This window comes from Tamandua tetradactyla, chromosome 3 (assembly GCF_023851605.1).
Source record: "Tamandua tetradactyla isolate mTamTet1 chromosome 3, mTamTet1.pri, whole genome shotgun sequence".
NCBI lineage: Eukaryota > Metazoa > Chordata > Mammalia > Pilosa > Myrmecophagidae > Tamandua > Tamandua tetradactyla.
The window spans coordinates 156,966,236-157,038,324 of record NC_135329.1 but is presented as its reverse complement, the minus strand read 5'-3'; the positions used below and the strand labels follow the sequence as shown (position 1 = coordinate 157,038,324).

Sequence of the window (72,089 nt, the reverse complement as noted above, 5' to 3'; positions counted from 1 at the left end):
CAAGGATCATCAAGGTGATGCTTTCTTCCCAGAGAATGGCTGCCAGAAATCCTTGGCTCCTCTACCACATGGCAAGGCAGATGGTAGCATCTTCTAGTCTCTCACTTTTCTTCTGGGTTTCATTGATTTCAGGATCTTACTTCTGGGGCTCACTTTCTCTGTATTTATTCAGTTTATAAAGCACTCCAGTAATAAGATTAAGACCCATCCTGAATGGGATGTGTCATAACTTAACTGAAGTAGTCTTATCAAAAGGTCCTACTTGCAATGGGTTTACACCCACAGGAATAGATTAACTTTAAGAACATGCTTTTCTGAGTTACCACCACATCATACAATGGAATATTGTTCAGCCATAAAAAATTATGAAGTTCTGATAGATGTGAGAACATGGATGAACCGTGAAGACATCACATTGAGTGAAATAAGCCAGAACTACAAAGATAATTGTATGATCTTATGGAGATGAAATAATTAGAATAAGCAAACAGAGTCAGAATCTAGAATATAGGCTACTTGGGGATGGGATAGGAAAAGAGAATTGGAAGTTAAGGCTTAGAATATACAGCGTTCCTATTTAGAGTGATCAAAATGTTTTAATAATGGATGGTGGCGTTGGTAGCACAATGCTGTGAATGTAATTAACAGCACTGAAATATTTATAACTAAACATAGTTAAAAAGGGAAATGATAGATTTTATGTATGGTAACAGAATAATTTTTTTTTAAATACATGGAACTGAACTATACAGCGAACTCTAAGTTAAACCATGGACTATTGTTAATAGTACAATTATAAAAAATGTGCTTTTATCCATGGTAATAAATGTTCCACACCAAAGCAAGGTGTTTATAAAAGGGAAGTTATGCAGGAAACCATAAAAATATTTAGAGGTAAAGGGTGAATATTCCTAAATTTTTATTTTTCCTAAAATTGAGATCAGCATTTTTATGAAAAGAAAGTTCACATAAAAGAAAATTCAAGTTATTTTTAAACAACAGTAAAACACTTGTTCTCTACCATAATAATAAAAATGTCAATAGAAATTAGTCTAAGGTTGCATTTTTTATTTATTCAGACTGGAAAATATTCAACTGTTGTACAGCACCCTATGTTTAGTGTAAATCTGTACAATTCCCTTGGGGGTAATTTGACAAAAAAAAATAAGTGCATAAACCCTTTATCCAATAATTTCACTCCTGAGAACTTATCCCACAGATGACTTTTCATAAGTGCAAAGTGACCTACGTACAAAGTGACTCACTGCAAAATTGCTTCTGATAGCAATTATTGGGGAAGGGGTGGGCCATCAGCTGGGAACTGCTTAATAAAATATTAGTACATCTCTGAAGGGGCTACTATGCATTTTAAAATTTAAAAAGAAAAAGATTCTTTCAAATAAGCAAAAATTGCCAAGGTATATAAGTGAAAAAAGCATGAGATGCTCAATAATTTGTAAAATGTGATACAGATATGTAGAAATTGGAGAAATTAAGACTATGTCTTTTTATTTGCATAAGACGTTTGGAAGGACAGGTATGAAACCAGTAAAAATCATTTACCATGGGAGGGAAGATGGGAACTGGGGTCACAGGAGGGTAGGTGCTGGGCTTCCTACTATATATTTATGAAACTTTTTAAAAATTATTTTTTACCGTTTTACATATATTACCTATTCAAAATAAAAAAACAAATTAATTATATATTTTTAAAGGAAACATCTATGTATCCCTTTTGGAGAGTGTGTAAAGGAACATTTATTGATTTCCTTTTTGGGGTCTGTCATTGGGTTAGACTACATATTAAAGCATACGTAAATATATATAATATGTATATTGCATGCAATCATATAGCACCCGTAATTATATTACACATATTATATGTAATCATTTGTATTACAAATAGCACATGTAGTCATATTATTATCTGTGCTTCAAGATAAAAGAACTGCATGAAACTCAGAGAGACTGAGATGTCTAAATTTGTCCAACTAATAATAATGGCTACACTTATACTATTTTTACCATGTGCCAGGTACTATCCTAAGCACTTAATATGCATTAATATAATCATCCAACAATCTTATGAAGTAGCTACTAACATTTCTCCATTTAGCATAGAGGAGGCAGTCACAATAAAGTCAATATGCTTCAGTTTCCAAACTGGAAAAGTGGCAAAACTCAAACCCTTGGAATCAGACTCTATAGTCCATATTCTTAATCATTTTGCTATTATCTAGACCTTTCTACCACTAAACGCCACTCTTTTCTTTTGATCATACTTCATTTCTGTGTTGAAATGTGAACACTGGGAAATTACCTTCATCAATGTACAATAAATAATAAAACACCAAAACACTAAAATGAAGATGAGCTTCATGGGCACGAGAATATTAAGTTGTCTCCCCAATCAGCTGGAAAAAAAAAAAAGCTTGTTTTTGAAATAATAGTGATTCTCTTTGAAAACAGTCTGCTGTGAATTGTTGAGAATCTGGGCTAGGACTTCAAGAGCCTAGGTTCTTAAAGCAATGTCATCACTAGGCAGCAAGTTTTGTTCTTGCTTCCTTGAATTTAGATTATCTCTGAAGTCTGGTCTGTTACCACTTAATATTCCCCAGTTCTAAAATATTGCAAAAGCAACAACCACTCTCTCCAAAAGTTGACACCGCTTTCAACTTATTTTTCTAGCATGTACCCAAAGAGTTTTTTGTGAACTCCTAATTCTGAAGCACCTTTAGAAAAGCAAGCCCTCAGAGTCATGAGGTCACAGAGCCGCCTGATTCCGTAAACTGCTAAGCAGTGAAATTTTACTCCATTCTCATGAGAGTGATTTCTAAGAGACTAGAACAGTGTGAAAGGTCAGTGCTGAGCCAGCCAGCAGCAAAGAATGGAGCTGTAACTCTGTGTCCAGGCAGGAGGGAAAGCTGTGAATTAGTTCTCCTGAGCTTTGCATTCTGCACTTCCCAGGATGACCTTACTAAAAAGGAACTTGTGGGCCATTGAAGAGCCCAGGCTTAAAGTTTAAAATTCCATATAAACTTCTGTAGGGTTTTTACAAGAGACAAAAACACTTTAATTTTAAATTCAGAACAGTAAAGGTATGACTGCTATTATTTAGTTTTAAATGTATATTTAAATGTGTATTTACAACATTGAAATCCAGGCTTTCATTTCCTTACAAAGTAATTTAATTAAATCCCCAGATCTAAAGATTTAAATGTTTATTCCAGCCAGCTGCCAAGTCATGAGTGACACATATGGAGAAGAGAGTTTAAAATGGGATTGCATAGCCACAGACAAAGTTTAATGTCTGCTGCTGAGCAGGATGCAGGGTGTTAAGTATTGCCATCTCAGCAGACTATAGCTTAACTGCCAAAGCCTGACAGAAAGACTGATTTTCTTTAAAGGCAGCTAAATGTTTTAGGTGATTGTATTGGATTGAGTTTGTAAAATATCTACAACATCTTTTCATTTGAATTATAAGTTTTATATAAAACTTCATCTTAAATACCTTCCAGAGGAGAACCTAATGTTTGTATATAAAACACTTCAGGATTCATTCTACACCACTATTGCAAGGAATTTTTGGAAGCCTGTGAATTTGCACACGCCACTTAAAAATACATAATTATAATTTACTCTGAAAATATCTCTAAATCAACTAGGTGATCTTATTTTATACACTTTAAAGCATCAAATTACAGGGGTTAAAAGTGCAAAAAATTGTCTTCGCAGCATTTCTGATACACTTTTATGGAGTAAATGTGGATATTGAGCTAAACTTGGCCTTTATGCTCATCAATAGTTAAAATCTACATTAAACACAAACAGGAACAATCATTTCAGTCCTTGGAGAGAACAGGATATTAGTTGTTAGAACTCTCATAAACAGGAAGGGAAAAGGGAGGAGTAACTATGAGAAAATATGTTCAATATCATCAGTTCAAATCCCGATTTTAATATTTGTTGTGATCTTAGGACAAATAGCCCTTATCTGAAATATTTGCTAAGTCACATATATATATCCAAACTGTGATAGTTAAATTAAATGTGAAACCAATATTCACAGTGTCTGGCATTCAGATGACAATCATCAGACAGTAGCTGAATCTTGATCCCTGACACATTATACTCATCACATGCTCTTCTTATCGCAATAGTGTATAGCAAGTTTCTTTTCTACAGGTCATCATCACTAACTTCCAAAGTTTAAAATAAAAGAACTATTGACATAACCCAGAAAACTAATGAAATTCATTATAAAATAAGATGTTCACTTGGACATTAGGGGACAGAGTCCCGCTACTTGCATTGCCACACACTAACATGGGCCTCTTGCCCCATCCTTTTCTCAAACTTTCTGATAGACAGATTTGCCCACGCTTCTCAGTTGCAGACTGATTTTATTTCTCAGTCCTTAAGCATTTGGGAGTTTACTGTCTTTTCTTCCCTTTCTGTCTTCTGGATTAATGTGATGTAGTAATCCTGGAACCAAACTTTCCCTTTAGGTGGCCAGTCCCAAGACGCAAACTGACAAGAAGATGATATCACCTACATACTTAAATCCATGTTCTTCCCCAACCCTAGAAGTAAGCTTTATTAGCAATAAAGCTGACATATTGATGGCCATCTGTCTGACTCTCATCTGGTTCTGAATTCAATAAGAAAGATAGATGCTGTTTATTGATTCCTTAAAAGCTCAACCATGAAGGGTAAATCTTGAGCTGCAAGTACAGATTTAGGTCTACTGAAAAATGTTCTATGTATAGGTGGACAAATGATGTTAACCTCCAGTCTATGAAAGAGTGAGGAAGGGCCTTCCAGTGAAGGAGAAATCCCATACAACACTATCCTATTCTCTCTCATTTCACTTAAGATAGAAATTAACAGTTTATATTCAACTGCATCTTCCATTATTCTATAACTTCTTAGAAGGCCAGGGCAGAGTAGCAACATATTGAAGTTCCACAAAACCCTTGAATCAGAATTTTGGCCAATGTTTAAAAGCCACATAAAGAAGAGTTTCAGCTCAAGATGGAAAAGCTTATTAGACTCAGAGCTATCCAAAAATGGGATAGATTATTACACAATTAATAGAAAGTTATCTGTCACAGAAAAGCAGAGACTGGACAACTATTTCACAAGAATGCGATAAAGGAATTTACTGCCAGATGGATGGCTGACTTTTAAGTTTTCATCTAACTACGATAGCTTATGAGGGTAAATTTTTAATGATCAGTCCTTTCTCTTACTCAACTAATGCCTACCATAGCCTAACATTTTTCAGGTTAATTCATTCATTCAATTATAATATTTCAGGAAAGGTAGAGATTTCCTTGTTAATTCTAATATTATAACGCACATGTCAGCAAGTACGATGTAAAAAGCAAACCTGAATTTCCTTAAGGAAGCTGAGGAAGGGAGTGATTTTGTGCTTTTGTGATTTTGCAGATTAAAAAATGAAAAAGACCTCATTAAAGTGACAAGGCTCTATAAAGCAGCACTCAAAATAATCGGTTAAATGCATTTTTTCAAAATGGTTTAGAGTTCTTCATTTATCAATATATACACCCCAAAGGGGAGGCACAAAAGCATATATCTTCAGGTCTCTGCCTCCTAGAAGACAATTGTTTAAAATTAGAACGAATACAGTATGACCATTCACCTGACAGTGGCAATTATCCCAAAGAATAATGGAGATTCTGGTGTGCTGCCTTTAGAAAGCCACATATATTGCAGCCTGCTAAAAATTTCACTGAGTGAAATAATTGTTTATGTGGATTATGACTTATTCCTTTCCAGGAATTTGAATCAAAATGAATAGCAACAAACCCCATTTCTTTAGTACCCAGATTTGAATTTACAACTTTTATATTATTTTATGCTGTATGAGCCTACAAAATTAAAATATCTCATTGTTTTTCTTCTTATTTGTATATAGAGTCAATTGACCATCATGCGTATTCAAAATCACTTTTATGGCTTAATTGGCACTACTCTATAGTTCTATGATTAATAAAAATCTAAGTCTTAGAAAATTTCCAAAAGTATTTCATTAGGCTCATAATTATTTAAAATTTGGAGATGAGCAAGTAGCATTGGGTCAAATGGTTAAATAGTTTCCTTGTTCTCATTACAGACCAAATTACATACCAGAACTATTAAACATATACATTTTTAAACTAAATCATAAAATTGAAAACTAATTAATAAGGTAAAAATGTTTATATATCAAAAATTAATATCAACAAAGTCAGAGGTAAATAGCAAAATGTTAAAGAAATATGAGCATGTTAATCTTCGATATATAAAGTACTTAACAAATCAAAAAGACAGACAAAACAGCAAAATAAATAGAAATATATATAGCCAATAAACAGTCTTAAATTTTCAGCATCATCAATAATCAAAGATATAGAAATTAAAACATCTAGAATATAGCAATTGTTTTAAATAGAATTACCAAAAATAAGCTTTGGAATAAGCCATACAAACTATCAGAATACTTGTTCAGCCAATGGAAGAAAATTTGTTAATGCATTTCAAATAATAACGGTCATGATTAACCTTTTATTCTGTAACTACAAAACTAGGAAAATGTCATGCAAATAATTGGGCAGGAAGATATACAATGACATTTACCAAAATAAAATGTAATGCCTATTTTTCAAATAAGTTATATGTTCAGCCACTGCGAATGGACTTTTCTCTGAGCCTACCTGCCATTATAGATCTTATAGTTTAGCTGCCATCATTACAGACTTCCTAAAATTGCAATGGCAAGTTAGAACCTGGATGGCAAGTGAACAAGGGAAGGCTATCCTGAGGAAGTGGTATAGAAGCTGAGTTCAGAAAGATTAGGAGTTAACAAAGTAAGTAGAGCAACGATAGAGTAAAGCAGTCAATAAAAATTGGATCTGCAAAATAAAGGAGGGAAAAGATAAAAAAACAGCACAACAAATTGGAAGAAGTGTGATGTACATTTAAGTTGAGATGAGATCAGATGGGGTTGGGTAAGCCTAGTTGGTACTTTAAGTAAAATGGAGAACTACAGAAGTCCTTTGATTAAAAGCATGACAAACAATTTATTCTTGCAATAAATGTTTTATTGGGCATCTATTCGTGGCAGGCGCTATGAATTAAACATCCATTGTTTCTGCCCTTAGGAAATTTAAGTTCAATGGTCAAATAATTGTTTCAGAAAAATCATTCTGGCTTCAGTATGGAGAAAAGTATAGAGAATAGATGATAATTAATGTAGAGAGAAAATTTAAACACTTTCACAATAACCAATAATGGTGAAGTTTGCCTGACCCAAAATGACAGTTAAATGATTGACAATAACTAAATGTCCAACAAAGAGATTAGATAAATACCCTAATAAATTTACTTAGCTATTATATTTTATATGAATATATTAATATATTATATATACATAAAATGTAATGTATACATTTTACATTGTGTGAATGAAAAAAACACACAGAATTGTATTATTTGATAGTGTTTTTTTTTTTTTTAATTTGCTAGGCTGACACCATGAAATGGGTTTGCCTTCAACAATGGGAATTGCACTGGTTTGAAGGGATCTATGTCCCCTAGAAAAGCCATGTTTTAATCAAAATCCCATTCTCTATTCAATACTGTATGTTTGAAACTAATCAGATCATCTCCCTGGATGATGTGATTTAGTCAAGAGTGGTTGTTAAGTTGGATTAAGTGATGACATGTCTCCACCCATTTGGGTGGGTCTTGATCAGTTTCTGGAGTCCTATAAAAGAGGAAACATTTTGGAGAATGAAAGAGATTCAGAGAGAGCAGAGAATGCTGTAGCACCATGAAGCAGAGAGTCCACGAGCCAATGCCCTTTGGAGATGAAGAAGGAAAATGCCTCCTGGGGAGCTTCATGAAACTGGAAGCCAGGAGAGAAAGTTAGCAGATGATGCTGTGTTTGCCATGTGCCCTTCCAGCTGAGAGAGAAGCCCTGACTGTGTCCACCATGTGCTTCTCACTTGAGAGAGAAACTCTGAACCTCATTGGCCTTCTTGAACCAAGGTATCTTCCTTGGATGCCTTAGATTGGACACCTCTATAGATTTGTCTTAATTGGGATATTGTCTTGGCCTTAGAATTGTAAACTAGCAACTCCTTAAATTCCCCATTTTAAAAGCCATTCCATTTCTGCTACATTGCATTCCGGCAGCTAGCAAACTAGAACAGGAGTTCACTAGCTTACAGTGTGAGGTGTGAGAATATCCAAATCAAGACATCATCTAAGCTATTCTTTCTTCTGAGAGACTGGTTACCAGCAATGCTTGGTTCCTCTGCCATATGGCAAGACATATGGGTGTCTGCTAGTCTCTTCTGGGTTTCACTGATTTCAGCTTGTTGCTTCCATGGCTTTCTCTCTCTCTCTCTCTCTCTCTCTCTCTCTCTGTATTCATCCCATTATAAAGGACTCCAGTAGATGAAGACTTACCCTCGGCCATACCTTAACTGAAGTAATCTCATGAAAACCTATTTACAGTAAGTTTACACTCACAAGAATGGATTAGCTTTAAGAATGTGATTTTCTAGGGTACAGACAGTTTCACATCACTACAGAGCTCATGTTTAGAAATATATTTTAATGATTGTCTATTGCTGTGTAGCAAATTATTCCAAAACTTAGTTGCTTAAAGCAATCTCCATTGTATTACATTTCACTATTTAGTGGGTCAAAAAATTGGGCAGCACTAATCTGGTCAATCATTTTACACAGTGTGCACTGACTTAGATTATTTGGTGACAGTTAGCTAGCATATGGGCTGGTATGGAGTATTCTAGATGACTTAACTCAAATTTTGACACCTTGAAAGAGGTGGCCAGGAAAGCTGGGTTTAGTTGTAACTATTGAACAGAGCAAACAGGCAAGTCCTCTCTAGCCGGACAGTCACAAAGTAGTCAGATTTCTCATGTGACAGCTAAGCCAGCTAAGCATTACCAGAGAAGGTGTTCTAAAGGACAGGATGTGAAAACTTCCCTGTTCATCAGGCTAGGGCCTGAAAACTGGCATAGCAGCAGTATCTGTATTCTATGCATTCAAAGCAGTCACCAACCCCACCCAGATTCAAGAAGAGGAGATGTAGACCCACCACTTGAGGAAGAAATATCAAAAAAAAAAAAAAAAAAAAACGCTACCATGCCATGGTCTGTGCTCTGACCACAAAAAAGTATTTGCATTCCTTCTCCCTGCCATATATGTTCATCCCTTCCCATGACCACCAAGTTCTCCTCTCATGATGGCATCAAATCACCCTGGATCTTGCCACCTATATCAAATTCAGGTGGAGATGAACCTCTACACTTTGTATCCAAAGATACAATATCTCTCAATCTGAAGTAATATAAACTAAAGTTATATTAACTTTAAACTACATTAAATATAGTAATAAAGTAATATAAATATAGTAAATAAAGTGATATAAACAAGTATTTTGTCTTCCACATACATGACATACAATGATCAGACATAGACAGGATAACCAAAACAGAAAATTCCAATTTAAAAATGTGGAAATGGAGCCACATGACAGTCACTTGTAAATAGCATTTTTGAAATCTAGTCAGCCACATGTTTTCTGTGCCTTAAGGCCCAGTCCTAGTCTCTGGGATGATTCTTGGTTCTGCCCCCTGGCCCTTCCATCCTTTTTCATTAGGAACACCCTACATTTACAACCATGGAAGCTTCTCAGCCTGTTTTCTCTTTGTAGAAGTTTGGGGATCAAGAGGCCCTTTTTCATTTAATAGTGTCTGTCCTTTTCAGTACTAGTGGATAGAATTCCTTTAAAACTGTAAGAGTTTCTTGTGTATCAAATTTCAATTCATGCTATCGAAAAAAAACAACATCTACTTTTCTTTCTGAGACAGGCCCTTCTTTACCTTGGGCTGAGAGCCAGAGTGCTATGGGACAATGGCCTTAAGATTCTTGAAGACCGTTTAAGTGGTTAAAATCATCTAAGAGCCATGCTCTAAGATTATTAGAGGTACCTTCATCTAGAAGAGAGTGCTTAGGAGAAGGTTTTAAGGTTTTTTGAAGCCCTATCATACAGGTCCATAAGGTTTTCTGAAATTTTTACAGAAGTTCTTATAGCCACAGCCTTGAGACCTATAACCTTAAGCCATATTTACTGGTAGCTGCCCTACATTCCTTCTTTGCCCTGAAAGTCTCTTGCTGGGAGACACTGAGAACGAAACATTGTTTTATGTTCAAACAGTGCAAGTCCTGGCTTCTGTATAATTCCTCTAAATTCTGTTTGAACTGAAGAGTTCCTTCTTTGGTTCATTTCTTTCTTCTTGTATTTTATAATAGGAACCAAGAACTCAGAGTCCTGCCTTAGCCAGATCCTTAAGTGCCCTTTTCATATTCCATTTTACTGCTGGAGACAATTTCACTAAATCTTCTTCCATACATAAATCTGGCACCCCATTCTCTAGGCTCCAATAGTATTTCCTCCTGTCTTTAATGCCTTTGCTAAAAGTTTCCTTGAGGCCCTTCTACCTTCTATCCTTCACCAAATCCCAGAACCAGTGACACAAGTTTTAGGTTCCTGATACAGTGGCACCCAACTTCTATGTATTAAATTCCATTCAAGCTTTCTACTGCTGCATGTAGAGTACTCCAATATTTAGTGGATTGAAACAACCATTTTATTATATCGCATGATTTTATGGTTCAGGAATTTGGACAGCGAGATTACTTTACTCTATTTAGCATCAAGTGAAGTTGCTCATCATTATTCAACTGACAGATGGGCCTACCTGGAGGATTCACAAAGGCCTCCTTTACATACCTGGTACCTTGGCAAGCATACTATAAGGCTGAGTTGATTGTGGACTCTCAACTAGAGTGCCTATATATGGTCTTCCTAGCACCATGGTCTCAGAGCAGTCTGACTTCTTTCATGATATCACAGAACTTGAAGATGGCAGCTGCCTGTCTCTCAAGGTTCGGGGTCTGAACTGCATGCATCACATCTATAGCATCTTATTGGCCAAAGTAGTCACAACCTTGCCCAGATGCAAGGAGTGGGGACACAGGACCTCATGCAGAAAGTGTCGAAGAATTTGCACTCATCCTTAATGTGCCATATCAATGCACATGAGTAATATCATCACAGTTGTTAAAACCATGGTTTCCTCTTTTAATTTTTCTGCACTTTATCTTCTTCTACTATGAGCATTTTTTTAATTAAGCAAAGCTATTTTTATTTTCAAAAAAAGTATGGAAAACGTTGGAGGCTGCAAAACAGCATCCTCTGACTTCCAAAAAAACGATTGGAAAAGTTGCTAAGTTCTTGCTACTTAACCCAACAGTCAGGATACATATGCAGGCCCCATTTAATCTGCCAGTCAACATATGTGTCAAATCTCTGAAAACCTTTGCTGGCTCAATAGCCTTACTTTGTGTGTGTGTGTGTGTGTGTGTGTGTGTGTGTGTGTGTGTGTGTGTGTGTGTGTTTAGTATTAAATGGAGAATCATAGAAGAAATAGCAGTGTCTTATGTCTGTGGTACCAGAACAGGACATGAGGAAATGATGAGTAAAACAAATAAATTTCCTCAAATCTGAGAAAAGCAGATAGAGACAAAAGATCATTTTAAATAAGCAAATACAGTCAATTATGATGTAACAGAGAAGGATAATGCTCAGTGCAGTACACAGCAGATGCACCCAAAATGAATCTGTAAAGTGGCTAACTAACATCTCTGTGGAGAATAAGAAATTTAGCCAGGCAAGAACCAGCAAGAGAGAAGGGGAGCAGTTTCAGGCAATGGTTAAAGCAAAGGTCCAATTGCATAAAAATAGCCAGGAAAACTTAAAGGAAAAAAATATTTTGTGAGGGAAGAGTAGAGATTCCAGGGGATTAAATAAACAGTGGTCCTCTACAATATGATATATAATTTGGACTTCACAATAAGAACTTTAGTAATCCATTGAAGAGATTTAAGCCAGGCAAATGTCTCCATCAGAATTGCGGTAATAAAATCTTTCTGGCTGCAAAATGGTGAATGATTTGGAAAGGGAAAGTGGATTTAAGGATTATGCTTTTGTAGTCATTACAGGAATCCATTAGAGAGGCAGGCATGGATAGTGAGGACAGAATATGGCTAGATAATAGAGCTGTTTAGGAGGTAGTATTGAGGATTAATGGAGATAGTAGAATAATTATAATGAACATGCCAATAATAATTTCAAAAAAATTACACGTTATACTCTGTTCTAAGCATTTTACCTGTATTACTTCATTTAAGGTTTATAACAGCCCAATGAAATAGGTAATATTATTTTCCTTATTTTATAGATGGGGAAGCTCAGTCATAGAAAAGTTATAGAAGACAGATATCTAGCAGTCTAGATATCTAGCAATGTCTAGAATTAGACATCAGGCAGTCTGAACGTAGGGCTAGTACTCCTATCTAAACTGCACTATTAAGAGGGTTAAATTAGGACTGTAACTGGATGAAGCAAAAAGAGAGACATCAAACTTGATTTAAAAAGACTTAAGGATAAAACAATCAGATAAAGGTTCAACCCTTGATTTAATGAAACCAACACTAAAGGACAGTTTGGCAAGGAGGGGATTGAGAATACGGACTTGGCGTTCTTAGAAAACATTGGCATGAAACAATGGGGATCAGTAACTGAAAAGTGCAGCATACAAATAGTAGGTATCATAATATCTTTTTAATAATGATATATATATATTTATATAGATGCACAAATTCTTCATCTGTAAGAATTTAATTTTCAGGTGTTAACAATTGTCATTTCTGCATTGTGGCATAGACTTTAATTTTATTCTACTGTTTTTGTTTTCCTATATTTTCTGTTTCTAAAATTCATGTAAATTGCTTATGTAATCTTAAAAGCAATGGACAAGAAAGGGAAATAGTAAATATGTATATACACAATCAAATTATTTAAAAATGAAAAATGTAAATAAAATGCAGTTATATACTATTTACAGGAAGTATATTTAAGACTAAATGACATATTGTAGCAGATGCTACTGATACCCCGACTTCCTATTATTTTGGTCCACCTCCAAGTTCTGCTGCAGCTGTGATGGACAGCTGCTCACATTCTGACACCTTCCTACATTAGTTACGTGTATCTTTCTCCTTCTCTCCCTGAAGGCTTTCTCCAGCACCACAAGAGCTTGCTAGTGTATATCCAGGGAAGACCCAAAGAACAGAAGATATCATATCCCTACCAGCAAAGTTCAAACAATGGGACACTGGATTTGGTAGAAAAATGCACCCAATTTCACATTCTCCTGGTGGGATAATTCTGAGTTTCCCCATAGGGTTCCCAGTAAGACTGAGCACCATTTGTATACAGAGGTAACCTATTCCTTAGTGCATATTTTATTGTTGTGTCCCTTCTTGGTAACTTTCCCACTCCCTCACTTATGCTTCCAGGGATTGTTCCATAAATAAGTTGCCTATACCTAAATATTTGCCTCAGAATCTGCTCCTGGGGAATCTAAACGAAAATCACTGTTACCAGAAGTGGGGTGATAATCCTTGGTGTATTGCAACATCATAATTACTGATACTTTCACCTGTGATGGATTGGGGTGAGGTACAGGTAGATAAGGAAGCATAGGCTTAATAAATATGGGATCAGTGGTGTTGTGAATTGAAACATGCACATGTTCAAATTTTAATCTCTGTTCCTGTGGGTATGAACACACTTGTAAATAGGACTTTGAAGATATTATTATTAGTTAAGCTGTAGACTAATTTGTGAACAGAATCTTTGAAGATCCTATTTAGATGAGGCCAAATTGACTCAGTGTGGGCTTTAATCCATGTGAACGGAGTCCTCATAACCAAAGGAAATTTAGATGCAGTGAGTCAAAGAAGCTAGCCATCATAGAAACCAGAAGTCAGCAGAAACCAGATGAACACAGAGAGAGAAAGATTGTCATGCATTCTAGTTTGCTAGCTGCCAGAATGCAATATACCAGAAATGGAATGGCTTTTAAAAAGGGGGAATTTAATGAGTTGCTGGTTTACAGTTCTAAGGCTGAGAAAATGTCCCAATTAAAACAAGTTTATAGAAATGTCCAATCAAAGGCATCCAGGGAAAGATACCTTGGTTGAAGAAGGCCAATGAAGTTCAGGGTTTCTCTCTAGTGAGAAGGCACATGGCGAAGATGGTGTCATCTGCTAGCTTCTTCTCCTGGCTTCCTGTTTCATGAAGCTCCCCAGGACGCATCTTCTTTTTTCATAACCAAAGCACTAGCTGGTGGACTCTCTGCTTCATGGTGCTGCAGCATTCTCTGCTCTCTCTGAATTTCCTTCATTCTCCAAAATGTTTACTCTTTCATAGGACTCCAGAAGCTTATCAAGACCCACCCAAATGGGTGGACACACATCTTCACCTAATCCAGTTTAACAACCACTCTTGATTAAATCACATCTCCAGGGAGATGATACGATTACCGTTTCAAGCACACAGTATTGAATAGGAATTATTCTGCCTTTATGAAATGGGATTTAGATTAAAACATGGCTTTTCTAGGGGCCATACATCCTTTCAAACCAGCACATCATGTGATGAGGATTGCCAGAGTGCTACAGACTTTGGGAGAAAGAAACCCTGCGAAAAACTTGATGTTGAACTCCTAGCCTCCAAAACTATGAGACAACACATTTCTGTTGTCTAAGCCAATACATTGTGTAGTATTTGTCATAACAATCCTGTCAAACTAAGATAAATGGTAATTATAAATACTGTGAGATTGGCTGTTTTTTTTGGTAATTGCCTCAGAAGCCTTGAAGAAAGAGAATGAGAGGCTCAAGATAACCAGCTACCAACTCAGGCTTCCTGTAGCAAACCTGAAAACCCAAATGGAAATATTTGAAGAACTCTCAGATCATGTGGTAATAGGATGGGCTTGCTGAAAACAGACATACATTTTGATTCCAAAAGTGGTAAAGCTGCAAAACAAGAGTGAATACACCACCCAGTCCCTCTCCTCTGCTAAAAGCCTTGATATGGATAGAACAGAATCTGAAACCTGGGATGGTGAAATTTGGGTGGATGTGCCTGAGAATATTGAATCTTAAAACTCCTTTTTAGAATAAAGCACCTGCTGAATCAAAGATTCATGCAGAGGTATCATAAAATGATACCCTCTTTATGACTCTACCCCCCTTCACTTATTGTCTCTAGATCAATAATTAGGGACAGGGTTGGCATAGATTTCTGCCCACATAGCTGAGCATAGAAGATCCCCTGTCTGTGGAAAAAGATTATTTACAAAAATAAGCTGTTAGAACAAACAGATTTCAGCAAGGCAAGGTTTTCCCATAAAGGAGTGGATCTTGAGGGTTAGACCAGAGGCATAGAATAAATATTAAATAGTAAAGAGCTTGTGATTTGGGAGACATCTATGATGTCTATGAATAAGATAAAATGTCCTGATAAGGGCATACAGTGCCATTCCTAATATGCCTTCTGAATGCTTCTTTGAAGCTCAGACATAAAGATGTCCCACAAAAAATTAGGTGTTCATGCTCCAAATGTTTTGACAGTTGAGAAAACTTGTTATGTACCTCCAAAAAGCCATGTTCTTTTTCCTAATCCAATCTTTTGGGGGCAGACCTGTTGTTTGGGTGGGATCTTTTGATCAAGTTGTTTCCATGGAGATGTGACCCACCTAATTGTGGATAGGACCTTTTGATTAGGTGGTTTCCGTGGAGTTGTGTCTCTGCCCATTCAAGGTAGGCCTTAATCCATTTACTAGAGTCCCTTAAAAGGGAACAATTTTGGAAAAAGCTCAGAACCAACACAGTTAGAGATGTTTGAAGAAAGAAAATAGCCCTGGGAAGCTGTCTGAAACCAAAAGCCAAAGGACCAGAAGATGCTAGTCACATGCCTTCCCAGCTGACAGAGTTGTTCTGAATGCCACTGGCCTTTCTTAAGTCGAGGTATCCTTCTCTGGATGACTTAGTTTGGACATTTTTATGGACTTAGAACTGTAAACTTGTAACATAATAAATTCCCTTTATAAAAGCCAACATATTTCTGGTGTATTACATTCTGGCAGCTTTAGCAAATAAAACTGGTTTTGGTGCCAGGGAAGTGGGGTACTGATGTGGATTGCCGATATCAAATATGGTGGAACAGCTTTTTAAATGGATGAGGGAAAGTTTCTGGAGGAATTATAATATGTTTTATAAAAAAGGCCTGAATTGCTTTGAACAGACTGTTGGTAGGAATGTGGACTCTAAAGATACCTCTGATGAGGATTTATACAGAAATGATGAACATGTTATTAAAACAGGAAGGAAGACAACCCTTGTTTTAAAGTAGCAGAGAATTTGGCAAAATTAAGTGTTGATATTGGATGGAAGGCAGAATTTGAGATTGATGAAGTTGGATATTTAACAGAAGAGATTTCCAAATTAAATGTGGAAAATGCAGCCTCGTTACTCCTTGCAGCTTATAATAAAATGTGACAGAGATAAGCTGAAAACTGAACTCTTGGGTACAAAGAAACCAGAAACTGATGGTCTGGAAAAAATCTTGGCTTCCCTGAGAAAGGGAGACCTCAGATAATAGTGCCCAATATGAGGATTTAACCAAACATGGAGCCAGTCATTCATTTCAGAAAAAGACATAATTGGAAATGGAGCTATCCAGAAAGCACTTATGGAAGGTCCTATTATCTGATGGGTGTGCTCCATGTATACTGTATGGAAAACAAACAAATTTCTTATGAGAACTGAATAAATGGAACCACTGCCAGTCTGGACTAAAAGGAACAGAAGAAGGACAAATTGAAGGAAAAAATACTTCAAAGGCAGAACCATGGAAACTAAGGTCTAAAATCAAGAAATTTGGGGCCAGGAGAGTGTATCTATCCATGCACTTGGAGAGGGTGAGTTTGCCTTGGAGGCAGAGGACACACAGAAGAGTGTTGCTGCCCTGGGCCTCAGAGAGGGTGGAGCAAATTCTTTGGGAACTGGGGAGAACTTTACTGCTGCCCCCTGTTCTGAGGGAGTTGAGTGTGTGCCTCAGAAATGGCAGAGAGCCTGGGTGCAGCCCCAGTGTTTGGAGAGGGTGGAGCCAAGAGAAAGGTGGTCTCTCCAAAGTTGCCCAATGTTGCAACTCTCACCACAGCATTTGGAAAGCACAGGGCCACTGTGTAAGACCTTACAAAAGGTGGGACTACCCTCATCTAAGCCATGAGGATGACAAATCACTCTCAGACTTAGAAATCTAATGGAGTTTGCCCCACAGCTTTCTGGAACTTTTTGTGTCTGTAACTCCAATGTTCATTCCAATTTCTCCCTATGGCACTAAGAATATTATCCTATAACTGTTGCTCCTTTGTCTATTGGCAGCAGATAACTTGCTCTTAGCTCACAGGTCCAGAGCCAGAGGAGAATTCTGCCTTAAAACAGACCATGACTGTAACTGACTTTGATGAGATGTTGTACTATTTATGACTTTGTATTGTATTTATATTGTTACTGAAATGGTTGAAGGCTTTTGTGATATTGTGATGGAATTAATGTATTTTGTTTATGAAAACAAATGTCCTTTTTTGGGTTCAGATGGTGGAATGTGCTGGTTAGAAACTGTTATGTAACCCCTAAATTCCATGTTCTTTTTCCTAATCCAAATCTTGTGGGGGAAGGCCTATTGTTTGGGTGGGATCTTTTGGATTAAGTTGTTTCCATGGAGATGCAACCCACCCAAATGTGAGTGGAACTTTTTAATTAGGTGATTCCATGGAGCTGTGTCTCTGCCCATTCACAGTGGGCCTTAATCTGCTTACTGGAGTCCTCTAAGAGGGAATCAGTTTGGAAAAAGCTCAGAGCCAACACAGAAATGTTTGAAGATGCAGAAAGAAAAATGCCCTCAGGGAAGTTGTTTGAAACCAGAAGCCAAAGTACCAGACCCCAGATACATGCCTTCCGAGCTGACAAAGGTGTTCTGGATGCCATCAGCCTTTCTTGAGTGAAGGCATCGTTCCCTGTATGCCTTAGTTTGGATATGTTTATGGTCCTAGAACTATAACCTTGTAACTTAAAAAAATCCCTTTTTTTTTTTAAGTCACTCCATTTCTGCATTGCATTCTGGCAGCTTTAGCAAACTAAATCAGCATGTTAAAATGGTTTTACTAGGTGAGACCAGAGAACCCACTTGCAGAAAGGAGGCAAGAAACAAAAAAGCAAGAAAGTTAGCAAGCAAAAGAAGAATGCAAGACAGAACATTGTCCAGAACATAGTGACACTCAATAAATACTTGGTTACAAACTTAAGAAATAAGTATATTAACACCCAAAACATCAGAAGGAAAAAAATGTTCATTATATATTAGACTGAAGAAGGAATCAGAACAAATTCAAAATAACTGATATCATCACATTGGCCTTGTTCATTGACTACAATGCAATAAAATTAGAAAATGGCTACCAAAGGGTCACTTCTTTGACCTCCCAAATTTTATATTTGGAAATCAGATATACACTTCTAAATAGCTTTAGTGATAATGAGGACATAAATATAAAACTACAAAGAATTTAGAGCTCAGTAACACTGTGTTTGAAAATCTATCTAAAATATTCAGGATAAAATATTTCAATAGTCTTGTATACATTTATTAAAGAAGAAATAAATGAAGTTATCTTTGTAAATAAAACAAGCTAGGAAAGGACAACCACAAAGGAAGTAAAGAAATAAAACAAGCAAAAATAATAAACATAAATAAGTCAATAGAGTAGAAGAAAAAATAAATGAATAAAAACAAAAACTATCTTTTTAGGAAGATGTAGAATACCACATAATAGCTAAAATTTTACAATCAAAGGAAAAAATGAGAGAATGCACAATTATAAATATTAGTGAAGACATGTAAAAATGGTTATGGTTAATATAACATATGGGGAAGATAAAGTGTCATGTTCTTAATTCTAGAAACATTTGAAATAATTCCTAATCAGGGATCCCACAATCTCCCTCTCCTATCCTATAGGTCCTCTCACTCAGGCAAATTGCATAGATCCCTTACTCCACAGAGGTTCCACTGTCAAAAGTTAAGGAACACTGAATAAAGCAGATGAAAAACAAATGCTCTTCCTTCCATTCCCTTCCCACATCCAAGGGAATAAAGCAATTCTGAGAGCACCCAGATTTACTGATAACCATCTCCATAGAACCTTGCTTGATCTTGTCTTATAAGGAAACCATCTTCTTTCAAAATTTTTTCCACAGGGTGAACATCAACACTACCCCTTAGCATAGTTCCCATGACAACTATGGTTGGAGCCAATGATAAGAGCTTAGACTCATTATGGGAAGGGTTATGCTGTCACTTGCATTGTCTTATTTCCACACTGTTTGCTCAAGATTAATAATAATAGCTACTTAAGAATATTCTTTGGTCTAAGCAAAATGAATATATTTTTGTAAATGTGGCCTGAAATAAATACATCAGGAATCTGATCAAGAAATTCTGCTAGCTTTGTTTATTAACAACCCTAAATTTCTCCTGGAGTGTTTTATTCTTTCAGTCTGAGTTTTGTTCAAAGTTTCTTTTGGTGGGTATATAACATAATGCAGTTTATAACTGTGCCATTTTGAAAGGATTATGTGCCCTAGAAAAGCCATGTTTTAATCCGGATCCATCTCATGGAGGCAGCCATTTCTTTTAATCCCTATGCAGTACTACAGGTTGGAAACTTGACTAGGTTATCTCCATGGAGATATGACATGCCCAATTGTGGGTCTTAACCTTTGATTAGAGGAAGATGTGACTCCACCCATTCCTGGTGGGGCTTGATTAGTTTATTGGAATCCTTTAAAAGAGGAAACAGTTTGGAGAGAGTCCCCTTTTTAGAGTTATGAGAACCACAAGAGGCCATGAAGACAGAGATCTTCAGAGATGAAGAAAGAAAATGCCCCTGGAGAAGCTTCATGACACAAGAAGCCTGGAGAAAAAGCTAGCAAATGTCACCATGTTCTCCACGTGCCTGTCCAGTTGAGAGAAAAATCCTGAATGTCATCAGCCTTCTTAAACCATGGTATCTTTCCCTGGATGCCTTAGATTGGAAATTTCCATAGCTTTGCCTTAATTTGGATGTTTTTGGCCTTAGGACTGTAAACTAACAATTTAATAAATTTTCCTTTTTAGAAGCCATTCCATTTCTGGTATATCACATTCCAGCAGCTTCCAAAGTAGAACAATAATTATAAGCCTCCTTTTAAAGCATGCAGGGACACATGCACTGACCCAGGTACTCACAGCATCAAGAAGTCCATTTAATTTGAGAACACTGTTAGACTCCATTACCTTACATTTCTTCTCTCTTTCTGTTCGATTTAGAAATAAATGTAAATGGTTAATAACATCTATATTATTCCTTCATGATGTAATTTTTGTGACTATTTTTGAGATGTCTGCTTATAATCATTTATTTTTGAAACATCTTTTTTTATTGCTTTCTAGAATGTAGTCATTAAATTTTTTAATTCATAGAACTTTCTTAAAATCTCCTTTCAAAAATCAGGACAAATGTTTGGTCTAAAATATTTAGATAAACTACAGATAAATTGTAAAAACCATGATACCATCCCCTAAAAGTAATATTTATTTATCATATAGGCATACCCATAGGTTAGAAATGTAAAGTTTGTTGTCATACTTTAAAGTATTGCCAAAGTTTTCTACATCAATATATAGTATTTGTGTTTTTAGAATAATATCATTTAGGAAAAAATAAATTATAATCTTCTCATTTCAATTCTTTCTTCTTTTAATATTTCTAAGAACGTTATAATAAAACCATAGGTATCCACAATGAACCATGGAAGCATCATTTTCTTTTAGCTTTCAAATGTAGTCTTATGTAGTATTTCTAGTTAATGGGATATTTGGAAGCTAGACTCCTGTGTCTCGGTCCATCTGCCCTCTGTCCATAATAAGTTCGGCTCACCATCCTTATTTTACATACTTGTTTTTGACCCATTAGACTGTACTACTTTGCTAGCTGCCAGAATGCAATATTCCAGAAACAGAATGGTTTTTAGAAGAGGGAATTTGTTAAGTTGCAAGTACATAGTTCTAAGGCTGTGAAAATGTCCCAACTAAAGCAAGGTTATAGAAATGTCCAATCTAAGGCATCCAGGGAAAGGTACTTTGGTTTAAGGAGGCTGGCTGTGTGGCCTCTTGTGGTTCTCATAACTCTAAAAAGGGGACCCTCTTCAAACTGTTTGCTCTTTTAAAGGATTCCAGTAAACCAATCAAGACTCACCTGGAATGTGTGGAGTCACATCTTCTAATCCAACTGGGTGAGTCACAACTCTGTGGAGATAATCCAAACAAATTTTAGCCTACAATACTGAATAGAGATTAAAAGAAGCTGCCTCAACAAGATTGGATCAAGATTAAACCATGGCTTTCCAGGATACATAAAACTTTCAAACCAGTACAAGCACCATCAGATAATGAGTTATTTAAAAAGAGAATGATGTTTCCTGGTTTTACAATAATTCCCTATGCAGCAGTAGCCTGAACACTGAGTTCAATGCATGCCAATTTTACTGAATATTTGTCGTCCTGCAGTAAACAAAATGCTTTTTATATAGATAGAAAGCAGAAAGACGAAAGTGGTGGTGGTAGGTCTGTTCAGAATTGACTATGAAGAATTCAATATAAAACAACTTTATCTTAGGTATTAAAGGCAATTATTTGAAAATAAAACCTTTCCACAAAGCTCTAAGTATAGAGATAAAATAAAGGGAGAGAATTTTAACACAAGTCAAAATTGATTTCAGTATTGAGAACTGATAGGTGCTAGGCATTTCTTGTTTCCCAAATCCACTGTTTCTTATGTAACCTAGCTGTCCAGTAAACTCAGCTTTCCCCATAAAATCTAGATAAGACTCACTTGCATCCTCATCTCATACCTGTGGAAGTTCAATGCCCTGCCCAAAGTAAATATAAATCCTTCCTAGCTTATATTCTCAATGAATCAAGCCCAGACTGAAAAAAGGTCCAGTCTGAAATAAAGTATTGAGGCAAGTCTTTGAAAGATATCCCTGAGTATGAAGATCTTTCCCTTAGCTACACCACACTACATAGAATAAAAGTTTGCCAAAACATTTATTTTTCTGTCTCTAGCATCAAATCTGAGCACCAGAAATTAATAAACTCTATCCAACTTAACCAGCAGAAAGAAAGTAGTGAACTGATGCTATAAAGTGTGGAATATTCATTATTTAAATAGCATAGAAATTTTAATTGCAAACATGAGTTTCTTGAATTCTCTTTTTTTATTAATCTTATTTTAGACAAAACAGCTTCAGATTCTCACAAGTTTAGAGGCACTAGGATTTCCAATAAATGTGGCTAAGTGACTGAACAGTCTTGTGCCAAAAGGAATATACGTGGGAAAAAGCTTCCCAATTCCCATGACATTTTTAAGTGTAGCACTTCAAGTAAACAGTAAGACTAAGACCGAAAAGTTCTCATTCTAGTGACTTTCAGACAATCCAAATTTCAAAGTAAAATTAGTGAAGAGTTTCATGTTACACTGGCATACATACCTCTTGCCCCAAAATAGTAAGCACCAAATACAAATAAACAGATTGAACAATTACATTATGAGCATTTTGAGCAAAACACAGCTGCTGTTTCATGTTTCAAAATTTTGTTTTCAAAGATTGTATTAAGTATGCTCAGAAAAACAAACAAAAAAAAAACTTTCAAAAAATCACTTAACATAAAATATTTTAACTTATCTAGATCTTAGTTACACAAAATTAAAGTGCAAGCTTCATATTTAATAGTCAATGTGATCACATTAAAACATTATTTGGAACTATCATGATACTTGTTAATGACACTTATCAGTTTTGTTTCATCCCTCTCACATTCATAATGGAAAAAAGGTATTTTGGACATCTTGAAGTACAATAATCATAACTAATGGGATCAATAATATTGTTATTACCTAATTAGGTTATTTCAGCTGGAATGTGCCAAAATAGAAACAGAGACTTGACATTTGGAGCACAGATATGCCCCTCCTCTCAAAGATATGGCAGGTCTTCAAACTATTTTCAGATTTACCCTGTTTTATGGGCCTAACAAAAATTCTACTTCTCACAAATGATAGATAATTCTTCCAACAGAGTGTAAGAGAACAAAAAATAGATTGGTTATATTGACTTGTCATGTATTTATGTCTCATTATATGAGAAATTTTCATTTCTTTACTTTAATCTGATAAAAAATCATGGGCTTGAGCTGCAGCAAAAAGTCATTAGAAGGGGGCAGGCCACAGTAGCTTAGCATGTAGAGTTCTCTCCTGCCATGCTGGAGACTCCAGTTTGATTCCTGGTGCCTGCACATGCCAAAAAATAGGGGGAAAAAGTTATTAGAAGGTTCTACAACCTCCAGATGGGTCCCTGGTCCAGATAAGTCCTGAAACCTAGCCCAGCCTCTCCATAGTTCCATCTCCCTACCCCATATTAGTGACAAATCCTTCCAATATGAAAATTTAGAATGGCCATAGCCCAAACACCACTAAAGAGAGGGATGGAAAGATCAAAGGTGATGGTGGAGTTATACAGAGAAGATAGGACTTAACAAATGAATATGAATGCTAAGTCATTAAATTGATATCTCTTAGTCCCCAGTATTTAGAGCAGCTAGAAGTAAAAACCTAAAATTGTGAAACTGTAACCCATGTCAAACTCTGAAATCTGTTCTACAACTAATTATGGTGCTGTGCTTTGAAATTTATAGCTTTTTTGTACATATGTTGTTTTTAACAAAAAAAAGAAGGAAAAAAGTCCACTGTGATGATAAAAAAAATATTTAAGCCCTCTAGCCCCCTATATTCTGGAGTAGCTAGAGGAAAATATGAGAAGATTGTATAGTAGCCCATGACAAACTCTGGGATCTGTCCTGTAACTTGTTGAAGAATGCTTTGAAAACTATTGTTTTTTTTTAATTTCTTTGCTTTGTTTATATGTTATACTGTACAATTAAAAAGTTAAAAAAGTTATTAGAAGGTTTTATAGCATTCTAACCAAGAGGTCTAGAGACAGCCATATATATATATATATACATATATTAATGACTTCCCAAAATCTGATTATGGCATGACAATTTTTTAAAATGACCAATCTGAAGTAATAGTCATCACTAATTTTCCTGTTTGTGGAATTAACACATGCTCATTATAGAAAACTATATAGAACCATAGAACACATAAAAAAGAACAAAAATATAAACAAACAACTCCCCACCACCACCCCCGCCCTGATCCCACAACCCGAAAAAGATACTTTCTGTAAATATTTGCCCATTGCTAATGTAGCAATTTCCTTACATTTCTAATCTTATCTAATGTAAACTCATCTATCATTTTTAACACTTCTATTATAGTTTGCTTTAAACCTATGTGAAGTTTGCAAAAAAAAATCTTTTTTTCCTCATGACATACTTGAATTACTTTGCATTTCAACAGGCACCTTCATGTTTCCATTTTTATCTAAATCCTTCAAAGGGATTGATCACTATTAGATTGAATTCTCTGTGTACGTGCATGCGTACATTTATGGCTGGTTACTAAAGCTTCACAGCTGTAAAGCTTCGGTTGCAGCTTTTATGAACAAAGCACTGATCAGTAAAGTTATTTTTTTCTAGATAGTTTTATTGACCACCTAATTTATCTGTCTCTAAAAGAGGGCTACGAATAGATAAGGGACACAGTGTGGCCAATCAGCCCTCATCAACAACCAAGTCCTTCTGCCTCTGAGAGATTTCTGCCCCATACTTGAGCTCCCAAGGCAAGCATCCAGCAGCTCTTTCATTGTTACAACCAAGTGCCTAACATAGATTTGGCATATTTTGGGCTTTAGGAAATTAATCATATAAGACAGAATCTAGCTCACCCTGTGGTACAGATGAAAGTATGTGCACAATAGCTAAAGAAGAAGAACGCTATTTGGCTTATTATCTCTAATGTAAAGTAGAGATCACATTTGCAAAAATATCATCATATTAGTTCAATGTACAGTTTTCAATAGCTTGAGGGTATATCAATATGAATGGGCTGCGTTATTTTGGCTTAACATATAGTCGCTCTTAGTGAATTCCACTTCAGTATCATATCATCAGTTAACTTAAAGGAAAGGTATTTAAAAGTCATATTATATGCATTATTATATTTATTATCAATACACTTGAATATATTATTTTTATATCACTGAGTGTCTTTTTATATCATGCATTGTCTGTAATACTGCATGGAAGAAATTTCTGTCAAATCATAGATCCAGAAACCCTTCTATTATCTTTATTGGTATATATTTCCCTTACTAACATGACAATTCTTCTACTGAACCATGATTCTCACTCTATCTGGCTTTAAGAAACTTAAAGCTAAATATAGTGCCCACCTCTCATAACTATGTAGGATCTGTGATGGACATTTCTGCCTGTTTTCTATGAATCCCTGCTTTTGTTATCTTCCAATGCTTATTTTTCCTTTTACTAATTTCTCAGCTGTTTATTTTAACCTCTTTCATTTTATTCATTAGTATAAGCATACTCAAGTTCATTGCAGAACAAATAAATATAAATTAATAATGTTTACTTCATTAGGATTAAAATTTTAAAGGCAATTTTTTGTTCTATTTTTATCTAATTTCTTTAATAATTAGTATGTACGTGTATATTTTAATGCTCATTGAATTTGTACAAAAATAAAGACACTTAAAACTGTGTTAATAGCATTTTTCCTTATCTGCAATTTTTTTGAATAAGGCAACAAAAACTTTAAAAATCCTTTTTGTTAGCTCGAAGATTCATAAGGATTTTTCAAGCAAATGTAAGAAAGATAAATAAAAAGATTTCTAAATGGGGATGCAAATTAATAAACTGTAAGAACATTCACTGATCCAGTATAGAAAATTACTTCTTAAGAAATCTCTTGGTAATCCACTTTTCATACCTCTCCAAGTTGCTCAATAGCAATATACATTAGTATTGGTCCCAGAGTAAGTCACCTCAATGTACCATATTTCAGTGTCTGGCTTATAATTAAGCACTTGAAATGTTTGAGGATACACTTATCAGAGCATCAGCACATTGCATAAGAATTTTTTCCATTCAAATAAATATTATGAATAGTTCAGCAAGAGCCAGTGTTATGCAGTGCATTGTGCATAGGGAGTTGGTCAGCATTATTTTGCTGTGTTCTGCTTAGGACAAAATTAAGATTATGTAAATTAAGCCACTTTGTCATTCTTTCATTTCCTTCCACGGTTCCATATGCCTACAAATCTAGTTAATTCTGCAAAAGTAAAATTAAGGACATATTTGGCTCTATGGATACTATAGGCTTTCATACAAACATCAAGAAATATTCCCTTATTTGAGAAAACATGCTATATCAAGTGAAATTAATATAAACAACATTGTACAATTTATAACATTTTATACAGAGAGGCATATTTAAAATGATTTAATCCTCAACCTTATTTTGTAGGTGAAGATTTTGACTAGGAAATGAAGTGAATTCTAAGCACTAGAATTTGGTTAGAACACAGGTCCTCTGATGACCCAAATCTGCAGGGAAATTATCACACCTTTGAGAACAATGCTTTTGTCACCTTTCATAATAATTTCTAAGGACAGAGAATATTTACTTTTAAATCACATTTACATATTCTCTCAAAAAATTATTCTAAATGCTCAACATCCTGTAGGTAAAAAGAAAAGATTTCATAATTTCTTGGAACATTGGTTTGTACTTGAATTTTTCTCCATATCTAATTAGTGGCTCTCATGAATTTTCCACTCTTGTAAGAAACTTCAACAACTTATATGACATAGAGGTAGGGAGGGAATTAATTACAGAATTCCTTATTAGGAATTAATTCCTAATTAATTCCTTTCTTTCACAGTTGTGTTTCTTCATTTTATATTGTAGATGATTGTTATGCAAAAGTTTGTATAAACACCAATATGAACTAGATAAATCAAGTTATCTCAAGTAGTCATTTGATAGCAAATATGGGGAAAAAAACAATCAAAATTAATTGATCAAACCATGATTTTCTTGATTCATATGATCTGAAAGTCAAGAGATATTTTCAGGCATGGCTATCTATAGAGAATAAAAGTCAGAAGGATTCTCTCATTTTTGCTATTGAATTATTTGTGTTCCTCTGCCTTGGTTAAATTCTCATATAGGCTGCCTCACATGTAGAAATATGGCTGTTATAATTTTTAGATTATATATTATCCTACAGCAACTCTAGTTCGGGGGAGAACAAGGTGAAAATTTCTCTCCAATAATTGCAACAAACGGTGTAGAATGCATCCTCCAGAGCTCTGATTGAATCACCTGTTCACTCCAGAATTAATCACTGGGATGATAAGAGCTTTGATTGCTCAAGCCTGAGTCATAAGATCCCTTTTACAGCAGAGTTTGAATCGCCCTTACTCAAAATACAAAGAAAGTGAATGGGGAAGTGGCAGTTCCTTGTGGAAAGCAAGATGACTTTTGCCAGAAGAAGGAGAAATGACTGTGGGACAAGTGAAAAACGACAACTGTATTCTGCAGTGTGTTAAGCTATGATAGCTTGGAAACTAATTAAATTAAAATGACTAATATGGATATCACTCCAAGAAAAAAAAATTGAGAGCTTTTTGTTATTTCTTTCCTTATCTCCTTCTTTTATTTTCACCTAGTAAGGAATTGCTGTGGATAGACTGTGTTCTGGTACACTGGCTGGAGCACATTAAAATTACGGGAGGATGTTTACATGGGGGCAAGATCCCCTCTTATCACAGAGCTATTCTCTGCCCATGGGGCAGAAATGTAAATGGCAGACCTGCTTTCAAGGTGGAGGAAGACCGGTGGGCCATGGTGCCTCAGCAGGCAAGAACACTTGCCTGCCATGCCAGAGGACCTGGGTTCGATTCCTGGTGCCTGCCCATGTAAAAAATTTTAAAAAAATTTTAAAAGTGGAGGAAGACACTGGTTTCTCACACTTTCTCACCTTGTTTCTCATTGGTCTATTCTCCTGTGTTGCTACTTTAAATAATAATGTAAGAGTCAAGCAAAGGTTTTGATATTGCAGTGGAGGAGGAGTTTGGAAAAAAAGAGCAATCTTCTTAATAGAGTTAAGACTAAACATTTTAGACCTATTTAGCTTAAGAAAAGGGGGTAGAATGGAGTATTGTTACCATTTTTCCATTTTCTCCCTATAATAGAATTACACATTCACATCCTTTGCCATGTGCATTTGCCAGGCTTAATCCTTTTCCCTTCATCCCACAGCAATGTTCTCTCCCTTCTCTTCCAGGTTTGCACTGACTTCCTGTTTCCAGCTGCACCCGGAGGCGTTCTCAGACTCTGGCTCCCGGTTTCTTTCTCTTTATAAAGCCTCTAGCAATTTGGATTAAGACCTAGCCTCATTCAGTTGGGCTGCACCTTAATTTAAGATAACATCCTCAAAACATTGTATTTACAATGTATGTGCACTGTATTTACATCTCTTCAACAATTTGAGATTGATACATTAATCACTGCAGTATTTTTAATATACCCTCTCTATCTCTCCTCTGTTTTCTTTCCTCAGATCCTATAGCAGACCTCATATTTCTCTCATCATATTCTCCTCCCTTCAAATTACCAATTTTTAACTTAGTCAGTGCTTTTAATCCTTATCCTACATACCATTCCCTTTCTATTTGCATCAAAACCCCCAAAGTCCTGTTCTGGCTAAAAAAATAAAAATTAAAAAGATCTCCCCGGAGAACTAGGTAACTAGGTATAATGGAATAGGCCAAACCAGAATATTCTTCAGTTGGCAGGGGAGAAACTGCCACACTTTCCCATATTCTGTCCTCAGAAACTCTATGGGAGGAAGTGATTGGACATATTCAGTGTTTGGGCACTTTTCGCTTTTCTCACTCTGTTTATGACAGTTACCAAATGGCATCTTAATAAGATTAAAAAATATCAAGTCATTTTATTTTGGTTTGTATATTCATGTATTTTATTGATTTTTAATTATTAAAAAAAAGACAAAAAATCAAGCAATACAAAGTTGTTAAAATGAAATGTTAATACTTAACTCCCCTCCTCCTGTCCTACCATCCCTGAAGTAGCCAGTGTCCAGTGTTAGATATAAGCTCTTTGAAATATTTTTCTATGCTCATATGAACAGATCATGATTTTCTATTTGCTTGTTTTTAATAAAATAAACCCTTATTATATACTTTCCTATGGCATGTCTTTTCACCCCAACATAATATATCAAGGACATCCCTTTAGTAAGCATATGTTTAAATCAAACTCATTTAAAAATAACTGCATAGGGCTGGCCATGATGGTTCAGCAGGCAGAGTTCTTGCCTGCTGTGCTGGAGACCCAGGCTCGATTCCTGATGCCTGACCATGCAAAAGAAAGAAAGAAACAAAAACAACTGCATAATAATTCATATTATGTTTTTATAAAAAATTCTTCAACCAATCTTTCTTAATTAATATTTAAGTTCTTTCTACATCCCCCCCCCCACAAAGCCGTTTTTATTACGGTAAAGCAAAGCATACATCGAAGAGTGAGGTGTGAAATCCTCTCACAGGGAAAGAGAATAAATTATTTAGGTCAACTAGGCCATTTACCAAGTAGGTTTTTGCAATACAAAAGTTTTATGTGTGTGTATTTTTGGGGGGGTCGGGGTTCCTCATTTAATCTTTTGAATCCTTTCTTTATTTCTTCTGAACTTTGTTTCCGCATTAAACAGTACAAGCTGTTGGGACAAAGGAAATGCATGCTGTACCTAGGCCAGGAACATTGAGCAGTCAAGACAACACCTTGTGGTATGATTCCAAGGAATTTATAAAGAATTCCTAATCACTACAAATCCCTCTTAAATTATTTGCTTATATCTGACATTCATTTGTTTGAAAGTAATTGCAAATATCAATGCAAAAGATAACACCCCAAAGTCTCATTAGGTCTTTGCATATTATTTTCAACATTTTTGTCAAATCTTACATGAGAGTAAGTTTTCAATAAGAAAAAAGCATATTAATGAAATAGTGATAATAAAATGGTTGGGGCTACAAACTAGGGGGAAAATCTAAAAAAAGATTGAGCAAATCAAAGACAAACTTCATTTAACTTATGGAAGGAAAAACTCAAACAGAAGACTGTATTGGGAATATTTTGAAAATCAAGTGGAGTTCAACATGTTGTATCAGTGTGTGCCTAGGATAAATGAAATATTCAAATCAGATTTTATCCTCCAGCTCGATATTAGATGACATAATTTCTAAAACAAAATAGAACTTGCTCACTTTAAAATGCCCTAAAATTTCATGGTTGAGAGAACCAAATTTTGTGGGGTTTTGCTAGCTGCAGGACTCTGTGGATCAGCACTTACCCTCCTACACTAAGAAACTGGCAAAATGTAACAAAAAACAGAAGACTTGAGTTCCTTTTAAACCTTAGGTAAATCACAAAACAACTGTTCTCTATCTGGTTGTTATAAAATAAATCTAGTAGTGGATACAAAACTGTTCTGTGCATTATAAAGCACTTGACAAATATAAGAGCTTATCATTACCTTAATAAGAACATCCTTTTTAAAAAAAATAAAAAATGTTTAAATGTGAAGAGTCTTGATTCTATGCAAAAGAATGAGTTAGAGAACGTATTCCCAGCTTCTCCTAAACAGAACTATTACCATCCTGAATTTTGGGATCCTCAAAGACCAGTTTCCTTAGAGTCTGGAAGTGCCATGGCAGAAAGAAATGGGTGGGACTGGTTAAAAACACTTCCTTCCCACATTCAGTCAGAAAACTTTATAATTGTTTTTATAATCATTCACTTATCTCTTTGGATCTTGTTTGTATTTTTAGAGGCATTTCTTTAATCTTCAAAAAAGATCTCTTAAAGGCATAGTGATACACTGCTTTACCAACTGATACTATAAAATGCATCTGTTTGAGGGAAAGCCTAACACTGGACATGTGTCAGGCTTTTAAATAATCTGAGAGATCAATTACTCTCCAAAAGTAATAAATAAAGTGGATAAAATAAAAGCATGACAGAAAAAGAAAATTAAAAAGATACTTTTCTAACGCCTCATATAGGATTATCAAATATCAAGCTACATTGAAATACATCCACAAAATTATACAAGCTATTTATTAAAATGGAAGACATTCAGTATTAAGCAGGACCTATAAAAGCAGGATTTATAGAATAATGAAACTGCAAAGACCATTTTGGAAATCGCTGAAGAGAATAGAGCAGACAAAAATAGTTTTTAAAATACTGACGTAACCATATTATTGAATGAGTTTGAATTCAGAATGGTTCAAATCAAACAGCACTACCCTTTTTCATCACTGCCCTTTAAATGTTTTCTACCGAATTATTTTTCCTGATAGATCATATAGAGTCCATCTGATCTAATATCATGCTTTAGTTTTTCACTTACTTTGAAGCTTCCTTGCTCTCCCTGCTGGGGACTACCTCAGGCTGGGAAATCTTTAGCTTAGAAGGTGCCGTTGTTGGATTCTTCACTGTTTCCCTGCTTTGCTCTTTTGCCCTTTTCTCCCCAAAGTCATTTTGCTGTCTCCTGGATCAGAGTTTGGGGAAAGAGAGCCATAAATGCCATCAATGCCTTCTATTAAAATTATAATTGCTACCGGTTTGGTAACTTTTGGTCAAGGCAAATGTTCAATTCCTGATTTTTTCTATCATTAAGCCCTTGTAAATTCTTGGTAGAAAATCCCAATAGGAATCTTTCCTAGGGTCCTCCACTAGCTGTCCATTCAAAACCTAGCTTCCATCTGCAATTAACCTCCAGCCTTTTTACATTGTGGTCATTTTGGGCATCTCCAGGCAGTCCTCTTCTGCATAAGCAATTTTGACATTAATCAAGGCTGGCTTTCTTAAAAGGAATCCATCTGGCCCACAGAAAAATTTTAGCTTTGTCCTGACAGAGTCTGGAAGGGCAGGTCATTTCTTCTTCAGAGTTTTCTCAGTCTGCTCCCATAAACAACTCTAAGTACCTTTTGGTGTTTTGATTCTTTTTCAGGTGTAGTTCAGGTAACAATATCTCTTCAAATTCCAGAAAATATATATTGAACTCTACATGTGATTCCTCTACAAACATCCTTCAAATTGGCTTGGAATGGAAGGATAGGAGTGTGGAAAGTGGGGAAATGCCATGAATACCAACCATTCTCTTTCTATTCCCCAAGATCTCCTTAATTTTAGTTACATCTTTATATGCCCTTGAGGTAAATGAGACATTAAAGACAACTGGGTAAATTTATGGGTCATCCATGAAGAAGTTCTGCACAAGATAATGTCACCTCTCTACTAAATGCATGAGAAATTAATAGTTTTTGTGATAAGCTTTGGGTCATCAGTTAAATCTGGAATAATAGAAAAAGTGCTGGTAGAATTAAGTTTATGAAAACAGGTTATTTAGTATTTAAAAGGAACATATGTTGAACAAGTATAATCATGACAGTCATGAAGCAACATTACTTTCATGTTCCATCATCCTGTTTAATCATACTTTTCAAAAAGTTAGACACACAAGTCACAAATTAAAGAAATATGTGATAAAGATTTTATTCAAATTTTTAATTAGCAAGGGAACTAGTAAGCTGGTAAAGCTAGTTCAAAAGCATCTGAGAAGCAGGTATTACAAAGCAATGTAATAAAGAAATGGTAGAATAATATTGCTAGATTAGAGACAAAATGGTCAGTGTTCTATAGAGCAATAAACTTTAATTTTGGATTCTTTCTTGTACCAGAGAAAAATTTATTTGCATTTGTAGTAGAGAAAAATCTGCAAGTGGGCATATAAATTCACCAAGTCTGGGGCCTTTGATCACTAGTAAATAGGAAATTGTATAAAGTATATTCTTATAAATAATCTTTGGGTAGAAAAATTAAACAATGCCCACACATTATATTGGAAGACCATATCCTCCAACTTTTTGCATAATTTTCAATTTTGGATAATTTTTCTTAACATTTCTACTGCATTTTTTTGAGGATAATAATCTCCATCAATTATTCTTGGTCACCAAAAAGGGTTAGTTTCAATATATTTCATCTGAATATGTGTATGGGTGCATCAGTTGGTGTTTGTTAACCATTTTGGGGTCCTTGAATTATTCTAGAAATCTATAGTTGTATAGTATTATACAACAACTTAAGGACAGGAAAATTAACTTTTGTGCAAAAGTTATTTATTGTTTTATTCTGAAATAAATTTAGACTTATGGAAATGTTGTGGATATAGTACAGAGGATTCCTTCATGTAGATTTCCCCAATGTTAACAACTTACATAACCACAGTACAGCTATCAAAACCTGGAAATTAACATTGTACAAATACGTATTTAAATTTGCCAATTTTTCCTCTAACAATTTTTTTTTCTGGTCCAGGAACCAATTCAGGACTATACATTGCATTTAGTTATCGTGTCTCTTTAGTTTCCCCCTATGTGTGATGATTCCTCAGCTGTCTTTATTTTTACTGACTTGGACATTTGTGAAGAGTACTGGTCACTTATCTAGAATATTTCTCAATTTGTTTTTGCCTGATATTTTCTCCTAATTAAACTGACATTAGACATTTTTGGCAAGGATACTACAGAATTGATAGAGCGCCTTTCTCAAGGCATCATTTCACAGGTTACTTGATGGTGATACTTTTTATTACTGGTGAAGTCATAGAGTTAAGAGTGTGCTGCCAGGTTTCTGTACTGTAAAGGGACTATTTTTCCTTTGTAATTAATTGGTATCTGTTCAACAATAAAATGAGGCAAACTACTAATATATGCAACAAGAAGCAACAATTAATATATACAAATACTAGTATATGCAAAAACATTATGCTGACCAAGTCAAGGTTGCTGCTAGCACAGACACGTGCTATGATACACTTTTGTCCTAATGACTAAAATTTGCCCATTCCTTTGTTCCAGGCATCACTAACCTTTTTTTCTATAAAATTACCAGGTAGTAACTCTTTTTAGGCTTGCAAAGCACACAGTCTCTGAGGCAACTACTCAATTCTGCCATTATGTGAGAAAATACCCACCAGTATGCAAACAAATGATCATGGCTGTGTTCTAATAAAACTACCAAAACAGGTGTTCAGGCTAAATTTGGCCGATTTTCCAACCCCTGCTTTAGGTCAATACAACCCCATGTTGAGACACTAATGTTAACTGGCCAGGAACCAGCACAATTTCAGCTTCTGGTTTTCCTTGAGGGTCCCTCTGTTCAGCGCACACATTGAATAATCAAATGCAACAGCCTGTAACAATGTTGGACAAGAAAATTTGCATTTAATTTCCAGGTCTACTATAATCTATATGATTCTAGGGTGATTATTTTTCTGAGCCTTACGTCAGATGTAAAATGAGGATAACAGATGTCCTTCCAACCTCATCCTAATATAGGTGACAACTGTGAAGTGCTTCTGTAGTTCACACAGTGCTAGGCAATTACAGTGACTTAATACAGTTTGTAAATTACATATCCACTTAAAGATTTTTCTTTTGCATTAACAAAAACTTACACAGGACAAAATAAAAATGAAAATCATTTTGAAAATTGGGCAATTATAAAGGGGAATTGGGTTCTAATCAGTGCTTTGAAGCATAGGAGAGCACGCTAAATACAAAAACATCAAATAAATTTGATATTACTAGTAAGTCTTGATCACCAAATCATGGCCGAAACACATACTTGTTGCGATCTTTGGTGTTTATTGTCTGTTACCAGACATAATATAATTTCCATGAGGTCAGGCATCGTGGCCTGTTTTGTTCACAATAGTGAATAGAATAGTGCATGATATATTTCTAACAGTAATATTCTTCCAAGAAATGTAGAATTATTATTATTATCCCTTGATATTATTCCTTTAATATGCAAGTTGTGAAATTAGCTTGTTTAAGCAGGCATATATCACAAAATAAAATTGGAGTTATAAAAATTTACAAGGCAACAATCTGAGATTTAAAAACCACCATGGAACTTTGCAGATTTACTAGTGCACGGTATTATCCTTCCATAAAATTGTACAGTTATGTGTTTGGATAATTCAAGAATAGAAATACTTCACATATTTTAAATGAATAAAACCAAAAAGGTCACACATCTCATAGTTCTGTACGAGAATTTTTAATTAAGAAATATTAATCTCTATAAGTACAATGTCCTGTTTTTAAACTAAATCTTTATGAAACGCTTTTGTAACTTTCTGATGAAATTAATGTCTATTTATCTCACAAATATTTTAGTACACATGATTTAATTCACATCAGTCATCTGTTCTTACCTGGAGAAAAAAATAGTGCATCAAAACATTTTTTTCCTTCTAATTCCACATTTCTTGGAAGAATATTACTGTTAGAAATATATCACGCACTATTCTATTCACTATTGTGAACAAAACAGTCCACGATGCCTGACCTCATGGAAATTATATTATGTCTGGTAACAGACAATAAACACAAAATGTAAATAGTTACATATAGCACATAGAATGCTTCGTTACATATATTACCTACAATGTTCAAAGGTGAGAGATGCTATGGAGAGAAAATGTGAAGCAGACCAAGGGCTATCTGGAGTGTGCAGTGAGGGGTTAGTTAACAGGTTGCGATTTTAAAGAGTGGTCAGGGCAGGCCGTGTTGAGAAAGTGACACCTGAGCAAGACCGGAAGCAGATGAGGGAGTTACCCAGAGGTAAGACAGAAGAGCCAAGGTCCAGGTCCTAAGACAGGCGCATATTCCAAGATGAGCAAGAAAGCCCTGGCCACAGATGCGGCCACAGATGCGGCCACAGATGCTCAGTGGTTGGGAAGGGACAGGTGAATGCCAAGGTCAGAGGGCGAAGGAGGGAGTGAAGGAGCAGGTGAGGTGGTGCCTTGTGGCCGCCATTTTATGCCTTTGCTCCTGTGAAATGGAGGGTAGGAGGGGCAGGCATTTCAGAGCTCAGATGAGAGGCACTGAATGTCTGACTGGCCACGGTAAAAGGCTCACTCTAGCTACTATGTTGAGAAGTGACTGTTGGCTGAGACAGGGTGGGTGAGGAGATGATGGGGGGTGGTGAAGCAGGGTGTCTAAAAAGGGAAAAGTGTAGACTAAATTACATCATGGTCTGTACTGTAGTAACACACAACACACTACATTTCAGATGCTTCAAAAGCAAAGTTTTTTTCCTCCCTCACATTTCAGAGTTATCGTGGGTTGGCTGTGGCTCTGTGCCATAATGCCTTCTCCCTGGGACTCAGGCTGATGGAATAGTTGCTCTCATGGCAAAGGGAACAGAGAGCGGAGTAGACAACATGCTGGCTGTTAGAGCCTCTGCTCTAAATGCCCTGGGTTACTGCTAACCACATTTCACTGACTATAGCAAGTGATGTGGTAAACCGGGCATCCACACAGCAGGGATGTATGATCATCCCACACCATTGGAAGAAGGGAACTCCTGATACTTTGAATAATAATACAATTATCCACAGCATAGGAGAGAGGAAGAGAAGCTGTTTAGAAGGTTGTTGCCATGATCCTCATGAGACCTGAGGAGATGGCAAAGAAGAACAGAAATCCATACAAGTATAAAAGACAAGTGGCATAGGAGCATAGGATAGGAAAAAAGATAAGATCAAGAAAGGAATGGAGAGAACTCAATAGAAAGAAAAACTGGTAAAAAAAAATACAAAATATAGAAATATTAGAAATATTAGTAAAATATAGTTTTCAACCAAAATTCTCCAGGAAAGAGGAATAAAACATCAGTAGCATATTCCAAATAAGTTTGCTTTGGCAAGAAAAGGCTTGATGACCCAAGCATGCTTTTCACAGATGTATCAGAACTTGTAATTCAGAAGGAACAGTTTTGTTAATACCATGCCGATTTTGCCTCCATTCTTCAATTTGCTCTGTTATCTTAATTTGACAGCAGGAGCATGCTGTTAAAACATGTATTTCATTGTTCATATCATCAATTAGATATTGTCGAGAAAATGTGGTGGTAAAATTCAATTTATAATTATTTTCCTCTTCCTTCTACCTCTCTCCCTTTGTAGACATTTCCAAACAGTAATGAATCCCAAAGCTTAAAGTGATTATGTCCCTCCTTTTACGTACTTGTTATTAATTTCTATTTATTCCTAATATGTGTCAGGAAATATGCTAGTGCTGGAGATACCAAAAAAATTTAACACTCTTGCTTGTGAGATTCTTATAGTACAGGGATAAAGATAAATGAAATTTACTGGGATAGATATTATTTTTGGAAGAACATAAAATGTGGAAAAATAACAAAGAAAGAAGAGTTAAAGCTCACTTGAGGAAACTGCATAGAGAAGAGATGCTTTAGCTAACTCTAGAAGAAGAACAGGGTTTTCATTCAAAAAGATGTGGAGGAGAGTCTAGCAGGAGGAAAAGCATAAACAATGGGATGTCATAAAATGAAAAGTGTTTGAGTGACAGAATTAAATGTTTGTAGAGAATTAACTTTCTGAAGGAACAGTGGAAAGCGAGGCTGAACAGAGAGAAGAAAACCAGATGAAGGTGTCCTTATGCCACGCGATTCTTCCAATACTAAACTGTCATTAGGGCACTATTGAAGGAATTCAAGCAGAAGGGTAACACAATGCAGTGTTTGTCAGCAGTTGGGCGTTTCAATAAATAGTCATTACTTTTTCTTTTATCACTGTTCATGAAATACACGGAAAGCATCTCAGCAGTGAACTAGTGAGGAGTCATTGAAATCAGCAATGTCATTCAATGTATCAAACCATCTCAAGAGGCCTATTAGCATGCTGGTACTTTGCCAACCTCAGGCCTTAGCTCAGAATGCAGGTTTTTCTCTGTTGGCTTTCACTGTCTTAATTTCATGGCATGGCTCTTAGATTCTCTCTCTTAATTTTTCAGTTCTTGAACAACTATTTGCAGACTTTTGGGTCTCAGTATCTTAACAGTTAGTAAGGACTCAAAAGAGCTTTTGTTTATGAGGGCTGTGGCTACCAATACTTAGCTGAATTAAAAATTAAAACAAAAATGTTTAATGTTTGCTCATTTATCCATTTAACCATATCAGTTGCAAAGCCATTGTACATTAATGCAATATGTTTTTCATAAAAAAATATAACTATTTTCCAAAACAGAGAGGAAATAGTGAAAAGAGTAGTATTGTTTTATATATTTTGCAAGTTTATTTAATGTCTGGCTTAATGGAAGACAGATGGTTCTCATTTCTGTTTCTACATTCAGTCAGTTGCAATATGGTCTTTTGGTCGAAATATATGAAGAAAGTACAGACTCACATATATTTCTGGAAAAGGGAGGAGTATTTTAAAAGTTTTCTTCATATAACTATGAATAATCATTTTGAAAATATTCCCAAACTCCACTAGTGATACGTTCTTAAACTAAGTTGCAATGTGGAATCTTAAACTAAATCAATGACCTTTTTGCACTGTTCCATTAGAATCTGATACATTGGAATCTGCTGATGTATCAGTCATTTTTTATCCTTGAAAACTTTGCAACCTCATCTACTGGTCATTTGCAAAATGCCGGTTCACTGAGTGATGCAGAGCTTCCAAATTTTAACACATTTATTATACAATATCAGCAAAATGTGTTTGTTTTTACAACCACCAAGCTAGTCAGAAAACTCTTCAAGTATTGTAAGCTTTCACACTCACAGTGATAGATTTTCAAAAATTTCAAATTTTCAAAATTTCCAATTTTTCCTTGAAAGTCTGAATTTTATGGTTGGCAACAAATGTAGCCATTTGTTTCAAATGCCAAAATCTGACAAGAGGAATTCTGTCTGTCATTTTTCAAATAAAAATGGTGTTCCATGAAAACATCAGCCAGTTCAGCTCATGGTCCAAACAACCACCGCACCTGTGCTTTTTCTGGAGCCAGCCATCACACCTCAGGATTCAAGAGGAAGCGCTTCTCGAGCCTGCTTCCCATTTTATCCCACAGACTGTTAAAACCTTTTTCTATTGGACTGTCTGTCCTTTTCTTCATGATTTATATAGTTGTTTATGTTTTCTAGAATGGAAGAACTTGTATTTTCTTGTAATCTCTGGTTTGCCTTTCCACTCTCTAAATAATATCTTCAATTAATAGAAATTTTAAATTTTCATGTAGTTTAAGTTACGATTTTCTTCCATTAGGCTTAGTGATTTTCTATTTCCTTTAGGAAAGATCATGAAGATATTCTCCTATGTTTCCTGTTCATAAATGCTTTGTGGTTTTCGGTTTAGAGGTCTTGTACATTTCTAATTAGATTTATTCTTAGGTATTGTATGTATTTTGATGCTATGGTAAATTATACCTTATTTTCATACTGTCTATAATTTGTTACTGGCATATAAGAAAAAAATGATTTTTATGTTTCTTTGTATCCTGCAACTTGATTTTAATAGTTTTACTGTAGAATCTTTGAAATTTTGCATATACTGTCAATTTGCATGCAAATAATGACTTTTATTTCATCTTTCCCCAATTATCAAATTTTTGTTTATCTTGCCTCAGTTTACTGCCTAAGACCTCCAATATAATACTGAATGGAGGAGGTGATAATGGACATCCTTGCTTCAAGAAGATCATTCTTTGTCTAAAGAATATGTATTTTATTCCTTGTTTTTATGTTTATTTTCTGGCTTATTTGAATTATAATCAGAGATTTGGCCTATGAAATCTATCAGGTAGATGATGGATAACAGATTACAGAAAGGGACCAATCATCTGAGTAAACAACTGCTTTTTTAGAAAGGAATGCTCTACGGTTAGTGAGGGAGACTGGGCAATAAGTCTTAAAGAATTTTAGGATCATGATGCTTCTAGGTACAGCAAAGAGATGATTCTGGAATCTATCCCCATTCCCTGAAAACAAAACAAAACAAGAAAAATAGCTATGTGCAAGACATGACATCTTTCTAAACTCTGCAAAATTTTAGGACCAAATGAGTTCCTGCCTGGGATTGCCATCCCCATCCCTATCCCTAGACCCAGCCCTTCCTCACACTACCAGCACATCATAATGTCTAAATACAATTTTTAGCTCAAATAAATCAGCAGGAAGCAAGAAAATGGAAGAACATAGCCAAGTACATATATTCCCATATACCTACACTTTCCGTGAAGGATTTCCTCAAAGTTAGGTCAAAGAAAAGAAATTTGTATTTTAATCATCACCACCACGTTATCTTCCAAAGAGTTTACAACAGTTCACATTCTGAGCAACAGTAAAGAAACCACTTTTTCACATTTCCCTCAACATTTGTTTTCAAATAATTTTCCAATTTTATGACAGAATAATGTTCTCTCTTTTGTTTTAATTTATATTTCCCTGAGTACTACCAAGGTTAACTATCTTTTCATGTACTTATTGCTCACATACATTTTTTCCTCTGCAAAATGGCTCTTCATATCTCTTCTCTATATTTATATATAGAAAATATGTATGCATCTTGAAAATCAATTTATAGAATTTCCTTGTTTACTAAAGACACTAAAAATATTAACCTTTCTCCATGTGTTTTCTTTTATCTATTAACTTTGTCAATCTTTTGCCATTTTTTTAATGAAGAAGTCAAATCAGTTCATCTCTTATATGTCTCCTAAACTTATAAATATTCTTAAGAAGTTCTTCCCAGCTCTAAATTGTCAAAATACTCTCCTAAATTTTCTGACTACCCTATAATTTAATTTTTATATAGGAACCCTTAATACATCAAAATTCTATTTTTTCCATGATGTAGAAAAAACATGCATGCTGAGGTGGTCAATATAAAATTGAGAAGCCTAGGATTCTAGATGTGATAAAAATAGGGCATATTAAATAAAAATAGTTATTGATTTGGAGCAGGGACATTTATTGGAAGATTATTGTGTGCTGTGCAATTTAATTTTAAAAATTAGTCATTCATCTTTCTCAGACTGAAACTGGACTGTGAGAGTAGGTGCATTGATGTACAATAGATACATGAATATCCTACCACACTTTACTTGAATATTAAACGTCAGATTCCACTGGGGAGATTCTGAAGAAGTGATTAGGGATAAGAGAAACATTTGTAGGGGTCAGGGGATTAATTGGTTGCAGCCTCTTCTCTTTCAGGTATTTTTGAAAAGTGTAATCATAAACAAAAATACCGTAAAAAGTCAAGCTCTTTGAGGATTAGTCTAATGAATTTGGGGAAATGTTTGTCAGCTTAAACAAAGAGAGAAAAATAGGAACACCTCTACCAGATGTTGAAACCTAATTTTAAAACATCACTTCAAGAGAGAATAAAAAAGTATTTGCAAAATCCCCTTGGGGTACTGGGGAGAAAGGAGGAAATATTACTTCCCCATCTGAGGAATTCCTGATATTCTCACAAGCAGTGGGGACAACCAATTCAATAGGCTGATCTCTCAACCTTGGGGGTTCACCCTTATGAAACTTATTCCTGCAAAAGAAAAGCTAAGCATACTTATACCTATGCCTAATAGTCACTCCCAGAGAACCTCTTTTGTTGCTCATATGTGGCCTCTCTCTCTCTCTAAGCCAACTCGGCATGTGGACTCACTGCCTGCCACCCTCCGCCGCCATGTAGGACATGACTCCCAGGCAGGCATGAAAATCTCCCTGGCCATGTGGGACAGGACTCCAGGGATGAGCCAGGCTCCAGCATCATGGGAGTGAGAAAGCCTCCTTGACCAAAAGGGGGAAAAGAGAAATGAGACAAAATAGAGTTTCAGTGGCTAAGAGATTCCAAACAGAGTTGAGAGGTTATCCTGGAGGTTATTCTTATGCATTATATAGAACTTCCTTTTTAGTTTATGGTGTATTGGAATGGCTGAAGAGAAGTACCTGAAACTGGTGAGCTATGTTCCAGTAGCCTTAATTCTTTAAGATGATGGTATAATGATATAGCTTTTCAATGTGACTATGTGATTGTGAAAACTTTGTCTCTGATGCTCCTTCTATCCATATGTCCATATGTCCATTACTCATATGGACAGATGAGTAAAAACATAAGGATAAAAAATAAATAAATAGAGGGGATAAAGGGTAAAAATTGGGTAGATTAACTAGGTTAGTGAAAGGGAGGGGTAAGGTGTATGGATGTATTCGTTTTTTTCTTTTTTTTTTCTGGAGTGATGCAAATGCTCTAAAATGATCATGGTGAAGAATATACAGCTAAGTGATGATATTGTAAGTCACTGATTATATACCATGTATGGACTGTATGTGTGTGAAGATTTTTCAATTTAAAAAATCACTGCAAGGAAACAGAGTAAACAAAATAGCTAAAATAGAATACGCTCACTGCGGTGTACAATTATGCTTAATCTGTTCAGTTAATGAGAGGTTTATAGAGGCTAAAAGAAGGAAAAAGAAAAAAAAACTAACTGCTTACTATGCTCAGTGGCAACCAATAAAATACAGGAATACTCATTTGGATGAAAACTCAGGGAAAAAAATGTTGTCTGAGTTGATATATGTTTGAAGCAGAAAAACTCAGTTATGTCTTTAGAGAATCAATCATTAGATTCAAAGGATAAAAACAAAACACATCTATATTAGTTCTCTTTCACTGCAAAACAAATTATCATAAACTTAATGGGACAAAAACATATGCATCTATTATCTCACAGTTTCTGTGAGTCAGAAGACCAAGCATGGCTTAGCTGGATCCTCTGCTTAAGATACAGAAGGCTCCAATTAAGGTGCATGCTAGAGCAATGCTTCATCAGATGCTAAAAGGAGGAAAGAGCTGTGTTCGGACCCCCTCAGATTGTTGGCATAGCTCATTTCCTTGAGTTGTAGGATGCATGGTGGCTTGCTTCTTTAAAGCCATAAAAAGAGAGACACCAGCAATATAGGTGCTACCATCTTACATAATTATACAAATATCATGTTATTGTTTATGCCTATGGCATTTCATTATAACCAAAGCATGTTACTAGTTAGAAAATCTCAGGTCCTGCTCACTCTCAAGGGAATGAGATGACACAGTCATGAATACTAGGAGGCAGTTATCATGGGAGGTACCTAAAAGTCTCTTGGCTACAAAAAAAAAAAAACAAAAAAAAAACACAGTAATTAGAATTCTTTTGACTATTATTTGCAATATTCATTAAAAAAATCTAAAATTTCTAAAATAAAAAGTTGACTGATTATTTAAAAATAACTATCTCCATAATTAAAATTTACTAATCCTACCTCATAATTTATTTACTATAGCAATCTAACACAACTAACTACATGACATTATGGAAAAAAAGCATGGAATTAGGAGTTGAGTGTGATTTGTAGCTCAGTCACTTAGTAGTTATTTTCAAGAAGATGTGTGATTAATTTCCAAGAACCTCAGATTCTTCATCTATGAAATGGAGGGCATTTTTACTTGCCTTGCATGGTTCTTCGGGTGATTAGAAAAAATTTAATCTTTGTAAAGCATATAGAATAATTCTGCCTCATAAGAGTTGTTCAGCAAAACATAAAAATTACAGTATTGAAAATCTACCATACACATGAAACATTTTTTGACATTATGAGATTTTATTTTCATAGTCTAAGTTATCACCCCTATTTTTTTTTTTTTAAGGTACATGGTCAGGGAATCGAACCCAGGTTTCCCACACATAGGGCAAGCATTCTACCACTGAACCACCCATGCACCCCACCTATTTTTAAGGAAAAAGTGATTTATAAAGGAGATGAGGCAGGCAAACTGATTCAGCATGTACTTAAACACTTAACATGTACACATATAAACACATATACATATAAATGATATGTTAATTTTCATTTGCACAATTTATGTACATTAAACTTGGAGATATTATATTTTTGAGTTTCATCTTCATCCAACATACACCAAGGTTCTTTCAGTGTGGCTCTCTAAGAGCAGTTCCAAACTACAGTATTTATAGTGCCATTAACTACAGATTTCTAGCAACGGATCTCTGGCATAGGCCAGAGGTTCTATGTTCTAAATAAGTCCTCTTCTCCGGGGATTTTTATGTAGAATAAAAGTCTAAGAAGCAATGATTTACTGCTACACTATAGAAATAAAAATGGATACCTGCCTTCAAGATCTGGGGAGTCAGGACATCAATATTTAAGTCCCTCTACACTGACGCAGTTCTCTCTTTCTGATTTCAGGGACGTTACAGTAAAATAACAATCAACATGCAGAAACGTGTGAATGCTGGTAATATAACTTGAGTTGTGATAAAATATTTAAAGTTGGAAGAGAACATAAGATCATTTAGATACTCCAAATGGGGAAAAGAGTTTGGACATTACCTAAAGAAAAAGACAATGAGTAAGGTTTCAGATGAGAGAAATGGTGGGGCTATAGATTAAGGTTGAGCAGATTGGGATGGATTTGTATTTAAAGATATAGTTAATAATGAGATACAGGTGGTAGAATGGGTCTAGTTGATTAAATAAAAACTTTTTGATTAGGAAAGAGGTCTATTTTGTAAATAACTTTGTTCCTAATGATTTGAAATTCTACTTAGTTCAAGCCAAGTATTCATGCAGTCTGATTCAAAGTAACTGTTGAATAGATGAAGAAATATATGTATGTATGTATGTATATATATATATATATATATATATACATATATCCTGAGGTTAAAGCAAACCTGGAAGGAAGTAACATTTTTATTAGATAGAACCAATTTAGGAATTAGTTCATATTTCTGAAGAGAGGGGATAAAGTTGCAGAGAATGTTATTACAGAAATCTTGGACAACAATGTATTATTAATAAAACAAAATAATTAATGCAATGTATTTAATACAATGTATTAATTAGATAATAGAATTTAATATATTGTACAATGTATTAAATAGATAATAGAATGACTAAAAGCAAAAATGTACCATGTCATGGTTATATTTGTACTAAAAGAGAGCAAGGGCTTGGATACCCTTGGATCTAGAAAATAGCTAGATAGAGATGAATATTGTGAAAGCAATAGCCCCAAGATTTCCATTATTTGTAAAGGTCAGAAAAATGCTACCTTTTCCAACTGTGAGATCTGAAATGGAAATGAAAATGAAAATAATAATATCCCAATACAGCCTTTGAAAATGTTAAGGTTCACAAAGGTATCAGCACAGAGTTAACAGGTTAGAGGACTGGAGGCTTCGATAATTTAGCCATCTTTAAAATATATATTTTTTAAAATTTTACTTATGCAATTAACACAAGTTAAGAGGGAAAGCTGGAAACTATTATCAATCCAGACAGGACTGACCTCCTTAGCCAAAATGAAGCAGGAGTTTGAAAGCTATTCTCACATTAATCCATTTGTATTTTCAAACATTCCTGTAATACCTCTTCTCTCAGTTTATAAAGTAAAATATAATTCTGGCAAAAGAAAGGTTTGGAATTCACTTCTTTAGGTCATCTTACTCTTCTAATGAGTAATACTTCTCTACGAAAGTCAGATTTTTTTTAAAAGCAAGGGGGAAATGGGTATTTTTACTACATCGAGGTAACAGAGAAACTTCCAGGTAACAATATTATGACCCAATATCTATATAATAATTCTTTCTCAGTACACAGTCTTGTTATTACATTAAATTAATAATTTATAGTCTGAGCAAAAGAAATAATAATAGTGCACCATTACTTACTAAGATTACTATGACCTAGAATTAGCTGACCCACCAGCATTATTCATAGAAATTATCTAGGTGACAACTAAAAGCAGATTGAGTCTTGATTAGTACCTTGATAACACTTCATTACGGAACAAAGAACAATGAATTTAAACAAAAGTGAAAACACTTTTTTGATAATTACTAATGAATGTAATGTTTTCTCTCTATCTACACGGAACCTGGTTTTTCTGTAAACTTCAGGAATAATATGATCTTATTTCTTGCTCCACCTTCCTCATGACAAGAAATTACCTGTGGCAATTATTTATTGTTATACCTGATTTTAAGATAATTACAGGCTGCAGTCTGATTCCCATAAAATTGAATGGGGTAAAGTATCAGAACTACCACACAATTTCAAAATGTTTCCTTCCTTTAATATTCTTTTAGTTTTTCTGTTCTTCATTAGTTTTTTAATAATGATATATACATTATACAAACTTGTTGACATCTTAGAACGTTTAGTAAATAGAAAGCATTGGATTCCATTCTTATAACATCCATAGATAAATTCTATCAAACTTCAGTAATGCTCAAATTAGAAATATCTTTCAACAAATATATGACTACCTAAGCTATTTTATTTCCAATCATATACTTTTAAAACTAAATTGTTAACTATTTTAGAATTATACCAAAAAGTAGCCAGAATTACTGTATCAGTCTAAAAAATGGTCAATCCTCCAAGAATTAGGAGGGTATTGCAAAAATGCCATTTATATACAAATTTTTATCTCCAAATAATATTTGTCATCTAAGCTTATGTGGGACCTTGACAGAAAAGGTTATAGCTGCCATCTTCAAGAGATGTTGCTGAGTAGTAGAAGCCGAGAAATTAAAAACATAAAAGGATTTTATTTTAATCAAGCAAGTAAATGTAATAAACTCTCCAGAGAAGGTCAAAATAGGCTCTTTTGTGTAGACACTCCTGATGAAATCATACTGAGAGCAGAATCAGCTCCCAAAGTGTGTCAACCTAAATAAGAACATTCTGGGAAAATCACTGGGCTTTTCAGAGATAGAGGAGAGTCAGATAAATACTGCAGTTCGGATCAGTGCAATCACAAAAGATTTTAAAGGCTGGCATGGCTGAGAAACAGTCTGCGATACTGTCTATGTGATTAAACCGTTCAGCACTTTCACTGTGTCTGGAGGCTTAAATATAATTGTATGCCATCACTGAAGCATCACAGTGGTATTTGATATTTGAACAGTTGCTCCCAAAGAACGCAACTGATAAGACTCACTTTTAGACTTTTGCATTCTCTAATGAAGTGCTTTCTAATCAAGGAGTAATTTTTTAGCCTGATTTCATAGATGTAAAAGAAATAATTTTCATAACTGAGTCACATATAAAATTATAATTATATATATATATTACACCACCTATATGTAACTGCTCACTTTGATTTGCTTTGTCATTCTTTGGTTTATTCTGCATTATTTCCATAGAATCTGTCCCCTCTGAGTTCCCATTGTTCCTTTCAGCTTCACTGACAGTTACTTTTTTTCCCTGAGGGCAATCAATATTTACTATAACTGGCTACACCTTGTGTCTTCCTCTGATAAACGATGACTTAAACACTGATGGCAAGCAAAGTCATTTGACACATCTGTTTCATTAATGCAAATTGCAATGGCAATGTGAACCCTCCCCTCTGATTTTTGCTACATAACTACAGCTGAAGCAAAGCGAGAGGAACATATCATGAGCATATCAATGATGTGTCCCCACCACGGCATCAGGGAGCATAGAACATCTTTTTTAAAATGTCCCCTGGAAGAAGAAGTATGGAGTTTTATTTTCAAAATACTATTCATGATCATCTAAAGACAGAAACATCCAGAAGAGTGAGGATGCTTTCCTATGCAAAATCACTTTTAATTTCAAACACTTATTTGATTTTCATAAAGCCTGATGCTATCAATCTGTTTTCCGTGGTTGGAATGTGGAAAAATAGTTCCTCAAATTCAACTGGGCATCTGTAAATGTGAATCTGAGATACTGTTTTTAGACATGGATAAATCACTTTCAAGTCTAAGAATGGAGAACGAGATGAAATTGAAAACAGAACAATTTTTCATAGCTTTCTCTAGCTCTCACCGTTATTCTTCAGCTCTTTCAAATTTTATTCCCTGTACTAGGAAATAAGTAGTTAGAATTTTGTGACACAATGTACCTGAATTCATTTGTTTCTCTGCATCTGAGTGACTGTATGCATTACAGGGTGTTTTGCAGGGGTGTTCATATACGGTACTCAGGTGGAGATGTTTGGAACACACACACACACATACACACACCAAGAAGTGTCATTTGAAAATTGGGGCCATAAATGAAAACTTGAGTTTAGAATAATTCCTCTTTTGAAAAATAGACTCAGCCCTTTCATTGTCACTCTTCTTACAAGAGATCTGTTATCATATTACTGCTGATTTTTTTTCCTGATCTTCTTAAAAGTTATCAAATATTTTATTTGATAGAAACCAATAATGCCTGTTTAATTACATGAAGAAAACAATTTGGATGGCTGTACTTTTACAATTTTTGTCAGCATTGTAAATGTGGTTTCTCATTGAGCAGAGTGGCATGTGGATGTTAAAGTGCATGGCCCTTGATAAAGCGAAAGCTAGGCGTTGGGAACTGAGTCATGTCCCCCACAAAAGGCATGTTCGGGTCCCAGTCCCTGGTCCTGTGGGTGTGAACCCATTTGTACATAGGGCCTTTGAAGATGCTATTAGTTAAGGTGTGCCCAAACTGAATGGGGTGGGCCATAATCCAATATGGTTGAAGTCTTTATAAGCAAAAGAAATTGGACAAAGAAAGGAAGTCACAGAGAGCTGCAGGAAGCTGGAAGTCAACAGAACCAGAGGAGAGAGGAGAAAGAACTCCCACATGTATTGCCATGTGATGGAAAAGCCAAGGAACCCCAAAAGATAATGACCTTGGAAGGAAGCAAGTCTTCTAACTTCTAAAACTATGAATGAATAAATTCATGTTGGTAAGCCAAATCATCCGGTATTTGTTTTAGGAGCTAAGAAACAAAAACACCAGACTAATCGAACATTTTTATGTTCACAAGAGGAATACCTCATATCCCCAAATAACACCTCAGTAAAAGTTCTCCTGGCATTGAGGCGATTACAAGAATAGCAACGTGCCAGCTCTCCTCTTTATATCTGTTCCTAGGGAGGAATCTTGAATTCTTATCCATATATTTGTTGATGGAGGCTTAAGAGGAAGAGGAATATTTTAGTGAAGATCAACTGAAACATGATTCTGAATCTTTTCTCCAGTTTCATATTTTCACATTGAGCCCAAATTGATAACTGTATTATCTGGAAGTTGGTAGTTGCTATCAAATACTATGCATACGACAGGGAGACATAAAAATGTATCAATTACAAGAAATCACTAATGGGGTTCTCTAGCTTAGATGCACTGGCTTTTACCCAAGCTTATATTACTTTTTCAGAGACTTATTACTATTCATGTATTCACTTTTAAAACACTGAAAACAAGTTGAGTAAAATCAAAGTCCTGTTCTGTACCTTTATAAGAATTTGTGACTGGAAAAGACCCATCACCCAACCTTCTGAAATTCCTTTGGGCTTAACTCAATGGGGTTGAATGCCTCTACTTTCTGAAAATCAGATAAAAATTGATAAATGTTCCAATTTCCTCCACAAGCTTGAAATGTTTTTTTTCTTGTATGCTACTTTATTGAGTTATAAAATGAATAGATCTAACACTAAAAGTAAGTTTTGATCTGGTGTCAGTTTTAAAGTTTATGAGACAACCATGTTTTCAAGATAGCTTAGGGACAGTTTTATCTAAAAAGGGGAGGGGGTGATCCTTCCTGGTTTGTACAATCTTCTAGACAATTCTTTAAATAAAATGCTTTACTTATAGAAAGAGACATATACAATATCATATATATATATATCCTATTGGCTCTATTTGTGTGGAAAAAACTGACATATATGGATGGATGGATGGATAGATGGATAGACTGACTGATTGATAGAAACAGTAGAAGTAGTATGACCATTATTTTATATTCTTACAATATTTTGAAAATAAGTTAACAAGTCTATACAGGTACAGTCATTAAAAAATTGACTTGGAACACTTACTAGATTTGACTGTTAAAGAACCTAAAATAATTCCATCAAATAAAGGTAAAAACTCTCTGTTATTAAAGAACTTGATAAAGGAAACTTTTAAGGTTCTGGGGCTAGGTTCAAAATGGAAGCAGAATATTTTCAATCAAAATTCAACAACTAACTACAACACATTTTCCTAAAAGAAATTACTAGAAGAGTCAATGTCATAAATTCTTAGAGGGTGCTGTTCGCAGACCTCATGGACCCATAGAAATATGATGGTGGTTAAATGTACAGCAATACCTGATCTTAGGAAACACGCTGATATTCTCCTGGACTAGATATTACATAATAATTTTCACTTCCTTCTTTCTGTTTATGAATGACGTACAAATAAGAAAATAATTCTCCTTTTTATAATTAGCTGATAAAACATATGAAAAGCATCTTTTTATATTTTCCTTTCTGTAAAACTGAGAGCATGTTCACATTTTGTGAACTACCTCATAGAATATGTGATCACCTAAGTAGTTATCTTTACTTTTTTTAAACTAATTGTCATATTAAAATTCAAGGGAGAGACTGGTGATAACATATACCTACCAAGTACTTGTGTCAGTTTTGTAAAATTAGTAGTCATCGTTGCCCTTAAGGTGACTGTGTGACCATGTGACAGGGTACAGAGAAGAATTCTCCATGGCATAGTTATTTTAGTATCGTAATTACTTTTCCCATGCTGGGATGCCAGAATAACCAGTCTGATGAAGCCAAGAGCTCTGCTATCATGAAATAGTAGGAACAGGAGGACACCCAACACTGAAAGTCTTTTCACTCTGCTTTTTATCTCCCATTATGCTTCCCTTAGGGCTAGAAGAAGAGGGTTTGGGGGGTGAGGGAATACAGAGTGTGATAATGAACCAATCTGTACATAAAGTGGATGTACATGACTCTTCCCACACTGTGTAATGAACTCTCAAATCAAATAATAAAACAAAAAAATCTCACCTTCTTCTCTTGTTATATATATACATAACACGAATATAATTGAAATCCCAGTCTTAAAATATATCCACAAATTCTTTCAGATATATTTTATGGATGCTCCTCATAGCTCACTGGTTATTTTATGGTTCTTGGTGATACAGAGACTTCCCCTGCTCAACTTCTTCTATAAAACTGAACGCTTTAGGAAACTGAGCTCTTCATTTCTTAAGTTGCTAATGTCTTGTTTAATGACTTACTGCCTGAGCAATCTGACATAATTTAGCTTTCCAACAATTATACAGTTATGAGTCAAATTTCCAAGCTAACAGCATTCCGGGGACACTAATTGAATTACATGGCCTTGTTCTGTAAAGTATTCTAGAAAATAAGTCCTCTAATTTCTTCCAATAATCTTTGCAGTGGGTCCTCCATTTTAGGGATATGTATTTAGGAAGACACACGCACACACAACCAGCTTCAATCAATGTCAACCCCCCATATGCTTGCAATTAAGTTATGGGTAGAACAGTCATTTTGAAAGACTCATTTATCAACCAAAATGACAGAATTATTCTATCCCCAGGTGAGAAGCATGGTGAAAGACAGACTGCAACGTATGTACAGATATATTTGCCAGTTTCTTGTAACTATCGTAAATATGAGAAATAGGGACTTTCCTTGGAATATAGGTTCTCAGAGAATAGAGTAATTTTACACAGTACACAAGCTGTGATGCTTATAAATAAATGTAAATTGCTGGTGATTGTAAAGATGGTGAGGTAAGTGTGTTGACATTTTGCAAAGGTTAGTTTCCAATTTAAAGTGGTACATGAGCAACTGCATCAACACAGTAGTTGGAATATGTTTCCTGCTCAAGAATCTGCCATCAGAACTCTATGAATCCATGTAGACTGTCACAGAAGCGGGATAGAGCAGAGCATCTGAGCAGCATCTCCTTGGAATGGTCTAACTTTGTGAAACATGCCAGCAGTGAGGTTTGTCTATAGTGCCAGGCAACACAGCACTATGCAACTCCAGTATGATGATATCCAAGAGAGCAAATAGTTTATTTTAGGAATAGTTTTCCTTAATATACTGTTTTTAGGAAATTGACCAGGTATTTCTTTAAATGATGGTTTCTTTCATTTGTTCACTACTTCATTAAAGGAATTATCTATTGGGCACCTATTATGGTTCACGCACTGTTCCAGATGTTTATTAAACAATATTTTGCCCTGAATCTACCACTTCCTCACACAGTGGATGTCCAACATAATTTATGTAATGAATTATATGATTCAAACTGAAACGATTAAACAATAGACTCTTTAAGACAACAGGGGGCAAACATTATTTTTGAGATACTATTCAATACTACAGAAAATATGGCAAATTCTTTACCAGCTGAAAAAGCATTTTCATTTCTTTATCTAAATATTATCATCATCCCTGTTTTATTTTTCCCAAAAGTTCTTTTCTAAAATCTATGTATCTATTTCCTAGCTTTTACTATATAGTCTTTTATATAGAAAATTATACTAATAAAGCAGTCTTTAGAAGTAATTTTTCCACTTTCTGCAACCCTCCTATTTACTGAAAACAAGTTAATTCAGTGAACTTCTAATGACCCCTAAGACATGTTATTATTCACCATTTCACCTATGACTCATTCCTGCCCACACCCAAAGGCTTAATTTTCTTTTCTCCCTCATAAACCTTTGTAGCTCAAAATGATAGAGAAGTAGCAGACAAGGACTCATATTTGGAGAAATTTGAATTTTCCCTTATGCTACCACAAGATAGAAATAAGATGATACATAACTGTTAATCCTCTTGAACTACGAGGGAGAAAGCAGTAACAGGGAGGTACGGCTCCCTTCTTATGTCTTGATATATATGCAGCTCTAGATAAGTAGTTTTCAACATAGTTTTCTAGTCCCTAAACCAGAAGCATCAGCATCTCTTGGCAACTTGTTAGAAAACAAGTCTGAGGATGGGCCTAGCAGTATGTGTTTTAATAAGTTCTCCCAGTAATTATGACCACTGAAATTTTTGAGAACTGCTGCTCTACATTTCTGCATATTATCTCCCTCTTTGACCCTGCTGCTTCACTTGTTCTTGTAGTCTAAGGAATTATCACTTAGGAGTATTAGAAGCAAACCATTAACCTCGATTAACAACCAATTTTAAATGCATATTTCAATCATTTAGTAGAAGTCTGGACAGAGGGGCACTGGGAGGGTAAGATTTGGTGTGAGTAGAACAAATTCTGAGAAGTAGGTCACTGGAGGGGTCTGGAAGGGGCACTGTGCAGGCTCCAAAACAAAGACAAAATCAGAGGATCTCACTAAATCCAACAACAGAAAGTCTTATCATATCCAATCACACCAGTGAATCAGTGTAGGGCACAGCTTCCGGTTTTGGATTTCCAGGCCCCAAATGTGAATTCAGAATGATCCAACAAAATACCAGAGAAAACCCCATTTCCCTTAAGAAACTGAGGATTATACACTACTGAAATTGGTGAAAAGTAGCCTGTTGGATAATTAGGAAATAAGTCACAAATTCACTCTTCAGTTTGAAGAACATCTACCTCCAAAGTTAAAAGAATTAAATTTCGTTTTGCCCATAAATTCAAAATTTAACAATTGTCTCAACAAAAAAAACGCTTGAATGCAAAATCAAAACACCACCTTTCTTGGCTGTTTTACAAAAATGCCTGTTAAGACAGCATTGTTTTGTGGCAAAATAGCATAGTAATTAAGAACAAAGACTCGGTGGTCAAATTCCAGGCTTTGATTCCTAAATCTGCTTCTTAACAGATGTATAAACTTAGACAATTAATTCTCCTTTCTGAACCTTAGTTTTCTCATCAGTAAAATAGGGTTATCAGAGTTATTGCCTCTTAGGGTTGCATTTTGATTAAATGAGTTATTTGTAAAGCATTTAGACTAATATCAGGAAGATGGTAAAAATTATGGAAATGTTTATTAATAAATATGTCATCGATATTCTAATACAGTTTCAAGACAATGAATGTTGAACAAATTCTATAGTTAAAATATAACTATATGAAATTAAGATATGTATTAGGTATAAAAGTCTTACATATTTTATCATTTTAATTATCAAATCTTCCTGAGGATCTCAACAGCTTCTGTTAAGACAATGCAATTTACTCAAGACAGTAACTCCTTTGCAAAGTATTACACATTGATTATGAAAGGGCAACAATTGAAATGTATCTGTATTAATTACAGTTAATAAAAATGCAATTAATTTGTATTAATTACAATTAATATTGTAATAATTAATATAATTAATTGTTATTAATTACTTGCAATTAATAGATTTGTATGGACTAAAATTAATGATTTGTGTTATAATTAAGATGAATAATAATTATTAATTTAATTAACAATTAATTACAAGTAATGCTTAATATTTATTATAATTAATTGTAATAAATACAATTTTAAAACATGAAAGTAGATATATTGCTAACAGACTATATATTAGAATGCTAATATATAGCACTCAATGTCAGTGGACAAATAATCATATTAAATAAATAAGAATTCAAATGATGCCTTATTTATATAATTTATTGAAGTATATTCCTTCTGATTGCAATAACCCAATTTTCATAAGAGAATTACTGAATGAGTAAACTTTTATGAAGGAAAGTATATTTTTAGAAGAGGCTTCTGTAGAAAGCTAGGTTTGACTAAAATTTCTTTTCACTACCCATGCTAAGTTCTACCAGGGGAAGTATAAGAAATGTCATGATGCTACAAGTACAGGTTACTAATAGATGAAATACAACCTATGTCCACACAAATAAACACAATCATCTTATTGATATTGAATAAGTTGACCATTTGACCTTTGATTTAACCTCCATTTCCTGATAAAAAGAATCCTGTTTTATTTTACAAATTTTCAAATGTCCATTTCACTTGCTTTATGTGGATGTAGCCAAAACTCTTAACCTTTTTTCTGCACGAGAATGAACAACTTATAATGACACATCTGTCAAGCTATGTGCTGATCCAGCTACAACAGCAAGAGAAAAGTCACACTTTTGGTCTTGTTCACAGATAATTTGGGTTCCTCATTGAAAGGCAATCATCAATCATGTCTAGAGAGAAGTTCTACTTATCCCTCTGCTATAGTTAAAGCACCATCTTTATAAAATAGCTCTCTTCCCCTAGGGAATCTATATTAACATCATTGCCAGAAAAATCCAGAGTCAAAAATAATCCACTGTCTCCACAAAGCACTATTACCACTTACAGATGACAGAGAGGGAAAATATGCTTTCTCCTTACTGTGACCTCCTCTCCTTATATCTGCAATTTCCTTCCTTTTTTTCTGAAAGATAAAAACATAAAGAAAAGCATGTAGTTGAAAAAATATTTTCCCAATATACATATGCAGTCTATAGTTTATTATAAACATGAAATGATGAAACAGTAAAAGTCTGTGTTGTTGAAACAGGGGAGGTATGAAGACACCTCCTGTTTTCCAACATGAGAGAGTTCAGTTTACAAAATGTGCAGGCTAAAAGCTACTCTTTCCTTCCACACAGAAAGTCTGTAAATTAGAGAAGAGCACTACAGAAGTGCCATAGCACTGAGGAAGCTGACAAAGAGAAAATATTTAAGGAATGATGCATCAGAAGCAAGAGACAAAATGTTTTTCCTTTTAGCTGCTCCAAGACACTAGAGACAAAAAGCTATAGGACTAGGCCTTAACTTGGAAAGAAATTATTGGGAAATAAGTAATTGCATTGTCAGGCATTTTGAGACAATCTTATTAGAAGTAACCCTTATCTTTAATGGAATTAAGACTTTGTAATATAAAATCTGAACTTTGAGCATGTTCTGATGCAGAGATTAAAATTTTTTTGCAATTAGGAAAATGATCAAGATAATGATAATAAAACTAATAGCTAATACTATTAAAACCTTTCTAGTATGCCAGACATTGTGTTAAGGCAATTTACAGACATTATTTCATTCAGTCCTTGAAGAAATTATTTTTGCCAGTAATAATATCCTTTTCTGCAAAAACCAAGGCTTTTAATGGATGGGTATCTTTCCCATGCTCACCAAACCACAAAGTGGCAGAAGCAGTACGAGGCCCATGACTGTTTAACCCAAAGACGGTGCTCTTATACCAATAAATAACGAAAACACTAGTTCACAGAAGAACCCCATAGACCACACAAAACCTGGAAAGTGAGACAAACAGAAATTGACAAGATGAGAACAAAGACAACATTTTAGTATATCTAGATCCATTTTCAGCAAGAACCTAGTAAGAAGAAATTTGAACTTAGTATGTAAGTCCTGTTTTTCACTATTTACAATGTCAGATCCTTAATCATGCTCATATAAATTATATATTACTCTTACTCCATATATGTGATTCATTTATTCATCATTCATCTTTTATGAATTTGAAAAGGATTGAATTAAAGTATTCCTTTAGGTATGGTTGTACATAAATATCCGGACTTGAAGAACTCCAATTCACTCCTGCCCTCCAAATTTTAGTACACAGAATGGGGCAGATAATTATTGCTGTTTTGAATGCTGTTGTATCAGACTCACAAGACATATTCCTGATTTTTTATCATTACACAACACATATGGTATATTTCCTAAATTTTATTAAACTCCTGGAGGCTAATTTGTGCTTATCTAAGGCAATCTTAATCAAAAATATTAAATGCTGTCTAGAGATAATAAATTTATTTCCCTATTTCCCACCTGGGATGGTGCTAGCAATGCAACCATTGCCTCTACTTCTCTTTTCTCCTTAAATCTTGACAGAAGAAAATAAGCCCTGGACACTGCTTGTAGTAGCAATCACCTGTACAAAGAAGTCAAGTAATAAAACAAGCCTTGCCTAGTTTACTCTTTTTACCTGTGCTTTGTGCAATTTAAATCCAGAAGGAAAGCAAGAGAAGGGATAGGGAGATACAACAGGATTATTGGAGAAATATTCTTCATGGACTCACACTCTCTCCAGAGTATAATGAAGCTCAGTGTCAATTATTGTCCCAGCAAAACCTAGCAAAATATTTATATCAGCCCTTAGACAGGTTGAAAGTGATTATTCAAATTGACAATTTTCTCTATTCTGACACTGGCGCTTTCTCCCTAAGTGTATATATCTTCATATAAGCAAGGGACTATTATAGCTCTTTGACTATCTAGAATGAACCGGATTAGCTCCCACTCTTCCAATAAAAAGCAGGTAATTTTGAAATTAGATGTTTTGAATTTAATTTTACACTGAGTTTTGTCAGTGAGGAAAACAGTATAATAAAATAATCACCTATTTCCACTTCCATGACAAATTAGATGGAGGCTTCTCTTACTTGTTTGCTCCAAATAGTAGAATGATTGGCTAGCTCTTTCTAGTAACAATACTGAGAAACTTCTGTTGACTGTGTGCCCAAAATCAAACTGATAATGAATTGTAAAGGTAGCAAAGTGTTGAATCCAGACGTTCTAATACGTCTGCTCTCCTGACTTTCTTTGAAACTCTTTTTCTCTTACTGATTTCTGGGATATTGTTAAATCATGAACTTTGTCATACTTTTATGATGGCAAACTCTCTAACATTGCTTCTTCAGTTTATGTCTATTAAGTCAGGACTATATTTAAAAAATTTTATTGAGAAAAATAACACATACACAAAAAAGCAATAAATCTCAAAGCACACCACAACAACTAGCTATGGAACAGATTTCAGAGTTTGCTACGGGTTACAGTTCTATAATTTTAGGTTTTTTCCTTTTAGCTGCTCCAAGACACTATAGACAAAAAGAAATATCAATATAATGATTCGGCAGTCATATTCATTAGTTAAATCCCATCTTCTCTTTAATAACTCCGGCTTATTCTTTGATCTTTCTCCAAATCTTTAGAGGCATTTATACTATGCCAGTTATAACTTCTTCATCCTGTATAAGGCTGTTGGTAATATAGGATAGGGGGATGGAACTAGCTGTTGTTCTAGAAAGCCTGGCCCCTCTGGATTTCAGGACTTATTTGGCTTAGGAACCATATGGAGGTTGCAGGTTTCTGGAAAGTAATCTTAGTGCATGAAACCTTTGTAGAATCTCAGATAGAGGCCTAGGTGCTCTTTAGGGTTGGCAGGAATGGTGTTGGTTGGGATTTGACAAACCCCAAATCCCAAAATCTAGCTGAATGTTGGATAACAGTAGCCTGCAGAATACCTTCTTGACTTTATTTGAACTCTTAGCCACTGATACCTCATTTTGTTACAATGTTTTTCACCCTTTTGGTCAGGAAGGTATTGTAAATCCCACAGTTCCAGGGTCAGACTCATCTCTGGCAGTCATATCTCACATTGCCAGGGAGACTTTCATCCCTGGATGTCATTTCCTACATAGTGGGGAGAGGAATGATTTTACTTGAAGAGTTGGCCTTAGAGGCAGAGAGGCCATATCTAAGCTACAAAAGAGGTTCACTGGAAGTAACTCTTAGGCATGACTATAGGTAGGCTTAGCTTCTCCGCTACATAAACAAGCTTCACAAGAGTAAGCATCAAAATCGAGGGCTTGGCCTATTGATTTGGGAGTCCCTAATGTTTGAGACAGTGTCAGAGGTTTTCCTGGTGGTAAGGTTTAATAGTTCCATATTTTTTCCCCATCCCTCAAGGGATTTGGCCAATATTTTGAAAATTATTGGCCAACATACTCTGGGATGTATCTGGGCATTATATTAAGCCATACAGAATTAAAAGTCCTCATTCCCATTCTGGGCTCCATGTGTTTGTGTTGTTTAAATGATCCATCTAAATAGGTTGAATTTGATGATGTTCTATAGAAAATTTAGGTTTTGAACAAAATAAACCTCGCTTCCTTTGGTCTCATAGAGTAGATGAAGTTCTAAAATACAATGTCCTCTTTACCCCTGTAGGACTATATATTTTTTATTACTTCTCTTCTCTTAATACATAGCCTAATTATCACAATTCTTCAAAGCCATATATTACAATGACTTCCAAATATACACACTTACTCTGTCTAGTAGGAATTTAATTGCCCAAAGAGAGGTCTGGCATCTGCCCTCAGCCTCTGGGAAGCAATCTCTAAACCCCATATCTATCGAATAGTAAAATCTTTGTTTAGGGTAGGAGCTGGCCATACCAGGAAGTCTAACAGTGTGATTTGTGATTCAGTCATTGAGTCATGCAGTATCAGCTCAATATCTAGAAGGGCTGGAGACTGAGGTCAACTTGCAGACAGTGGGCCATTGAGCCCCAGTAAAGACTGAATATCAAGCTCGGGCAAGCTTCCCTGGTGGGCAATACACTGTGCCTGATGCCACACATCAGTGCTAGGGAAGTAATACTGCCCAAGAGGAGAGGATTGTGCAAGCTCCACATTTGTACTTTCCTAGTCTTCCCTCTTCACTTCTCCCTTGGCTAATTTTAATCTGTATTCTATAGTAAACCATATCCATGAATTTAACAGTTTTTAGCAATTTGTATGAGTATTTCTATCAAATTATCCAACCCAATGGTAGTCTTGGGACCCTCCCCCAAACTTACAAGTAACAGAAGGGCACACTCACATCTATCCTGAGATCCAAGAGTAAATTTCTAGCTGTCTTCCTGCATATCTTTATCTAGATATCTAACATAGATCCCTCAAATTAAATATGTCCAAATCTGAACGCATTTCATCTCTCCAACTCAATCTTGAATTTACGTCATTTACAGATTATTAACACCTACCAAGTTCCTCATTCTGTTAACCCAGTGATCATATCACATGGCCCCTCATCCTCATCCACCTATACTCCTTTTCTCTCACCTGATTTAGGTCACACTCTCTTAATACTATCTCCTCAATATCTCTTTAACCCATCCCTTTCTCAGAATTAAAGCTGTCTTAGTAGAATTCCTCATTATATCTCCCTTGAGTGACTAAAACTTTGTCCCATTTTTTTCTCCTTGTTTAAATTCTGTTGGGGGTTGAATGATGTTCCCCATAAAAGATGTGTTCAAGTCTTAATCCACATTCTTGTGGGTGTGAATCCATGTGTAAACAGGATCTCTGAAGATATTATTATTAGTTGTGCTTTCAAGTGTGAGTACAACCTTCAAAGATCCAATTTTTTGATAATGCATTGAATCAGGGTGAGCTGTGTTCTATATGACTGGAGTGTTTATAAGCAAAGGAAATGCAGATGCAGAAGTCAGAAGTAATAGAAACCAGAAAGAGAGATATCACCATGTGATGGAGGATTGTGATCTTCAGAATGCTACACATTTTGGAGAAAGCATAGCCTTGTCAATACCTTGACTTTGGACTTCTATTCTCTTACACCATGGGACAATAAATCTCTGTTTTGTTTTGTTTTTTTTTAAGGCAACCTATTGTGCAGTAATTGTCACAGGTGCTCTGGAAAATTAAGACACATTTTCTGTCCTTGTACATTAAGCTAATGGAATTATTTATCTCAAAATCAAATTTTATCCATTTAACCACTGCAAAATGTTCTGTCTCCTAAACACCTCCAAGATAAATCTAAATTCCAAGGCTTGGCATCTGTCTCACTTATTTAGAATAATTTTCTGCGTACCACCCCTGCCCTTGAATCCAATACTTCAGATACATCAGATTGCTAGAAGTTCTCTATTTTTTCTCATATGCCACTACCATTGCACACTCTGTAACATCTGTCTAGATTCCTTTTTTGTCTCTTTCATTGCTATAATCACAGCCATTCTGTGTTGTGATTCCTTCCTTTATGTTCATTATACATACTATTATTGTATCTTTCAAAATGAGATGCAATGATTTTTTTTTCATTTACATTATAGGTATAAAATTCCTTCAGTTCATGAACTATGATTAATCTCCTTTTAAGCAGTGCCTGCAAAGGTATAATAGACACACAAATATTTATTGGATAAAGAAACAGATGGATAGATGCATAAGAACTGCTATGTGTTCAGTATATGCAAGAAAAAATGGAATCTGTGTCAGTTCACTGTTTTAAATGAATATACAGGTATTTCATTTAAATAAATCAACTAACAATAAATAAATAAATAAATAAATAAAGTAAAATAATACTTGCAGTTAATAACATGAATTTTATTCCAATGTTAGTTGTATATTTCTTAAATTCATTTGAAGGGAAGCAATTTGGTACATTTCTATTTAAATTTCTGTGTTTAACATTTTAATTATGATTAAATGACATATGATAGTTGGAAATATGTACCCCAATACCACAATTCCTGTGGGTATGAACTCATTGTAAATAGGATCTCTTGAAGATGCTATTTTAGCTAAGATGTGGCCCAACTGAACCAGGATGGTCTTTAATTCATAGTACTGGAGTCCTTTTTATAAGCAGAAGAAATTCAGACATAGATAGTCAGAGAAAAACACACAGAGGACAAAGAAGTCAGAAGTCAGTAAAAACCAGAAGAGTAGACACACACAACAGAGAGAGAGAGAAAGAGAGAGAGAGACAGAGAGAGAGAGAGAGAGAGAGAGAGAGAGAGAGAGAGAGATTGTCAGAGAACAGGAGGCAAAGTTGCAAGCCAAGGGACTGTAAGGATTGCAACAAACCAGTCCTAGAATGCTGCTGACTTTGGGCAGAAAGCATGGCCTTTGCTAATGCTTTGATGTTGGACTTCTAAGACTCCAAACAATGAACTAATAAATGCTTTTTGTTTAAAGCAAGTCACTGTGTAGTATTTGTCACAATTAGTCTGGAGTCCATTTAAAGCTTTTTGCAAATTCTAGCACATAGTTTTCAAAGTACTGTCTAGTAATATCAATTACATAAAAAGATATTGAAGACACGGATTTCTTAAAAATCAATTGGATTCAGACATCTTTTCAATTTAAATATGATCTTAGGTTTTATTTTAAAAATTCTATAACAAACTTATAGGAAATTTAATAGAAAGCATTTATCTTCAAGTAAATGCTTCAAGTATATCTCCACTATAGTGGATGAAATAATTTAAATAACCCTCATGACTCAATGTGTAGCCCTCAAACTACTGAGTCAAACTGAGTGTAAAATATTTATGTCTTTAAAGTCGACATTCAGTCTGCCATCAAATGGCACATTCAAATTTAATTTGTTTTTATACCAAAAGGAACACGTATATATAAGAAATTCCAGAGAGCTGTCTGTTTCCATTCTGTTTGAAATAACAGAACAGCAGGCCCAAGTATTTGTTGTCTAATGAATACTGAAATAAAATATTGACAAACTCTTCTAGGATAAAGCAAGATCCGTATTGATAGAACACGAAAGTATAGTAAATGAATATTCAGTAGCTTTACAAAAAATTATTGGATTTTCAATTGCATTTAAAATGACTATTCAAATCAATAACTTATTATTTTAGAGGAGGCCGTCTATTTCATAAATATGGGGCATAATAATTAAAAGTGCTGTTTTCAATAGGCTGGAGGTTAATTGCAAAAGCAGCCAGAAGGCCAGTTTTTACTGGGTAATATTCAAAATGAACAGAATCAAGTGTAAAGATGCATTTTGTGCATCTGTAAGAAATGTTTCAAAATCAATCTTGAATTCAATTGAAGGCTATTGTGAATGAGTTCCACAAACGCTATGGACAAATATTAAAATGGTATCTGGGAAGCTACCAGCAGCTAAACATATAAAAGCTCAAAGATCAATAAATCTTGTTTGCTTCAAATAGGGCTATAGGAATTTTCAACATTTCTCAATGTTTTTTAATGTAGACAATATAGTATTTGGAAGATTCCTTGCTATTCTTCACAATTCATATAATTTATATAAGCCTTTATATAAATTGGCTAAATTTGGGCTTTACCTGGGGCTAACTTAGAAATATGTATTTTATAAAAGATATAAAGGGGAACTATGAAAATAAAAGAGGCATATAGTCCAATCACTGAATTGTTCTATTTATTGGACTTTTTATATTCATGATGAGGTTCTTAGTTTTATAGTCACTTTTTTGACATTTGAACTACAAAAATAATACACGTAGATCAAATAATGTAGTAACACAGAAAGAAAAGGTAAATATACTTTTTTTCTGTAACTGATGAAAATACACACATAGCTCTACTACTTGATTTTTTTAACATATCAATTACACATTCCTCCAAGTGAATAATAGAGATCTAACTAGTTGTAATGACTGTATGATATCTCACATTATGGCTGCATGACTATGGCTTTATCACATTTTATTCAGCCACACAATCATTCATGGACATTCAGAGTGCTTTCCAGTGGATTCTTTAGCATTCAAAAAGAAACAGAAATAAATACATCTGAACATACATTCCTAAGTGCTAGTGTATTTATTTATAACTCTAAGACAGATGTTCAAAGGTGAAACCCTTGGTTTAAAAATATGCACATTTAAAAAAATCATTTGTCAAATATTTTATAAATGTTTGTAAAAGTCATATTTTTAGTAGTACTATATAAGCATGCCCATTTTCCCACACTAATAAAATCAGAAGCAAGGACACAATTATTGCTCAAGTATTATTTAAATATTAGGAAAATTTTAGATAATGTAATAATACAGTGTGACAGAATAGGCAATATGACTATGGAAACAGAAAGAAAAACTTAATGTTTTGATGATATTATTGTATCTTATTGTATATCTAGTACTTTCAAGAGATTATTTTAAAACATTAAAATTAAGAATTGAATTGGTAATATGTTTGCCTCTGAAATAAATATTTCATTATACATGCATGAACCAGTTGGAAATGATATTGGAAAAAAATAACCCATTTAAAATAGAAACAAAAACTATGAAATACCTAAGAATAAATTTAACAATTAAGATTAAGACTGATGTGACAATAAAAAGAAAAACAAATCAACACAATTGTGTTGGAAACATAAAATGAAAACTACATAAATGAAGGAAGATATAATATCCTCTTATGGAACGTATACACATTAATCTTTTCTCTAAGTTAAGTTACTCTTTTCAGGTATTTTTAACCTGAATCTTAATGAGTTATGTTTTTCAGCTAAACAAAATGATTTAAATTTTTATATAAACATAAATGTAGAAAATTTTTTCAAGGAATTAGAAAAGATGAATTCTACACCTACCAGCTATTAAAAGTTATTATAGGGCTTCTGACTTCAAGATTCTGGCTTTCAGAGAGAGAAGAGTAAATCTTATTGAGCCAATTGTCCTGCAGACAAAAACATGAAACTCCCAGGAAGGAGTATAAAACAGCCACCTAAAGGCTCTTGAGAGCAACCCAAAGTGGGCAGAAGCTAAAGGGGAACCTATACTTAAGAGAACAGCTCAGAATGAGACATAATAACTTTTCACCTAGGGTAGGTCCTGCTTCGTACCAAGCAGATGACTGAAGCAGAAGTATGAGAGGACAGATTTCAGGCAACTACAACAGTGGGGAATTGAGAGAAGAAATCCCAGAAAAGAAAGAGTTAGAGTGGAAAAGTTCAAAATTCTGTATATGAACTCTATGCAAATTTCTGGCTAACCCTTGAACTCAAATGTTTGGGGCACACTCATAGAAGTCCAGATAAAGTTAAAGGAACTAAACAGAGGTTTCTATTCCTGTGCACTGTAGAAGAGACACAAGCTCATCTAAATTAATTGCCTAATAGTGCAAAATATCAGTACACTTAGGAAAACATAGTTGAATCCAGTCTCTATAACATATCTTTTACAATATTAAGCATACAACTTGAAATTATTAGGCCTAGGAAGAAAAAGGGAAATATTACCTATATTTAAGATGAAAAAAACAATTAATGAGACTGACCCTGAAAAGGCAATGTTGGAATTGGCACAGAATAATTTTAAAACAGCTGTTATAAGTACATATAAAAGACATAGTTTTCATAATTTCATAATAAATGAATAGATAGAAAATCTGAGCTGAGAAAGAAATTATTAAAAAAGAGATAAATGGAAATTATAAAACTGAAATATACAATATCTAATTTTTTAAAAAAATCATTAGATGATAACATTTGAGATTTTTAAAAAGCAAATAAACTTGAACACAGATCAATGAGAACTATCAAATATGGAAAATAAAGAGAAAAATTATTGTAAAAAGGATTTCAGAGACCTGTGAGACACTATATAAGCAGATCTAACATAGATGTAAATGGAGTCTCAGAAAGAAAAGGGAGAGAGGGAACGTAGTAGAAAGAAATTTGATGAAACAATGTCCAATCAAATCCAAAACATGGTGAATATATAAATTTGCAGATTCAAGAAAGTCAATGAATACCAATCAAGATAAATACAAAGAAATCTACACCTAGGCATATTATAGTCAAACTGCTAAGAAAACAAATATAAAAATACTGTATTGTAAGGCTCTTTATATAGTCAGGTACACCAAGGATGAATGACACTAGAGATATATGAAAGAAAAGTTTATGAGTACTTACAGATCTTAGACTAGAGAGGAATACTATGCCTTGCAAAGTCACATGAGGAAACATGAGAAGTGAGTCTCAGAAGGCAGGGAGCAAAATGTTAAGGTGAACCTGGGGACTGTGTCTAATGCTATATAGGTAGAGCTGTAGCTGTTAGCCAAGCAAGAGTGGGGAGTGAGGTGTATGTATTTGACTTTAGTAGGATGAAGAAAGGGAGAATTTGTTTATCTTGTGTAGGTGTCAGGGGTGGGTGGTCACTGAGTGACTTAACAATAGGGTCTAAGAGGCAGTATGACAATGCGAAGGTTTCTTACATTGCTACCAGCCTCTAAGATGCTGAGGCAGCATGACAGTGTGGAAAGTCCATCTTTTATTTTAATTCACTGCAGAGACAAAGCTTGGCAGTAGCTAGAAAAAAGTAGCACACGAGTTAGAGGGAACGTTACAAACAGTGGACTGGCATGTTTAAAATGTTGAAAGAAAAAATCCTTTAGCAATGATGGTAAAATATATTTTGATAACAGAAAACTAAGACATTTTTCACTAGCAGGACTGCTTTATAAGAAATGCCAAAGGAATTCTTCAGGGGGAAACAAAATGATATCAGATGGGCATGCTCATGTTAAGGAAGAAATTAACAGCACCAAAAATTGTAAATATGGATGTAAATATAAAAAGAATATTTCTTCTTTCAATATTTTTGAAATTATTTAAAGTCAAGACCACAACACTCTAGCTTGGAGTTTATAGTGTCTGTAGATGCCATGCAAATGACAAACATGTTAAAGGATTGGAGTGAAAGAGAATGGGAGCATATGATTGCAATTACACTTTATGAAAATACATCATTAACTTCAAGTACATTGAGAAAAATTAAGATTGTATATTATAATCCCTAGAGCAAATACCAAATAAACAATTCAGAGAGAACTAAAATGTCAACAGATCAATTAAAAGAAAATCCTACAGAGGCAGCAAAGCCTGGGTCTCTCCTGCTACAGATGCAGCCTATAGAGGCTCTCCCAGAAGCCAGTTAGAACCCCATGCTATCCAGGCACAGGGACCCAAGACCTAAGGTGGAGCATAAGCAACCAAGGAATGCTACACACAAAAGGGTCCCCAGAAAAAGAAAAGAAAAAAAAGATGGAGAGAGAGAAGCCATGGCAGAACTGTCGGCAAGTAGGATACACACTCAATCTAATATCTGTTGGCAGGACCACCTAAAAGCAAAGTGGACTTTTATGGAAGCAGAAAAGCCTCACAGAAAAAAAAAAATGAGGGACAGAGGAACTAAACTGCTGTAAGATAGGACAGACCCCAGGACTGAAAAGCATAAAGAAAGGGGGGCAGTGAGTGAGGGGGAGAGTCTAAATAAATCATAGGAGCAGGGGAGAAAATTCTGTTCAAAAACAAATAGAACATATCAAGATTCTCTGAGAAGGAACAGAGGAAAGGAAGCTTTCTCCTAGAGGTGAAAATAATTCTACAAGAAGTTCAATCTTAAAAAGTGTACTGCATTCCCCAGACAAGAATCGGATGAAGAGGAGCTGAGAAAGTCCAAACAATTAAACCTGGGCTATAAAGGTCCAGAATAAGTTGGACCAAGAGTCAAAACATATAAAAAGCCTTAGCATAGAACTTTATTGTTCATTTTGGTGCCATCTGCAGAATCTTTGTAGGTCCAGGAACTACGTGCTCAAATTTCAAGTGGTGATCTTGCTCATTTTTCATAGTTCAAGACCTGCCTTTTAGACCTTCAAATTGAAAATTTGAGAAAATACAATAATTTTAGCAGTTCTACAGTTTAATAAGCTAAAGAAAAATATTTTTCTAGCCTAGATTCTCTAATACAATTTGAAACTGCAGTTCAAGCTTGGGAAAAAAATTCTTCAAGGAAGATTTAGAAAGGCATGGAAATGACATTCTAACTTACACTGTTCTTTTCATGATATTCTGTAATTAATGACTCGTGTTCTGTGACTTCTCTGCTGTTAACTTTCACAATGATTTACAATAAAGGCAGAAGCAAAAAATCATACTATGAATTAGGGCTTCGAGATTTTTCCCCCAACATAGAGAAACTTGTCCAAAAATCTGGGCAGCCCCCAGTCTTTTCCTGTGCTTAACTCTAACTTTGCTTAAGTCCTAAATATGCATATGGATCAAAGAGTCTCGTCATCTTGGCTTTCATTAAGCCTATTAGAGCTAATTATGAAAGCTGTTTCCAAACCAGTTTCTGTTAAAAAGTTTTGAAGATTTTGGGGTAGCTTATCAATACAGGTAGATTTTGGACAATATAATATGTAACTAATCAATTCATCTACTCCCTTGTCTTCTCCTGATTGTTTATCAGACACGAGTTGGGGTGTTGGTGGAGAGGAGGAGGCAACAAGCCTAGAGCAAAGAGTCCTAATTTCTTCTTCAATGTAAACTCTTATTAAGTAATACTGCTCCTTTAAATCAGCTGTCGTAATGTATCTCAACGAATTGATTTTTACACCTCTTTCAAGCACTCTGGAAAATGGTAGTGAAAGAGTTCATATCAAGCCTCTCTGTACTGAGTTGGAGGTCTTTATAAAATGTATCTAAACTTAATAAAGCAAAGTCTAATATTTATTGCTTATATTTTTTATTTCTTTCCTATGCAATACTTTCTAGTAACATAGACTTGGAAAGCCTAAAAAGCTTTGAAAATAGTGCAGTCATATTTTTCATTGGACTTACATTCTACAAATAACCCATAGAGTCAAAATTATCCTTGATAATTTTTTAATCCTTCCATCCTCGGTTTATCTGAGAATGCAACCCTGTCTTTAAATACATATAATATGCACAGAACTCTGCAGCATAAAGAGAAAAAATATAAAACATAACTTCAGAGTATATTTTTATCATACGAGGAAGAAGGAGTAGAAAAGACAGAAGAATGGTAGCACTGTACAAGGTCTGAAAAATTGCCGAGATTAACCAAATCCTTGCTTCATTCTGGGTTCAAGTTTTTTGCCCTGCCTCACCATATACCAGTAATTGAGGATGTTGAATTTTCCTGAGCTCTGTGCTCCTGCAAACATGGATGGTTAAAAAATTCCTACACCTTTTGTGTTCCAAGAAGGAGTTTACTAAAAAGCCCCACCTTTCTGAATATGCTTTGGATAAGACTAGTGGATATACTCCATTGTTCACCTATAACGAGATCGGACACAGACACTCCAAATTCCCATTATTTGCCTCACTTATAAGTTTTGTCCTTGTCAACCAAACTTTGATTAAGATTCTCTCCTTTGAATTCCTGATAGTCTTACAAGCAGTGGAGACAACTAAATCAATAGGCTGAGCTCTCAATCTTGGGGTTTGCCCCTATGAAATTTACTCCTGCAAAATATAGGCTAAGCCTGCTCAAAATTAGGCCTAAGAGTCACACCCAGAGAACCTATTTTGTTGCTCAAATGTGTCCTCTCTCTAAGTTAACTGGGCAGGTGCCCTAACCTTTCCACATGGAACATGACTCCCAGAGGTATAAACCTCCCTGGCAATTTAGGAAAGAACTCCCAGGATTTGCCAGGACCCAGCATCATGGGATTGAGAAAGTCTTCTCAACCAAAAGGAGAAGAGAGAAATGAGACAAAATAAAGTATCAGTGACTGAGAAATTGCAAACAGAGTTGAGAAGTTGTCCTGGATGTTATTCTTATGCATTTTATACATACTCCTTTTTTAATTTAGGGTGTATTAGAGTGGCTGAAGGGAAGTACCTGAAACTGTTGAGCTGTGTTCCAGTACCCTTGATCCTTGATGATGATTACCTAATGATATAACTTTTATAATGTGACTTTGTGATTATGAAAACCTTGTGTCTGATGCTCCCTTTATCCAGGGTATGGACAGATGAGTCAAAAATATGGATAAAAAATAAATAATAGGGGGAATAAGGGTTAAAGTAAATTGGGTAGGTTGAAATGCTAGTGGTCAATGAGAGGGAGGGGTAAGGGGTATGGGATGTATGAGTTTTCTCTTTCTTCTTTCTATGTCCTTTCCTGGAGTTATGCAAATGTTCTAAAAATGATCATGGTGATGATATTGTGAGCTATTGATTGTACACCATGTATGGACTGCACATGTCTGAAGATTTGTCAATAAAAATATATATTTTTAATTCCCTCCTTCCCTCATGCCCCTGAAATTTGGCCCACCCTCAGCCTGAGTCAGCACACAAAGCTTCCTTAACGGTCCCTCCAGAGCACAGGCTGGCTTCAGGGTGTATAGGAAGAAGGATAAAGGGAGAGAGTGAGAAACAGGTATATTTAAATCAGTGTGTGTTAATCTATGGCATGGCTCACTGTATTATTTTCTTCTTGCTAGTAGAAAAACAAAGGGTTTTTAAGTTCAAGAACTGTACATGGACGACCTCCTCCTGTCCACTTGCAAAGCAAGTCACAACAGGGTCAGAAAGATCACTCCTCAGTGCTTGTGCCGGACCAGGTGAGACAATCACTCCCAACATAAAAGGGGCAAGGAAGAATCTTACTGTTGTAGAAGATGCATAAAACTTTTAATTTATCAAAGTAAGCACCCTTACTGTTTATTTGAGACATGAATATATTGGTTATATATAACATAGACTCAACTTAAGCAGAAAAGGAAAAATATGTTGGTTCTCTAAGGTGAGAAGGATCTCTGGTGGCTCACAAAATCCAAAGTGCTTCAGGTCCCAGGGACTCAGAGATCAGAACCAGGATCCAGTTGGCTGCCAAAATTTCAGACACATATCTCTCAGATTAACACTAGCAGAAATAAAGCTTTTCCAGCATCTCCATAGTGATCCCAGAAAAACAGATTCTGGTCTTGCTTGAGTCTAAGACTTACCTCTAAAGGTTGCACTATTCCCTAGAGAATTAGCGAGCGCTACAACATATATGTATACCCATGTTCAAAGAGCTCAATCTCTTATCAGAAGAGAGAAAGAAATAATTATGCTTACAATCAAATAAAATGGCTACCTCGCAGCCCTTGGGATATACTTTGGGATATGAAATCAGCTTTGTTAGACCAAATGCCTTCTTTTTAGTAATTATCCATAATACATATTATAAACACATCCACAAAGTCAGTCTCTAAATAGATAGTAAAGACATTTACATTCTTAAAAAAAATCACCTTCATTAACAAGTCTACATTTCACTTCAATGCTAATATGATGAGCTATATATACTTAGATAGATAATTGGAGCTGTACAAATATGGAATTTTAAACTATCTTACTGAGAAAGAAAAGATGAAACTTGGAAGTAGAAGAATAAAATAATTCTCTATCAAGGGAGTAGAAAATTAAACATAATGAAAATAGTTCTGACCAAAGATTTAATTCAGTATAATGGGTTATATTTTCTTAAAATGTTGTCAATTAAAGAAACTGTCAAAAAAAACTTGGCCTATGGAGTAGTTTTTTAAAGAAACATAAGAGAACACAAATGAAGAACCCAGTTGCTTTCTAAAATCAGAAACCACAAATCCGAATCTCATCTCATTTTTGTCAATAGTTGTTTAAGATTTATCTGGAATAACTATAGAAGTTGTTATCAGAGAGATGAATAAATAGACTGAAAAACTGAATAATCAATAGCATCTTTTTTTCTTAGATTTATAAACATGTTTGAATATTGTCTGCAAGATCAGAGAATGACTAGATATGCTAACATATTTAACTGATTACTCACAACTGGAAAAATAGTTATCAGTCTTAACGTCTTGAAATAAAGCCGTTCCATGAAAATTCATAAGCTATATAAACATGTGTGAGACCAAATCTGAGAGCAGAAGATATTCAGCCTTTTGAATTTAATATGACTTATTTATCCTGCTACTATACTACTACTTAGTTTAACTTCCAATCCCCCACACAAATGCCAAATCTTTCACACTTTATTTTCTAAACAAAATATATATTGAAATATTCAGATATCTTTGGAGTGTTTATGGATGCATGTATCACAAGCTTATTAGCAGGATATTTCCATTGAAAAATAAGATCGATTATTTTCATTTGGCCTAAGAAATGATAACAAATTGTTGGACAGTTATTATGTGCCAGCCATTTTAAAATCAATTTAAGGCATAAATGCTTAATGATGAAACATTTATCATATAAATCAGTGTATTTTACAAATAAGGAATCTGAGGCTTAGAGACAACCAGTAATCAACAGAGTCAGAATTGAATCAGGACTGACTCCAAAGCCCATTATATTATTTATTATACTTGATTGTCTCCTGATTATAGGCTTATATTGATGGGGAAGAGTATTGTGCCCAATCATTTATTTTCATTCCCTCTGATAGAATTAGATATCTCCATCCGTTGCCATGTTACCTCCTTGAAGGTAAAATATTCTTCCCTCTGCATTGTCGGTCTTGGTCATATGACTTATTTTGATCCATGGACTATGAACAGTGTGTTATAAGTCATGTTTGAACAGTGCTTTAAGAATCATTGATCACACCTACTAGAATGGCTGCTGTTAAACAATACAGGAAACTACAAGTGTTAGAGAGGATGTAGAGAAATTGGAACACTTATTCACTGCTGATGGGAATGCAAAATGGTTAAGCGCTGTGAGAGTTTGGTCGTTCTTCAGGAAGCTCAGTATAGAGCTGCCTTACAACTCGGCAATCATATCACTCCAGATATACCCGGAAGACCTAAAAGCAGGGACACAAATATTAGCACACCAATATTCATAGCAGCACTATTCACAAT

The 72,089-nt window shown here is 34.9% G+C and overlaps 1 long non-coding RNA gene across 1 annotated transcript; it reads right to left on the bottom strand.

The window, feature by feature from the left end:
- Positions 1-31,582: 31,582 nt before the first annotated feature.
- Positions 31,583-65,521, bottom strand: LOC143676437 (uncharacterized). The gene is made up of 3 exons (XR_013172080.1): positions 65,350-65,521; positions 55,166-55,243; positions 31,583-31,680 (listed from the first exon to the last, which is right to left on the bottom strand). It is a non-coding gene; the product is annotated as an uncharacterized LOC143676437 (long non-coding RNA).
- Positions 65,522-72,089: the final 6,568 nt, after the last annotated feature.